The sequence below is a fragment of the Mauremys mutica genome, chromosome 15, assembly GCF_020497125.1.
Source record: "Mauremys mutica isolate MM-2020 ecotype Southern chromosome 15, ASM2049712v1, whole genome shotgun sequence".
In the NCBI taxonomy this organism is placed as follows: Eukaryota; Metazoa; Chordata; order Testudines; family Geoemydidae; genus Mauremys; species Mauremys mutica.
Genome location: NC_059086.1, coordinates 37,396,028 through 37,462,786, shown reverse-complemented (window position 1 = coordinate 37,462,786; position 66,759 = coordinate 37,396,028). Strand labels below are relative to the sequence as shown.

The window sequence follows — 66,759 nt, the reverse complement described above, 5'->3', positions numbered from 1 at the left end:
GCCCTTTGCCAAGGGTGATGCCGCCAGGCTCACAACGTGGCACGAACCCCACCCAAGGGCAAAGGGCCCTCTGCCACCTGCAGAATCAGCCGGGAAAAGCTGAGCTGGGTCAGAATTGGAAAAGGTGCAGAGAAGGGCAATCAAGACAACCGGGGCACGGAACAGCTTCCATGAGAGGAGAGATTAGAGAGTGGGGCCTGTTCACCGTAGGAGACACGACTCAGTGGGGATGGGTGAGGTCTAGAAAATCCATGGGTGGGGTGAAGACAGTGACTAGGGAAACATTCAGTGTTTTTACCCCTTCACATGACACACAAACCCCGGGGGCACCTGATGAAACAGGCAGGTTTAAAACACAAAAAGGACCTTAACCCAACACACGTGGAACTCCTCGCCGGGGAACATTGTGAAGGCCAAAAATAGAACTGGGCTCAAGAAAGAGAAGTTCCTGGATAGGTCCCTCAGTGGCTATTAGCCAAGACAGTCAGGGAGGGAAGCCCACGTTCCAAGTGCCAGAAGCTGTAGACAAGGGATGGATCCCTTGATAATCGCCCCGTTCTGCTCATTGCCTCTGGCACCAGCTGCTGTCAGACAGGATGCTGGGCTAGATGGACGCAGCTCAGCTGTTCCCATGTTATCCCCTTTTACCCTATTAGCCAGCCAAACTCAAGGGTTCTGCCGGAGAAATTGGTGCTAGAGTCAGCTATTTCCCTTGGCCATCCCTGTTATTTCCAGAGCCTGGAAGTTTCCTTGCTCCTAGCCTCTTTCAGCCAGCCCTCTGCCCAAAAGCTCTCAGGGCTGTTCCCAGCTACCAGCTCGTCTCGCGCTGTGCTCCTCTTCTGCCCTTGGAAATTGTCACTTGAGTGCAAAGTGGCAGCGGGGTGGACATGCTTTCTCAAGAGACAATGCAGCGCCAGGGTGAGAGCGGGCACAAGACCAGCTCCGGGTGAGTCTCCCAGGTTGAGCAATAAGCCGTGGGTGTTTTCAGGGGTTTTACGTAGGGCTGTTCACTGGGGGCACCGGTGTCCCGCCACCACAGTATTTTCCCGCCCTCCCTCACCCGCTGTGGCACAGCGGCTTTGCAAGGGATGGCTAAAGGGTCTGGACTGCAGCCTTGGGGGTCAGGCTGCCCCCTAGGGAAGTGTCAGACCAGCCTCGAGGAGGAGGGGGAATGTGGGAGCAGGCGTTACCTCAAACCCCATGTGGGTCTGGGTCTCACACACTAACAGAGAATTCTGCCGGTGGGCCAGGTCAGGAGAGAGGTAGCTACACGCAGGCCGAATTCAGCCCTGCCCAATGCGACTGCGTCTGGCTGGGACAGACCCAGCTCCCTGGCAGCTTCCCCTGGGTCAACGGGCAGAGCCGGATCCTTACCAGGGCTCTGAAAGCGCCAACAGGAGCGGAGATGAGGGCCCTTCCCCAAGTCCCGGCCCAGCTGGCAAACCCTCAGGGACACACGCTTGGGGCCACTCTAAAACTTCCGACTACCAGAAGCCGGGGGAGGCAGACAGGGGTGAATTACTCCATAATCGTCCTGATCTGTACGTTCCCCTTGAGACAAGATACTGGGCTGGACGGCTGTTCTTAGGGGGCCTTTTTCACAGCCGCCTCGACAGCTCAGTCATCCCGTGATGGAATTCCTGTCGCCCCACCCTCTCTAACATCCACACCCCCGTCCAACTTCGGCCGTCTTCGCTACTGGCAAAAGGTCAAGAGCAGAGAGTTTGTTTCGGACTGTCTTTAATAGGCTCCGTAAAGCCGAAGAACTGAATACAGGAATTCCTTCACCACTTCAAAAAACACAGTATCAATGGAATTATGAGCGCTTCTTCCAGTAAAAAAAAGGGACGATATAAACAAACATTTTCGAGAACCTCTCGCGGAAAGTTTTTGCAAATCTAAGCTCGGGCTCGGTTACATCTCGCAGGAAAAATACCTTTTGCACACGAGTCGTGAGTCTCCCTTTGTTCTACCTGAGAGATTTGCCTCTCCCCTTCCTACATGCTAAAGAAAATTTACAAAACTACAAAGGTGTTATAAAAAAAAAGTGAAAACCCCTCCACAGCTCACGCTCCGCGGGTCAGAGGCAGGCCCCACCTCCCATTCTGGCCAATTAAAAGAAGCCGAATTGAAAAGAATAAACAGATCCCCAAATGCTTAAGAACTCGTGAAACCAGCCTGATCTTTGCTTTGCGGGGGGAGGAAGGGGAGGTGGAAGGGAGGGGGGGCCCCTGGAACGGGCCTCCCCTCTCGGGGCTGCATGTGACCAGGCTACAAAAGGGAAAAGTACAGGCAGATGTAACTAAACAGTAAGATTCAGCGAAGCTTCAAAAATCTTTATAAATACGGCCATTGGAAGGACGATCTCAGTTCGGGAAGGGCTGTTGTTCATTGCCGGGCTGAGGATAAGAAGCAGGTAGAATGGTAAAGGCAGTGTGGCACACAGACACGCCGGCGGCGTTTCGCGCCCCGCCTCCCTCCCTGGGGCGGGGGGCCAGGAGGGTGCTGTTCTTAAAAGGACCCAGGTCGGCTTCCAGCCGTCGCTTATTTCCTTGGTTGGGCATCGTCTGCAGCCCCCACTGGCGTGGAGTAGGTCCTGCGTGAAGGCGGGGCGTGAAATCCCCCTACAAACTTACAGTTTGGCGGGTGTTCCCCCCCAGTCGGGTTAAAAGGCAGCTCTGGGGTTTTATAAGACGGCCCAACAGCGCCCCTTTAAGAGAGAAGTTGGATGGATTAAAAGTCCCTGGTGGGTTCAAGTCTCCACATGCATTTAGGCTAGACAGTGGGCGGGATGGACGGAAGAGACCGGGCAGCTCAGGCCAGTTACTACAGGACAGACTCACCCTAGTTGTCGTAGCTGTCTCTATAGGAGCCTCCGGAGTAGCGGTCCCCATAGCCTCCCTGATTCCTGTGGGGAGAGCGAGGCGTGAAACCGGGACCCCAGCCAGGGGATCTCAGTCGCGGCAGGGAGGCTGAAAGGGATCTAGTTAGATCAGACGACGGAGGGGCGGGAACGCTAGCAGCAGAGTCACACCTGCTCTCTGCCCGCCTCCTGCGCTTCCAGCATTGCTTGTGCGCTAATTTCATACACACGGGCAGTGCCGGGGTCATAGCGTCACTGCCGGAGGGGGCCTGCGAAGGCCACAGGAAGCTGGGGAGGGAGAGTTGGCCGGATTCTCTCCCCAACATGCCACACAACGAGCTGGGTGAAGGGTATGGGGCAGCCCACGCCACATGGCAGAAGAGCGAACAGGGCTCCAATCTCGGCTGGTCGCTAGTTACAAACAGGCCGTCCCGAATAACCCTCCCCCCCAGATCATCCTCTAGCTACTATCAAAACCAGATCACAGCACCCCCCAGGCCCGCTCACCTGCTGCCATAGTAATCCCTGGACCCGCCGTAGCCTCCACTTCGGTTATCGTAACGGCCGCCACCATAGCCTCGGTCCCCGCCTCCTGCGGTGGAGAAAGGAGGAGGGGGCGTTTGGCACTGGCTGCACCTGGGCGTCGGCACAGATAGGCATGGGGGGGGGGGGGAAGGGAATGAAGACACTCACCTCTTGAGAAGCCACCACGGCCTCTGCCCCCTGAAGAGCCACGAGATGATTTCCCAGCCTGGTCAACTCGGATCTGGCGCCCGTCCACGGACTGGGGAGAGGAAAGGATGCGGTTGGAAGTGGCTTTGCAGGCCCGGCAGGAAGGGGGGGGGGGGCTGCAGACCATGAGTGTAGGGCTGCAGCAGGTCAGCTGCTGAGTCAGGCCAGACGGATCTGTTGTGTCCCATCCACCACCTGCCTTCCTCTGAAGCATATGGCCTCAGAGCACCGGCCCCAGCTGTGAGTGAGGGGGCAATCCCCGCCTCAGGGGCCTGGCAGCCGTGTCACGCTCAGATTTGGGGTCAGGTGGATCAGTGGGGACCCTGGGGGGGTCTCACCTTCCCTGCGGCGCGGGTCACCCGTGGGGACATCCGGGAACCTCACCGTGCCCAATTCCTGCCCTTGGTGGCACCTTGGCTTCACTGCCTCCCAGGGGCTGAAATGCTTTGGTCTAACTAAAGTCTCGGGCAGCTGGGGGCAATCTAATGCCTGGGCTACAGACAAGATCAGCCTAGATCTTCTCAGCTCCAGGCAACCATGTCTGCTGCCTGGGCTACTGACTTGCAGCTCTGCTGTCCGTGACTTGCCACGTGCACACCCAGGAGCGCTGCCTCCAGAGCCACAGCCCAGCGAGGGTGTCTGGGGAGCACAGATTGGGCTTGGAAAAGCTTTTCACCCGGGCCCAGGGGCGGCCGGCTTGCCGAGCTCCCAGCCCCCTTTACTGCACCCGAGCTGCTGCCTGCGGGTCCCCCACGTACAGGGCTACTAGGAGTGTGTTTGGTACGAGAGCAGGCCAGCTGTGGGGAGATGGGGCGGAGGCACACGGCGACAGATGTCTGCCCGTGGGTGCTCTGGCATCGATGCCTGTGATTTGGGGGGCTGGGGGGGAATGGATGACTGGCCCCCACTCACCTCCCCATTCATAGCTCTCATGGCGTCCTTGGCATCCTCCGGACGGCGGTAGGTGATGAAGCCAAAGCCTCTGGATCTCTGGGTCTCCCGGTCCTTCACTACCACCACTGGAAGAGCGAGAGGCAGGGCGTCAGGCTTCCTGTCAGGCCATTGGACACCCCGCCAGGGATCCCAGCGTAGGGGTCCAGCTTTGCAGCACGGATGCTGCCCCCAGGCTAGCTGCAGCCAAGCTGTGCCCTAGAGATCCTGCTCACAGTGCCCCATGGCTGGGCCCATCCACACATGGAAATAGTCAGGAACAGCAGCTGGGCGTCACATTCACACCCTGCCTTGGTCTGAATTAATTCTGAGGCCTTATAAGCCACTGGTTTTGTGCACACTGATGGGCCCAGGGTCATAGTGGGGTGCCTGCACTTTCACCCCCCCACACACTGAGAGACAACTGTCCTAACTGGTGTCACATGTCACCATGGTGTCTGGTCAAACCCCACCGCAAGGGCCTCCTGGAGCCATTTCACCCATTCTGTAGCGCCAGGGATCCGAGGCGCAGAGGGAGACAGCCTGGGGGAGGAGTCCAGTGACTGGCAGCCCGGACTCCTGGGTTCTACGCTTGACTCCGAGGGGGGGGACTCGCTTTAAGAGGGGGTGAGACTCCCCCTCTGCGCAGTGCTTTACGAGTCAGGGCGACACGCTGGAGACACCAGACTCCAGCTGGCCAGGGCAGAAACAGCCAAAGCAGGGACAGTGCTGGAGGGGCAAGGGGGTAAAATGGGACCCAGCTGGGGCCAACCCTCCCACCCAGCACTGTCCCCAACCTAGACCAGTGCAGGAGAGACCCCCACCCCCGATGGCCTGTGTGGGCGGGGGGAGGAGGGGGCGATTGCAGAGGGGAGCCAGAGCTCTCCCATCTTTCACCTCTGCTTCATCCCCCCAGCCCTGCCCCCTTCAATCAATGTCCCCATTCCCTTTAATTTACATTTCACTGATCCCCCCCAAAAACTCAGTGTTCGCTGCCATGCCATTGACTGATGTCTCTACTGGTGGGTTCAAGCCTTTCTCCCACCCTGCTCCTCAGGGCGAGGCCTTTCTGCTCCCCTGCACTGGACAGACACAGCAGGGGCCTGTTCTTAGCTGGCCCTTACTCAGTAGTAACCGACAGCTTACAAATGTCGGCAGTGTAGCTGTAACCAGGCTGGTCCCAGGATATCAGAGTAACAAGGTAGGTGGGAAGTAATAGCTGGCAGAGAGAAGCTTTCCAGCTACACAGGACATCTCTGGCTCGCAAGCTTGTCTCACCTCACCCACCTTGTGTCTCTCCTACCCTGGGACCGCCGTGGCTAACACTACACTGCCGGCACTGGGATGCGACTGCTTGATGGTGAGCTGGGGTTAAAGTCCGAGTGTTCTTTGTGACAATTCAGTTCAATTGCTCTCGCTCGAGCCGCTTTCAGGCACAATCTTCGCCTGCCACTGGACTACATGGCTGGTCCGAGCCCAGGTTATGATCGGAAGATGCAAAGCGGATTCCCACAAGTCTCTATTCTTGTTAGCTAGGGCTGGCTGAACGAGCCCCAGCAAGCCCCGTTTTCGGCCCAAACCTGAAAACTTTCTGGACTTTTCAGCCAAAATATTGATGTTTTCCCTGCAGGAAAGAGGCGCTTTCCATGAAGAAATCCAGTTTCCTGTCTGGCCCCCTTGTTAAAACACAACCACAGCAATATTTAAGCCACATCAACCTCTCCTCTCCCAGCACTTCACTCAAACACCTGAAGACCTGCCTCCATTTATGCATAAGCAGCCCCCATGCTAACAGGCAGGCTGCTTGTTTTAGGATTTCCACGGCTGAGTCATGGATGTTACCGGGCTCCTAGCGAGGGGGGTTGTTTTTCTGCTGTGGGGTTGGACGACAGGCAAACTCACCTTCTGCTATGTCACCATACGGGGAGAAAAGCTGCTCCAGGTTCTGCTCATTGGTGTCGAAGCTGAGTCCTCCGATGAAGAGCTTGCCTTCGTCAGATGCCATGACTGAAGTCACCTGCAGATGAAACGAACACTTGGTCAATCAGGACAGGGGCAGAGAGGCTCCGTCAGATCAAGGAAATGGTACATTTAGCCCAATATTCCTGCTCTATACCCCATCAGGCCAATTGTCCCATTCAGGCAAGTACTTGCCCCACACCCTATCTTTGCTGCCCCACATCAGACCAGTTGCCGAATGGTAGAGCAGACTGGTGGTCCTGGTTTGCCTGGCATATCATCTCCAGTGGCAGGCACTATTAAAGCTCTTCAGAGAGCCACAAACTCAGTGCAAGTGCCATCATAAATGAGATGAGGGGGAATTTCTTGTGTGTATGAGACCTCAGAGCTGCTACAGACCAAGTGATCCCGTGTCCCATTCCACCATCTCCCCCTTCTCTACTGCATCAGACACGAGCCACCTGTGTTCGCTTTTTGGGCCCTTTCATGGCCCATCGGCCCTCATTTGGTATCCATGCACATTTCCACTTAGCTCCCACTTGTTGCATGACAGGGCTTGTTTGAAAATGCTTTCGCCCATACCTCCCCTCCCACTTGGGAGTTCTCCTTGTAAACATCTGCAGAGCTACCCCATTAGCTATTGTCAAATCCCTCCTGATACCTACCAAAAAAAAAAACCCCCACACCCCAAAAAAACAAAACTCTCAACAGTCTGGCCGCTGGTGTGTTAAAAGCACTGCCGATCAATATTGTCTCATTGTTTCCTTGTATTCCCCCATCTGCCTGTCTCCATCTGTTGTCTCTCCTCTTAGACTTAGATGGTGAGATCCTTGAGGCAAGGATTCTTTTTGTTGTACATGTGTACAGAGCCTTGCACATGGGCCTCCCCCACCCCCACGTGGCTCTGTGGTAAACCGAAGGTTAGATTTGATTTTTATTGGCAAATGGTAACAAACATCGATTTCAATGGACACACAAACCAGTGGGGAAAAAAAAATCACCATCAGCAGAAAGGCGCAGACGGTAAAATGGGCGCTGCCGGAGAAAGGATTCGCTGGATTTACACGGATACCCGCCAAAAAGGACAAAATGGAGCTCTCCCCCCACCCCCCAAGGGCCGGGATTAGGCTGGGGGGCCGGACGCAGCGAGCTGGGCCCGGGGACCCCCGCCAGGAGGATCGGGAGCAGCCCCCAGAGGCGGAGCTGCAGCCCCCCCCCCCAGAGAGCGAGACTCCGCAATGGGGGGGCAGCTCCCCCCAGGCGGGGGGGCGAGGCGGCGCCCCCTCAGTTAAGGGGGGCTCCCAGCAGGCTGGGGGGCGCTGTTGCCCCACAATCCCTAGCGGGGGAGCGATCCCCTCCCACCCCCCGCGCCCCGAGGCCCATCAAGATGGCAGCGAGCACGTGGGGCCCGGTCGCCGCACGTGGCGACCACCCCAGGCTTCCTCAGGGCCGCGAGCGAGGGCGCGCGCGCGCGCGTATCCAGGCGCATGCGCGGGGGGCTCCCAGCGAGCGCGGCCCTTCCACCGCCCACCCGCCCGCCGCGCCTCGAGGCCAAGGAAACGCGGGGCCGCGCCTGCGCGCCGCGACCTCGGCGCCCGCCGCGCATGCGCAGGCTGCGCAGCGCTTCTTCCCCCTGCTGCCAAGGCCCAGCCGAGGCGGCGGCGAGCGGCGCCATTTTGACCCCCCGCTCCCGCTTCCCTCTCCCCGGCCAGGCCGCCCCAATCGCCGCCCCGCTCCCCCTCAGCCTCTCCCCGCTGCCGGCCCCGCGAGCAGGCGGGCGGCGGCGCTCACCGGGATGGGTCGGAGCGGAGCGCGGCGGAGCTGCTGCTGCCTCGACGTCGGCGGGAGAAGCGAGAATGAGAGCGAGGCTACGCAGGCCACACCCCTTCCCGCCACCGAGCGCTGATTGGCGGCCGGAAGCTGAGGGGGAGGGCGCGCGCTCCGTCCCCCCAACGGTCACGTCCTATGAGCGCGCCGCCTATTGGTCAGCGAAACAAGAGCCACGCCCCCCTCGGGGACCGGGGCCCTGATTGGCAAGCAGAGTCGCCCCCGCATAACGCAGGGACCGTTGATTGGCTGAGTAGGAAACAGCCGGGGCAACAATAAGGCCACGCCCCCTGGCAGCCTGATTGGCTGGCACAGAGACAGACAGCGGCAGGGCCACGACCCCTCACAGCCTGAAGCCCTGACTGGCTAGTGGAGAAACCGCCTTACTGCCGGGAGCGCTGATTGGCTGGAATGGCCGGGGCTGGGACCAGGCTAAGGCCACGCCTCCTACGTGAGAGTAACGCTGATTGGCAGGCACGGAGTGACGGACGGAAACAAGGCCACGCCCCTTCCCTGCGAGACCACCGACCCAGTCAGGGGCCAGGCCTGAAGACCGGACTCCGGATTGTCTGGAGGGGGCGGGGCGAAAAGAAAAAAGCCACGCCCATTTCAAACCCCCCCCCCCCAGGGCTATCGGCCCCAGGCCCTGAGTGTGTGTGTGGGGGGGGGGGGTTAGGAGTGAGATCCAGCCACCCCCCCATGGCCCTAAGGGGGGGGTTAGGGGTGAGATCCAGCCACCCCCCCATGGGCCTGAGGGGGGGGGTTAGGGGTGAGATTCAGCCACCCCCACATGGCCCTGAGGGGGGGGTTAGGAGTGAGATCCAGCCACCCCCCCATGGGCCTGAGAGGGGGGGTTAGGGGTGAGATCCAGCCACCCCCCCATGGCCCTGAGGGGAGGGGTTAGGAGTGAGATCCAGCCACCCCCCCATGGGCCTGAGAGGGGGCGGTTAGGGGTGAGATTCAGCCACCCCCACATGGCCCTGAGGGGGGGGTTAGGGGTGAGATTCAGCCACCCCCACATGGCCCTGAGGGGGGGGGTTAGGAGTGAGATCCAGCCACCCCCCATGGGCCTGAGAGGGGGGGTTAGGGGTGAGATCCAACCCCCCCCCCATGGCCCTGAGGGGAGGGGTTAGGGGTGAGATCCAGCCACCCCCCCCCATGGCCCTGAGGGCGGGGGTTTAGAGGTGAAATCCAGGCCCTGAGAGCTAGGGGGGCAGGGTGTTAGGGGTGAGATTCAGCCACCCCGCCATGGCCCTGAGTGGGGGGGGGGTTAGGGGTGAGATCCAGCCACCCCGCCATGGCCCTGAGTGGGGGGGGGGTTAGGGGTGAGAACCAGCCACCCCCGCCATGGCCCTGGGCCCCTGAGCTGGGGGGCAGAGGTGAGAACCAGCCCCCTCATAACCATGGGCCCCAAACCCTGAGCGTGTGTGAAGTACCCCCCCATGACCCTGAGGGGGGTTAGGGGTGAGATCCAGCCCCCATAACCATGGGCCCCAGGCCCTGAGAGTGGGGTGTGTGTGAACCAGCCCCCCCATAGGCTCTACACAGTGAGAGCAGAGGGGAGGCTGAAATTAGGGGTGAGAACCAGACCCCCGGGTCTCAGCCCTGCCCCCCCGGAACTGTGCTCAGAGATGGGTAGGAGGCCTTGCCTGCCTACGCTTCCCTCTGTACTTTGTCCTAGAGGTGAAAGGCGAGGGCTCCTGGGGAGGGCAGGTGGGTGCCCGGGGTGGGGGTGGGACATCCCCACCGGGGCTGCTGTGGATGGCTCGGTAAGAGGCTCGGTAACACCACGAGGAGGCATTAGCCAGGCTGGCACTTGGCCCTGGCCCTCCTGGCCCCCAGCAGCAGGTACCCACCTCTGCCCCCCATGTCTGGCTCCGGCCGCACCTGGAGGGGTGGAGGGCACATGGCCTGCCCAGCAGAGTGCGACCCCTTGGGGGGACTCCCTCATTGCCCAGGTTCCTCCACGGGCCCGTTTAATAGCCGCCAGGGTGGAGCAGCCAGCCTGTGAAGCTGGGCCAGGCCATAAGAACGGCCGGACTGGGTCAGACCAAAGGTCCATCCAGCCCAGTGTCCTGTCTGCCGACAGTGGCCAGTGCCTGGTGCCCCAGAGGGAGTGAACCCAACAGGCAACCATCAAGTGATCTCTCTCCTGCCGTCCATCTCCACCCGCTGACAGACAGAGGCTGGGGCCACCATTCCTTACCCAGCCTGGCTACTAGCCATCGATGGACTTAACCTCCGTGAATTTATCTAGTTCTTTTAAATGCTGTTCTAGTCCCGGCCTCCACAACCTCCTCAGGCAGGGAGCTCCACAGGCTGCCTGTGCGAAGAACAACTTCCTTTTGTTTTAAACCTGCTGCCCGTTCATTTCATTTGGTGACCCCTAGTTCTTATATTATGGGAACAAGTAAATAACTTTTCCTTATCTAGGATCAGAGGGGTACCCGGGTTAGTCTGGAGCTGTAATAGCAGCACAGATGCAGGCATCTGACCAAGTGGGTATTCACCCACGACAGCTCATGCTCCAAAACCTGTTAGTGTATAAGGTGCCACAGGACTCTGCTGCTTTTCCTTATCTACTTTCTCCACATCACTCATGATTTTATAGACCCGTCATATCCCCCCTTAATCTCTTTTCCACGATGAAGAGTCCCAGCCTCTTTAATCTCTCCTCGTACGGGACCCTCTCCAAAGCCCTAATCATTTTGTTGCCCTTCTCCGAACCTTTTCTAGTGCCAGTAGATCTTTTTGGAGGTGAGGAGACCCCACCAGGACTCAGTATTCGAGACATGGGCATTCCATAGATTTAGATAAGGGCAATAAGATATTCTCTGTCTTATTCTCTATCCCCTTTTTAATGATCCCTAACATCCTGTTTGCTTTTTTGATGGGCTCTGCACACTGTGTGGACGTCTTCAGAGACCTGTCCACGCTGACTCCAAGATCTTTCCTGCTTTGTTGCCTGGGTAAGGCTCCTTGGTGTGAGCTCCACACCCCACCGTAAGCCAGCCCGGAGATCCAGCTCAAAGCAGACAGGTGTTTAAACATGGAGCTTCCTCTCTCCTGACCAGCCCAAGAGGTTTGGGGCAGCCCCTAGGCCACACCCAATGCTGGCTGAGGAGAGGGTGACAAGTTGGGGGCAAAGCTGGCTTGTTCTAGGCTTATGAAGGGGGGTGGTGGTGGAGCAGCTGGGTGGGGTGCAGAAAGCACTGCAGGCCCAGCGACATGGGGGATGAAAGGGCTCTTCTCAACTGGGGTTGGAGGGAATACCCCCAGCCTGACCCCCAGGCCCTTTGCTCTGGTGCATGGCTGGGCCTGCTCCCCCCACACCACCCCAGGCCCCAGCTGCCCCTTGATTTACAACCCAGGCCCCGTTTGGCCCATGCCTTCCAACATGCAGCACCATTGCTGTAGGAGAGCCAGCCACCGGGTACAGGAGGGCCCCTGCCACTGTGTTATTGTAGGGTCTTTCCCCAGCCCTCACCCCATGAATGCAGTGGCTGGGAGAGGGGGTTTGTAAGCAGAAGGTAGCTCAGCAGGCTGCTCTGCTAGGGCCAGGCCCCACCCCGTGGTGGGGGAGACGGTCACAGGCAAACACCCAACTGAGGAAGCAGCTTAAAGGGAAGTGCCTGCCAGGAACTTAACTCCTCCCCCCAGCCAGCCCCACACCCTCTGGCAACAATAAACCCACTGCACGCAGCACATGGGGAGTGGCCACACTGAGGCAAGCTGGCCCCAGGAGGAGCAGCCACTGGTGCCTTCCAGTCTTGAAATCTCAGCTGAAGGCTGAGGCCAGGAAAAGGCTCAGTAGCCACCCAGGAGCTCAGAGATGCTGCTCCCTTGAGACCTGGCCAGTAAGGGCCAGGCCTTTTTTTGGGGGGGGGGGAAGTGGGTTGCCAGGAAACTGGGCGGGCGGAAGCCCACCCAATGCTAAAGGAGCCCCCCCCTCTAGCCTAAGGGGAGGATCCACAGGGCCTCAGAAACCCACTAATTTCAGGAGACAACTAATAAAAGAACAGGGACAGGAGTGCGGTCAAAGGGTCAGAAGAAGGGAGCCTGACAGGGACACCGAGCAGAGAACCCTGGACAGTGCCCACTGCTCCTCCAAGGCGTCAAGGGAGCCAGACGCCGCCCAGAGGAACTCCGCCCGGAGACGTGAACGGACTAAGGACCGGAAACAAGCCCCCCAGTCACAGGAGTCTCCATTGCCCAACCGCCACTCCCTGGTCCCGTAGATGGCCAGTTTGGCCAGGGCGAGGAGGAGGTTGACCAGGAGGTCCCGTGACCTTGTGAGGCCACGGATAGGGAGTGCGTGGAGGTGAGGGGAAAAGTGCAGCCAGAAACGCAACAGGATATTGGTGAGGAGCCAGTATACGGGACGCAATCTGGCGCACTTTAAGTAAACGTGCGCCAGGGTCTCCCTCACCCCGCTGAAGGGGCAGGTGTCTGGGACAGGGGTAAACCGCGCCAAGTACACACTTGTGCTCACGGCCCCATGGAGGAGCCGCTAACTGATATCCCCGGCGGGCCTCGGGACCAGGGTAGAGCACAGGCTGGCCCACCGGGGCTCCTCCCCCTCCAGAGGTGGCAGGAGGTCCCGCCCCTTGGTGTCGGGGCAGGACACGAGGATGAGGGAGTGAAGGGTGTGGAGCACGAGCGCTGCTCGGCACTTCCCTACCAAAGCCCACAGGCCTTGGGCTGCAGCCAGCCATCGCTGCTCGCGCCCCTGCAGCCACGGCTCCCCCAGCCCCACTGCCGGGGCAGCAGGCATGTGAGCCCCTCCGGTGCCCGGGTCTATGCCCAGAACGAAGAGACCAGAGGCAGAGCAGGTGCCAGCTGGCTCTGGCGAGAGCCCAGCCAGAGGAGGTTAGGAGCCAGCACCGGCTGTCGTCCCGTAGAGCTTAGCCTGCTTCCTGCCCCGGGGGAGGGTGGCTGCTTGAACAGGAAGGAAGCTGCCGAGCTCTGAGCAGGCTAAATAAGGTACATTCCTGGGCATCTCCTCAGTCCAGTAGCCCAGAGCTACTGCGAGAGAGAAGCAGGAGCCTGCAGCCCCCGGACGCCAGCTGCCTTCTCTCTTCAGGCTGCGGCTGTCCCCCGCCAGGCCTTAACTCCACTGAACAGCGTGGCCAAGACACTGCCAAGCCCCCCGCATCAGCAGCTCTTCCGGGCTGGCTCCAGATGGCCCCAACCCAGGGGTAGCAAAGGGAGCTGTCCCCATCCCCCACCCTCCCTGTCTGAGCGAGACCCCCAGGTGTCCCTCAGCCCCGCTGCCCAGACCAAGGCTCACCACAGACACCGGGTCCAGCAGTCTTTATTGTTACACTAAAAAGGACTCTGGCCAAGGCAGGATTTGCTCGTTTGTGCCCCTGCCGGCTAACGGGCTCAGCAGGGCCCAACTCTCCCCACAGCGATCGGGCCCGTCCAGCTCAGGCGTGCGGGTGCCCTTGTGGCAAACTCCTGTGTGTGCCGACCACCTGGAAGGAGAGATGGACACAGGTTTACGCTTCAGGAGGGTCTGGGCTAAGTTGCTGACTTTGTCCACCCCACTTCCAGCTAGTCACTGGACGCCCCCTTCCATCCGCTCCCACCCCAGCCCAATGGGATACGGGCCCACCCCTGCTTCGTAGCCACAGTGGTGATGCCCCTGCCCTCTGCCATGGGATGTGGCCAGGATCCATACCTAGGGCCGAACTGTCCGTTCTGGTCTCCGTATCCCTCCGTATCAGGGTAGAGCAGCTGGCGCCATCCTCTTGCACCTGCCAAAGCAAAGCCGTGTTACTAGCGGGTCTCAACTCACCCAGCACGTTACACAAACCAGTTGCTGAACCCGGCGGTCTGCGCAGGCTACTCCAGGGCTGGCCGATGCCGCCCATTGGCCAGCCCTGGAGTGTCAGTCGCTACGGAGGCTCCACCCAACCCCACGTTCTGAGAACCCTACCCAAAAGGTGTCTATTTGTCACCGGCGCATCGCAATTTAACCTGGCAGGTCCAGAGGCACCGGAGTCCCCCCCCACCCCCCCGCTGCACTGGGAACAGCCCCTCCCAGCAGACGAGTCCAAGGGCTGCACAAGGCATGGATTAAAATCTTGGACCGAACGGCAGTGATGGCGAGGGGTAGGCTGGGTGTTCGGTACAGGCCAGACTGCCTCCCCCCACTCCCACAGCAGTAGGGGTCAGGCCCATCTCAGACAGGCCCTCCAAAAAGAGTCAGTCAAAAAAAAACCAGCGTTAGCCCTAGGGAACGAGCTGTGGAGGAGAGAAGATGCGGACACGAGCAAAAGAGTTACCTCGAATTACAGGACTATATCCACATATGAACTAGGCAAGAGAGCAGCTTTCGTCTCACACGGATCGCACTGAAGGAGTCACAACACACTTCGGGGTCTCGAAGGACACTGGTTTCCATACGCTAGCAGAGAATGCTCACAGCGGGTAAGATCAGGACACGGCTAGCTACAACAGGCCCACCTACCCCTCTGACAGCAGCTGGCCGTCTGACCCTAGCTCTGTGCTAACCGGGTCCAAAGAGCAGCGCCTCTTGACCGCTCGGCTGACAGATCCAAGCATTAAAAGGTGAACCGAGGGACGAGGCACCCCCGAGGTGGGGGGCGCGCGCGCTAACGGGATGATTTGACACACCATCCTGCTGCTGTGGGCTGGGAAGACGCCTCCCAGGTTCATCAGCTATGGATGAGGCTGCTGGATTTAATCTCGGCCACGCACTCCAGGTTGGCTTCCCACGCACCCTGGGAAGGGCGAGCAAATACACCCTCGCAGCCAGTGTCACAGCACAGAGCGAGGGGCGGCCGTACCCTGTGGCATATGCGCCAGCTCCAGGAGATTCAGTGGTTTAAGTTACTGTCCCTTTTCCAGCTTCGGTTGCCACTGTTCCCAAGAACGAGGGCACTAATGGAAGATGTGACGTGCCGGCTGAAGTTGAAGCGACTTCAGTTAGGGATTCGTGCTGTTTAGGAACTGAGCAGCCTAGACAATCCAAGATCCTCCGGCATCACTGGACAGCCAGCTGCGTCTTGTTTTGGTTTCTAAGGAAACCAATGACGGCTTTCCTAAAAATCACCTCCACCACCAAATCCAATTGTGAGAGCTTCCAGCTTAGGCTCAAGCACTTTCACTTTGTGGCTCATGCGGCAGCACATGGCAGCAACGTTTGGATTGCAAGACACTGGAGGGAGCACCCAAGGAGTCATGGAAACCGGTGCTGGTTTAAAGGCTAATTTTTGGAGCCAGATTCAAGAATCCTTGCCGGTTTAGCTGGGAATTTGTCCTTTATGCGGCCGCAAAGCTTCAGAAGCAGAATTAGACTGCAAACCCCTTTCGATATTTTAGGCTGCTCAACAAGGCAGACAGAGGGGATAACGGGGTTTAATGTTTGTGCTACACTGACAGGAGATCAGGGCCGGGCTGCCTTCTAGTTCCACGTACAGTGACATTTAGGTCAGCGTAGATGGGATCAGAAACAGTCTCCTCTGCCCTAACCTCACTCCCATCTCTGTCTGTCTTGTGCAGTGCAACGAAATGTCAAAATGTCGAGAGCAAAGAGTTCGTTTCAGAACGGTCTTTTAATAGGCTTCGTAAAGCCAGAGAACTGAATACAGGAATTCCTTCACCACTTCAAATACAATACCAATGGAATTATGCGCATTTCTTCCAGTAAAAAAAGGACAATATAAACAAACATTTTCAAGAACCTCTCGTGGAAAGTTTTTGCAAGTCTTAGTTCTGGGGGTTGTTACATTGTACAGTGAAAATACCTTTTTTTCTGCAGATCGAACTTACGAGTCACTTGTGTCCCTTTAGATATACCAAAGGCTGCCAGGCATTTCACCCCTCCCTTGCTATACACTAAAGGAACAGAACTCCAAGGTATCATTGCACTTGTCTTAAAAACTTCAGCTTGCGGGAACAATACGTTAAAGTGAGTTTCAGGGCCCCGTCTTGGCAATTTAAAAGAAACCTCAGGTTGCTGACAAATCAAAAGGAGAAAAATAAACCAGATTTCAAAAATGCTTTAAAAAAACCTCAAAAATAAACAGAGCTTTCTTGAGGAAAGTCTCAACGGGCCATCTCGTAGCAGAAGATGTCAGGCTGCGTGTGACAAGACTACAAAAGGGAAGATACAGGTAGATAGAACTAAACAATAAGATTCAGCGAAGCTCCAAAACTCTTTATAAATACGGCCATTGGAAGGACGATCTTGAGTCAGGAAGGGTTTTTACTCGTTGCGAGCTGAGGACAAGAAGTAGGTACAATCGTAAAGGCACTGTAGCATACGGACATGTTTGTAGCATTTCACCAACTCCTAGACTTTTTTTGGGTTCAGCGAGGCTAGGAATCTCCAGGACTCCCCCTCCCCCAGTTAGCTAGTCACTGGACACTCGATGGCCGTCATTGGTGTTAAATGGAATTCTAAGCCTCCACATGCATTTAACGTTAGCTATCGACCAGGGTCACGGAACCAAGGCCTGGCAGTAAGACTCGGACAGGCTTGTTAAGGCGGATAAAGAGTCGTCCCAGATAATAAGCCTCGAGTACGGCCACTGCTCAGCACAAGATGGTGCGTTGCAAAGGTTTAAGTACACCTGCTAAGCAAGAGAAGTGCTGTATTTCATTCTCTGAGCTTCACCTACCTTAGTTGTCATAGTTGTCTCTGTAAGAGCCTCCAGAGGAGTAGCGGTCGTTATATCCTCCCTGACTTCTGAAAGCAAAGCACAACTGTTTTACACTGGCTCCAGATGCCCTCGATTCATGGGGCAATGGGAACACTGATCTAATCTGACCCATAAGACAGGCCAGCCAAGATTAGTTTAATCAAGAACCTAAATGCTTTAAAAAAAAGACCCAATTTTGAGTTCAATGCAGCAGTGATGGAGAATCCCCCAAAGCTCACTCAGTTCCAGTAGGTAACATCCCTCAATTACAAACCACGTGTCTTATTTCTAGACTTTGTCTAGCTTCAACTTCCAGTGCTTGGATCACATTAGCCCTCTTCAGTTGAGCCGAGAGCAACCAATGTCAAAGTGCTGAGCCCTGTGCAGGTACTTACAGACGTCAATCAAGTCACCCTTTAACATTCGCTCTATTAAGCTGCGCAGATAGAGCTCCTGGAGCCTTACTAAGCGAGTTTGCTAATCATTCTGGTGGCTCCGCCTGGCCCCCTCTAATTCACCACCAGCAGGGTACCAGCCACCTCTCTGCACAAGTTACCTGCCGCCGTAGTCCCGGGACCCGCCATAGCCTCCACTTCGGTTGTCATAGCGGCCGCCACCGTAGCTTCTGTCTCCACCTCCTGCAGCGCAAAGGACAGAAAGACATGAGTGCTCTTCCTCCCACAGGCCGGCTGGCTTTCAGCTCAGAACAGGAGGGCTGCTAGACTCACCTCTGGAGTAGCCGCGGCCTCGTCCTCTGCCTCCGAATGAGCCACCTCTGGATCCACGGGAAGATTTCCCAGCATGGTCAACTCTGATCTGACGCCCATCCACGGACTGCAGAGAAACAAGACACATTTAGGAAAGGGGGAGCTAGGCACACAGGGGGAGCTGGTTAGGCAGCAGTCCCCGTCACTGTGGAAAGACTCACCTCTCCATTCATTGCCCTCATGGCATCCGACGCATGTTCTGGGTTGGCAAAGGTGATGAAGCCAAAGCCTCTGGACCGCTGGGTCTCTTTGTCTTTAATTACAACCACTGGAAGGAGAAGAAATAACTAACTTTTTGGTCCTCACCCTTTGAGCCTACGCAATAGGAACTGCCCTGGGTCTACAGATCATCCTTATGTAGTGCAGACATTATGTAACCTTGCTGGTCCCAGAGATCCAGCAGTGTGCTCAGGTGTTGGGGTATCTGAACCTGCCATGTGGTATCAGCAGATGACCTCTTACACCAAGATCTGTACAACTCTTACTAGGGGAGCTGGTATTAAGGCTTAGAGCAAAACAGCTTTTTCGGAGCAGGGGCCTAAGGACCCACTGCAACGAGGTCCTGGGTACATGACACCCCCCCCCCCACAAGTGCTCCAGCCAAACCACTTCTCCTCACAGTGGTAGGGACCAGGTGCATGGGCATAACTGGATCCTTACCCTCAGAGATGGGGCCGAAAGAGCCGAAATGCTGCTCCAGGCCTTGTTCGTCAGTCTCGAAATTCAGACCCCCAACGAAGAGTTTTCCTTCTTCAGAAGACATGGTGAGGAGGAGGAGGAGGAGTCTGGGGAGAGAGATGCAAAGTGGTTAGAAGGACCAGAACAGCTGCAGTCCCCACACAGAAGGGGGAGGGAAGAGACAGACACTGCAGCAGGGGAGGCACTCTCCCATGTCAGCCTCAGCCCTTCCTGCCTTGGTAAAGAGCCTAAGAGCTCTCCCCCCCCCCCACCCAGGGAGCAACTAATACCCCTTGAGAGCAACTGGACACCACTGCTCTTCCTAGAGGCCCTTGTCCCTGGGGGCCTGATATCCTCAGCTTGTTCCTACGCCTCAGAGCGCTTTGCCTGTCTGCTCCCGCCCTCCAAGGAGAAGGGATTCCAGGATCCGATTGTACCAGCTCCGGGAGAGATCTGCCAACCTGCACGCTACAGCTGCTAACCTAGGGAGAGCTGGGCTCGCAGGGTGACCCCACCTCCTCCCCACAGGACAGGACTTCGGGCAGGGCATGCGGCTCAGCTGTGTTTCCAGGCCCCCTCCTCCACAGACCCAGGCCTCATCCAAGCCACCCCAAGGACCCCTCTGCTCCCGCCAACCCAGTGACGTATCTTGCCCAACCCCACCCCCCATCCTTCAGGGACTCCACCCCCGCACGCGCCCTTCGCCCCCACCCCGATGAAGGCCACATGGCCCCAGCCTCCCTCCCCCATGCAGGCAAACGCGCCCCCTCCCCCCAAGGGCCGCCATCTTGTGTCCCGCGCAGAAGAGATGGCGGCGGCGGTCACGTGGCCGCAGCAGCGAGGCCAGCGCCGGATGGAACGCCGACCGCTCCAGCGTTCCACCCCCGCCCTCCCCAACCAGCGCGGGAACGACGAGCGGCACCGCCCGCGCGTGCGCGCCCGCCGCGTTCCACCCGCCCCCACAGAACCCCCGGCCCGTTGAGACTTCCCGCGCGCATGCGCGCACCTCAGCCCCCCGCCCCGAACCCCGAAGAGAACCCCCAGGCCACCAACGGTTCACTCGAGCTCCGCCGGCCGCGCATGCGCATTTTAGGGCCGCCGCTGCGGCCTCAGCGACCCCCCGACTCCCCTCCGTGAGGGCCACCAACCGCCGCCCCTTCCCGCGCCGAGCGAGACAAGGCCTCGCTGACGCCCCTCAAGCTGCGCGCGACCGCCACACTCACCGAGCAGATCTGTCCCGGGCTGGAGCTGCTGAGAAGGCGGCCGAGGCGGCGCCCGGCCGAGCCTTATATAGAGGCCCCGCCCACCGGCCTCAGGCCACGTGACGCACATCCGGCGCTCCCATTGGACCGGGCGCCGAAGAACGCGCGCGCGCGCGAGTGAAGGACGCAGGGAGGGAGGGGCCAGCCGAACGGCGCCCATCCGGGACCTTGGCACGCGGCCTCCATCCGGGTCCTGCCCAACCGCCATCGCGCCCCGCCTGTTCCCGCCAAGCCGGGCTCAGGGAAAAACCCGGGACCTGCGCACGGCTCAGCCCGCCCTGCCCCCCAACCACTGGCGCACATCCGGGTCCATCGCTGAGCCCCGCCCCAGTCACATCCGGCTCCTTATATAGCCTCGCCCCGCCCGCTCCGGGAACATCCGGGTCCCTTCGATGCCTGAGCCCCGCCCCCTGCTTGAGAACCCCCTGAGCCCCGCCCCCTGGGCGACATCCGGGTCCTGCCTTCCCCGCGCGCCATGGTTACCATAACAACGCGGCCTGGTCCCGTCCTGTCCCCGCCAAGCTCCCGAGGTCCTCCCGTCACCGTGCTGCCGAGACCCCCCCCTAACAACGCTGCCGCTAGAGGACCGCCCCCCGCCCCTAATAACCCGGCCCCGAGACCCCCCCCAACGACCCGGCCCCGAGAGAACCCCCCACCAACAACCCGGCCCTGAGGGACCCCACCCCCCATATCAACCCTGCTGCCAGAGACCCCCCCGCCCATAATAACCCGGCCCCGAGACCCCCCCCAACGACCCGGCCCCGAGACCCCCCCCCAACGACCCGGCCCCGAGAGACCCCCCCCATAACAACCCTGCTGCCAGAGACCCCCCCCGCCCCTAATAACCCGGCCCCGAGACCCCCCCCAACGACCCGGCCCCGAGAGAACCCCCCACCAACAACCCGGCCCTGAGGGACCCCACCCCCCATATCAACCCTGCTGCCAGAGACCCCCCCCGCCCATAATAACCCGGCCCCGAGACCCCCCCATAATAACCCGGCCCCGAGACCCCCCCCATAATAACCCGGCCCCGAGACCCCCCCAACGACCCGGCCCCGAGAGAGACCCCCCCCCCATATCAACCCTGCTGCCTGAGACCCCCCCCGCCCATAATAACCCGGCCCCGAGACCCCCCCATAATAACCCGGCCCCGAGACCCCCCCCAACGACCCGGCCCCGAGATACCCCCCCATAACAACCCTGCTGCCAGAGACCCCCCCACCCATAATAACCCGGCCCCGAGAGACCCCCCATAATAACCCGGCCCCGAGACCCCCCCCAACGACCCGGCCCCGAGAGACCCCCCCCCATAACAACCCTGCTGCCAGAGACCCCCCCTGCCCATAATAACCCGGCCCCGAGAGACCCCCCCACCAACAACCCGGCCCTGAGGGACCCCACCCCCCATAACAACCCTGCTGCCAGAGACCCCCCCCCGCCCATAATAACCCGGCCCCGAGACCCCCCCCCAACGACCCGGCCCCGAGACCCCCCCCATAATAACCCGGCCCCGAGACCCCCCCCAACGACCCGGCCCCGAGAGACCCCCCCCATAACAACCCTGCTGCCAGAGACCCCCCCCGCCCATAATAACCCGGCCCCGAGACCCCCCCATAATAACCCGGCCCCGAGACCCCCCCCCAACGACCCGGCCCCGAGAGACCCCCCCATAACAACCCTGCTGCCAGAGACCCCCCCCACCCATAATACCCCGGCCCCGAGACCCCCCATAATAACCCGGCCCCGAGACCCCCCCCAACGACCCGGCCCCGAGAGACCCCCCCCCATAACAACCCTGCTGCCGGAGACCCCCCCGCCCATAATAACCCGGCCCCGAGACCCCCCCATAATAACCTGGCCCTGAGACCCCCCCAACGACTCGGCCCCGAGACCACCCCCAACCACCCGGCCCCGAGAGACCCCCCCCACCAACAACCCGGCCCTGGGGGACCCCACCCCCCATAACAACCCGGCCCCGAGACCCCCCCCAGCGACCCGGCCCCGCCAGAGACACCCCCCATAACAACCCTGCTGCCAGAGACCCCCCGCCCATTAGAACCCGGCCCCGAGACCCTCCCCATAACGACCCGGCCCTGAGGGACCCCACCCCCCATAACAACCCTGCCGCTAGAGGACCCCCCCGCCCATAATAACCCGGCCCCGAGTCCCCCCCATAATATCCCGGCCCTGAGACCCCCCCCATAACGACCCAGCCCTGAGGGACCCCACCCCCCATAACAACCCTGCTGCCAGAGAACCCTCCCGCCCATAATAACCCGGCTCCGAGACCCCCCCATAATAACCCGGCCCCGAGAGAGCCCCCCAACAACCCGGCCCTGAGCGACCCCACCCCCCATAACAACCCTGCTGCCAGAGACCCCCCGCTGCCCATAATAACCCGGCCCCGAGACCCCCCCCCATAATAACCCGGCCCCGAGACCTCCCAACGACCCAGCCCCGAGACCTCCCCATAATAACCCGGCCCTGAGACCCCCCCCCAACGACTCGGCCCCGAGACCCCCCCAACGACATGGCCCCGAGACCCCCCCCAACCACCCGGCCCCGCCAGAGACCCCCCCCCCAACGACCCGGCCCCGAGAGACCCCCCCATAACCAGACTCGAGCACTCCTAAGAGACCCTACAATAACCCAACACCTCCGTGGTCCAGCACAGCCTCCCCCCTCTCCTTTTGGCTTTCATCTCCCCTGAGCATGTGGGCAAGACTCACCAGCCAGACACCCAGGAAAGAATTCTCTGTAGTAACTCAGATCCCTCCCCACTAACATCCCATCACAGACCACTGGGCATACTTACCTGCTGATAATCAAAGATCAGTTAATTGCCAAAATTAGGCCCTCCCATCATCCCATCCCCTCCATAAATTTATCAAGCTGAGTCTTGAAGCCAAATATGTCTTTTGCCCCCATTACTCCCCTTGGAAGGCTGTTCCAGAACTTCACTCCTCTGATGGTTAGAAACCTTCGTCTAAACTTCCTAGTGTCCAGTTTATATCCATTTGTTCTTGTGTCCACATTGGTACTAAGCTTAAATAATTCCTCTCCCTCCCTGATATTTATCCCTCTGATATATTTATAGAGAGCAATCATACCCCCCGCAGCCTTTTGGTTAGGCAAAACAAGCCAAGCTCTTTGAGTCTCCTTTCATAAGACAGGTTTTCCATTCCTCGGCTCATCCTAGTAGCCCTTCTCTGAACCTGTTCCAGTCTGAATTCACCCTTCTTAACCATGGGAGACCAGCACTGCACACAGGATTCCAGATGAGGTCTCACCAGTGCCTTGTATAATGATACTAACACCTCCTTGTCTTTGCTGGAAATACCTCGCCTGATGCATCCTAAAACCGCATTAGCTTTTTTAACGGCCATATCACATTGGCGGCTCATAGTCATCCTGTGATCAACCAATACTCCGAGGTCCTTCTCTTCCTCTGTTACTTCCAACTGATGTGTCCCCAGTTTATAACTAAAATTCTTGGTGTTAATCCCTAAATGCCCGACCTTGCACTTTTCACTATTAAATTTCATCCTATTACTGTTACTCCAGTTTACAAGGTCATCCAGATCTTCCTGTAGGATATCCCGGTCCTTCTCTGTGTTGGCAATACCTCCCAGCTTCGTGTCAGCCGCAAACTTTATTAGCACATTCCTGCTTTTTGTGCCAAGGTCAGTAATAAAAAGATTAAAGTAAGTCCCTTTGGGGGTCCAGGCCTAATGTCCTGGAAAATGCTCCATCACCCGCATTTGATACGAGTACCTCATCCTGCTTCTAGCCAAATTCACTTCTAATTTATATCGATTACTAATTTATATCAATTACTAGCTCGTATTTTTTTCCCATTTTTTTATATGTGGCTTTTTAAATGTCAGACAGATGCCTTCATTTCCCCCACTGAAAGAACATGGGCTTTTAGTCAAGTGTCTCCACTTTCTTGATTTCTGGAATTGTGGCGTTTTGATCATCTGAGAACCTTTTCTTAGAAAACTCCCCATTTGCATTCGTATTTGACAATCTAATTTTTTCCTCCGAGGCAATTTCACTCATCATTTTTCTTTCCATTAGGAAATCAGCCCGTTCAAAGCACATAGAAAAAAAATATGTTCCAGGTTGGGACGTCCTGTTTGCTCATATTGAATTATTTCATAATAATAATGGGAGGTGGCGCATCTCAGCGCCAGGTGAGCCATGCCCATGCGGTGTTATATGCAGTTGTTCCCCAGTTGCACTGCCCTAGAAATGGCTGCAAATCAGTGTCGGGCGAACCATCCCCAGGGGGCGTTATGTGTGGCTGTTCCCCAGCTGTCCTGCCCCAGAGGTGGCTGCATCTCAGTGCTGGGAGAGCCATCCTCCTGTGTTGGAATGAAGGAGACGGAGTCAGAGACCTTTCAACACCTTTATGACTGTTCCAGGCTGCATCCAGCGCCCCATGGGTCTCAGTTCCAGTGGGCGGCTGGGTCCAGGCTGAGGGAGATGACAGGGGGTGGGGGGGCAGGGGGGGAGGTCATAGTGCGCAGGGAGCTGTACCAGTCCTCGGGGGCACGGGGAGGAGGCGGGGGGTGGGGGCACGGGAACTGGCCAGGGGGAGGCGGGAGCCCTGGGGGGTAGGAAGCAGGGAAGCGGGGGAGGTGGTGGTGGTGGGCCAGGGTCGGGGTGTACTGGTACTGCCGGGGTGGGGGAACAGGTACTGGCCCGACCGAGAGGCCCCGGGGGGGGCTGGGCTTCAGCAGGGCCCGTTCCTGCTTCCGCTGCTTGGCCCGGCGGTTCTGGAACCACACCTGGAAAGAGAGAAAGACGCCGTCCAGACCCAGCCGCATTACCCCACGGAGCCCCTCACCCAGGAGTGCGCCTGGCCGGGACCTCAGCGATGCCTCGCCCGGCGCTGAGTGCAGCCACCTCTGGGGCGGGGCGGCTAGGGAACAGCCACACAGAACGCCCTGCAGTGCCCAGCACTGACTGCCGGGGAGCCCCCCCCGCCAGCCCCGCCCCGCCGCCCTCCACCGGGTACCTGGATCCTGGCCTCGTTGAGCCGCGTGGCCCGGGCCAGCTCCTCGCGCACGTAGATGTCCGGATAGTGGTTCTTGGCGAAGGCGGCCTCCAGCTGCTCCAGCTGCTCCTGGGTGAAGCTGGTGCGATGGCGCCGGCGCGTGGGGGTGGCGAAGTGCAGGGAAGGGGGAGCAGCCGGGGGTCCCCCCGCCAGGCCGGGCATCTCTGGGGCCTTCCTGAAGGGGGGGCTGATAGTGTCTGGAGATGGCGGGTTGGGGGGGGTGTCAGGATCTCAGCCGGTGCCCCTCACTCCCGACCCGCAGCCACCTCCTAGCCCAGCCCTGACCCCCACCAGCTCTGCCAGTGCCCCTCACTCCCAACCCGCAGCCCCTCCTAGCGCAGCCCTGACCCCCCCCCGGCCCTGCTAGTGCCCCTCACTCCCGACCCGCAGCCCCTCCTAGCCCAGCCCTGAACCCCCCCGGCCCTGCTACTGCCCCTCACTCCCGACCCGCAGCCCCTGCTAGCCCAGCCCTGTCCCCCCATAGCCTTGCTGGTGCCCCTCACTCCCGACCCACAGCCCCTGCTAGCCCAGCCCTGTCCCCCCATAGCCCTGCTGGTGCCCCTCACTCCCGACCCGCAGCCCCTCCTAGCGCAGCCCTGGGCTCCCTGCCCCCACCCACTCTACTTTAAACGGGGGGGATATTTCTAACCTCTGTCCCCGCGTTCGCCTGCAATGCGCAGTGCCCGTGGCGGGTCCTGTGCCCCCTAGTGGTCCAGCAAGGGTAAAAGCCCTAATACCTCTGCTGCGGGGAGCGCTCCCCCTGCAGCTCAGTGCATGGAGGTCTGCCCCACTGGGCTGGCGCGTCGCAGGCTGTGGGGGGAACGTCTCTACGCCCCAACAAGGTCCCTTCTCGGCAGGTCGGTGGCAGCCTCTGAGAGTCCCCCCCCCCGCCCCGCCGGGGACAGAGGCTGTTGTCATTCCCGGCTGTGATCCCCGGGATTAAGTGGGGGGAACCTGATCGCCCCTCCCCACCCGGCCCACCGAACCTGAGAGCGTGAGAACGCAGCGCCCCGGGGACACAATGCTCCCGGGAGGCTAATTAGTCTGGGACTGGGGGGTGGGGGGGCAGGGAGGGAATTTGAGCCCCCGAGAGTCTGTGCCAAGCAGTTTTCTCATTAACGTCTACATGACCTGGGGCCTCAGATCTGGCTTCCAGCCCCCCCTGCTGTAACCACTAGACCCCACTCCCCTCCCAGAGCCAGGGAGAGAACCCAGGAGTCCTGGCTCCCAGCCCTCACCCTGCTTCTGCATGGGGGAGGAGTAGTGGCAGCCCCCCCCCTTGGACCCCACTCACGGTTCGAGCTGCCAGTCCCTGCCATGGCTCCAGAGGATGTGGGGTCAGTGCTGGGTGGCCGGGCTCAGCACCTGGGGGCAGGGCGGCGTCGGAAGGAATCGCCGACGAACAGCCTTGGGGGATAAGGTAGGACCCAGGAGTCCTGGCTCCCAGCCGTGCTCCCCTGCTCTAACCACTAGACCCTGCTGCCCTCCCAGAGCCAGGGAGAGAACCCAGGAGTCCTGGCTCCCAGCCCCCCCTGCTCTAACCACTAGACCCCACTCTCCTCCCAGAGCCAGGGAGAGAACCCAGGAGTCCTGGCTCCCAGCCCCCCCTGCTCTAACCACTAGACCCCACTCCCCTCCCAGAGCCGGGGAGAGAACCCAGGAGTCCTGGCTCCCAGCCCCCCCCTGCTCTAACCACTAGACCCCGCTCCCCTCCCAGAGCCAGGGAGAGAACCCAGGAGTCCTGGCTCCCAGCCCCTCTGGCTGTAGAGAGGTTCCCCCATCTCTCTCCCTGAACCCCGACTCCCCTTTCCCCTCTTCTCTCTGCCCCCTCTCTAGAAGGGACTCGTCCCTGACGGCGGGGGGGTCCCCACTCACCGGCCGTGGAGCTGAGAGTTTGGGGGTACCCGTCACCTAGCCCCGCACCCTTCCTCTTCCCTCCCTGCGCTCCCTCCTCCTCGCCCTGCGCCCCCACCCCAAACTTTTAAGTCGTCTCTGACTCCGCCCCTCCCCTCTTGGGGGGTGTCTGCATTGACCAATCAGTTCCCCCCTCAGTGGGGACCATCTCCCCCCTCGAGGCAGGTCCTGGCAGGGGTGGGGGTCAGGGCCAGAGAGGGGCCCCAGGTGCTGCGAGCCCTAGACAGAGGGGGGCAGCTGTTGGGGGTAGTTAGGGGGGGGTGTCCCTGCGCCCCCTGCTGGAGGGGATGGGCCCCGCTCTGGGTGTGGCAGATTGTACCTGGGAAGGGAAGGGAGGGGAGGGGTCTGCACTGGGGGGCAGGTCAGTAAGGGGGGGAGAGGCTGGGGTGACCCAATGGGGGGGTCATTGTGGGGAGGTCCATGGTGGGGGTGTGGCATTTGAGAAGCTCGGGGGAGGGGGGCTCTGTGTGTGGCAGCCCCCCCCCGCCCCCGCCCGGCCCAGGTCTGGGATAAGGTTCCAGTAATCAGGGCTGCCCATTGTCAGTGTAAATCCACCGAGATTGGGAACAGCCGCAGAGACAAAACCAGCCCCCTCCTGCCCCACCCCTAAGCCCTGCTGGTGCCCCTCACTCCTGACCCGCAGCCCCTGCTAGCCCAGCCCTGCCCCCCACCGCTCTACTGGTGCCCCTCACTCCCGACCCGCAGCCCCTGCTAGCCCAGCCCTGCCCCCCACCGCTCTACTGGTGCCCCTCACTCCTGACCCGCAGCCCCTGCTAGCCCAGCCCTGTCCCCCACCGCTCTGCTGGTGCCCCTCACTCCCGACCCGCAGCCCCTGCTAGCCCAGCCCTGAGCAGTGCCTGGCACTAGGGGGCCCAAGGTGCTGGATTTGTTTTGATGCCTTTCCCTGGGGGCCTGTAATGGGTTAGAGGTTGAGCAGCCTGCCCCCTTTCTGGCTGCCCCCTGCGTTGTAAGGCATTGAGCAACCGCTGGGCAAACGGGTTTCCTGTTATCTCTGGAGCAAGCTCTGCCGTGGAACCCAGGAGTCCTGGCTCCCCCCGCTCTAACCACTAGACCCCCCTCCCCTCCCAGAGATGGGGAGAGAACCCAGGTGGCCGCTCTGTGTGTGTGTGTGTATTAGTGCAGTGAGCTTGAAACACAGACACTTGTGTTCCCTACACAGCCAAGAGCTAATAGTGATTCCTCCATCAGCTCCAGGTCTCTGCTTCTGGGACAGGAGCTGAGTTTTAGATGTACAGCTACTGAGATGCAGCCACCTCTGGGGCAGGGCAACTGGGGAGCGGCCGCACATAACACCGCATGGGAATGGATCGCCCGGCGCTGAGATGCAGCCACCTCTGGGGCGAGGCAGCAGGGTGAGAGCTGCACAGCAGAGCCCCAAAACGGGGAATGAACCGAAGGACTCTCCGTGTTTGGTTGACCGAGGGTCCCGAAATAGGGATTCGGCCAAGCCAGCGGGGGGCAGAGTCTGCGGTCGGTACCTTTGTGAGCCTCTTGTCTGACCTCCTGGATCGCACAGGCCAGAGACCTGCCCCGAATTAATTCCTGTTTGATCTGGGGCGGGACTCTCAGCAAAACCGCCCGTCCGGATTTAAACCTGGTCCGTGCTGGAGACTCCACCGCGCCCCGGGGAAGGGTCCCGAGGGTTCGCTGCTCTCTCGGGACAAAAGCTTCTGTCCAGCTTCAACTTCCAGCCCTGGGACGGGGTTCGGCCTCCCGGCGCTGGACTGACCAGCCCCCTAGTGAACGTTCCTTCCCCACAAGGGACTTAAAGACGGTGATCGAAGCACTCGGTCCCGTCAGGACCCTTGGGCTAAAGAGCCGGAGATCAGAGCCGGTGCCCCCCAGAGGGGACAGGCCCCAGGCCCCATTCCCTGCCCCCTGAGCCAGCCAGTCCCTGCCCTGGGGCCGGATGGGAGCCGGCGCCCCCCAGAGGGGCCAGGCCCCTGCCCCATTCCCTGCCCCCTGAGCCAGCCAGTCCCCGCTCTGAGGCTGGATCCGGGCAGCGCCCCCTAGAGGGGACAGACCTCATGTCTCATTTTCTGCTCGCTCTCCTTGGCTCCCTGCTTTCCAATGGTCTAACGATTCTCTCTCATTTCCTTTCCAAGCTCCCCAGGTTTGTTACAGCTCCCGGCCCTGGGCTCACGCGCTTACAGCCGGACCCACAAAACAGCAGCCCCCTGCCAGCCCAGCCCTGGGCTGCCCCCCGCGTCTCCGACCCACAACCCCCTGCTCGCCCACTCCCGTTTCCACCCCCTCCCCCCAGCTGTGGGAGTGACCCCGCTTCACGGTATCAGGGATGCGGCGGGGCTGTAAGCGGGGCCGTCCCCGGGTCCTAGAGACACGAGGCGAGGGAGGTAAGATCTGTTATTGGCGAGAGCGGCCGGCTTCCGAGCACCTTCTGTAGGGCTCCCAGAGGGACCTCGACAAATTGGAGGGTTGGGCCAAAAGAAACCTCATCTGATGAGGTTCAGCAAGGACGCGGGCAGAGTCCTGCACTTAGGGCGGACGAATCCCTGGCACGGCTCCAGGCTGGGGACCGACGGGCTGGGCAGCAGTTCTGCAGAAAAGGACCTGGGGTTACAGTGGACGAGAAGCTGGATAGGAGTCAGCACTGAGCCCTCGTTGCCAAGACGGCTAACGGCATTTTGGGCTGCAGTAGTAGGAGCATTGCCAGCAGCTGGAGGGACGTGATTATTCCCCTCTAGTCGGCACTGGTGAGGCCTCATCTGGATACTGTGTCCAGTTGTGGGCCCCACACTACAGAAGGGATGTGGACAAAGTGGAGAGTCCCGCGGAGGGCAACGAAAATGATTAGGGGGCTGGAGCACATGACTGAGGAGAGGCTGAGGGACCTGGGCTTGTTTAGTCTGCAGAAGAGAAGAGTGAGGGGGGATTTGATGGCTGCTTTCAGCTACCTGAAGGGGGTTTCCAAAGAGGCTGGATCTAGGCTGGTCTCAGTGGTGGCAGATGACAGAACAAGGCGCAATGGGCTCAGGTTGCAGTGGGGGAGGTCTAGGCTGGATATTAGGAATCACTATTTCCCGAGGAGGGAGGTGAAGCACTGGGATGGGTCCCTAGGGAGGTGGGGGAATCTCCTTCCTTAGAGGTTTTTAAGGTCAGGCTTGACACAGCCCTGGCTGGGCTGGTTTAGTTGGGGTTGGTCCTGCTTTGAGCAGGGGGTTGGACTAGAAACTCCTGAGGTCCCATCCAACCAGGGTGACCAGATGTCCCGATTTTATAGGGACAGTCCCAATTTTTGGGTCTTTGTCTTAGATAGGTGCCTATTACCCCCCACCCCCTGTTCCGATATTTCACACTTGCCGTCTGCTCACCCTGCTTCCAACCCTAATCGCTGCGAGTCTGTGATTCTACCGTGGGCCTCTGCTCCCCTCTAGTGGCGGTTTGATTTCCCACGCTCAGAAGGCCAAGAGTAAACGTGAAATCCCACCTGACTCCTAGTGCCCCGGCTCTAACCTAGCCCAGTGCTTCCCATCAGTGTCTGATGGGGGGGACCGGCAATTCCCCCCCCCCCATGTGCCAGGGACCGGTGCCATATTATTATCCTATTCGATGCTCTTATGAGGAAACTCGCCGCGGACCAGCACCAGTCCGCGGACCAGCCCTTCGAGAAGCACTGACCTAGAGGGTCTCAAACTGGGGTGGGGGGCGCGGAATGTATTCGGGGTGGGGGGGACAAGCCCTGCACTGTGTGTGTGTGTGTGTGTGTGTGTGTCCCCCGCGCCCCCTGCTGGAGGGGACAAGCCCTGCGCTCTGTGTGTGTCCTGCGCCCCCTGCTGGAGGGGACAAGCCCTGCGCTCTGTGTGTGTCCCTGCGCCCCCTGCTGGAGGGGACAAGCCCTGCGCTCTGTGTGTGTCCCTGCGCCCCCTGCTGGAGGGGACAAGCCCTGCGCTCTGTGTGTGTGTCCCTGCGCCCCCTGCTGGAGGGGACAAGCCCTGCGCTCTGTGTGTGTCCCTGCGCCCCCTGCTGGAGGGGACAAGCCCTGCGCTCTGTGTGTGTCCTGCGCCCCCTGCTGGAGGGGACAAGCCCTGCGCTCTGTGTGTGTCCTGCGCCCCCTGCTGGAGGGGACAAGCCCTGCGCTCTGTGTGTGTCCCTGCACCCCCTGCTGGAGGGGACGGGCCCTGCGCTCTGTGTGTGTCCCTGCGCCCCCCCACTGGAGGGGACGGGCCCTGCGCTCTGTGTGTGTCCCTGCGCCCCCTGCTGGAGGGGACGGGCTCTGCGCTCTGTGTGTGTCCCTGCACCCCCTGCTGGAGGGGACAAGCCCTGCGCTGTGTGTGTCCCTGCGCCCCCTGCTGGAGGGGACAAGCCCTGCGCTGTGTGTGTGTCCCTGCGCCCCCCGCTGGAGGGCGTGTGATGAAGTGGAAATTTTCATCATATTTTGAATATTGTGCATGCCTCAGTTTCCCCTATGTGGCACCTGGCTAATAAGGTGGTGGGAAATGGTTGTTTGGTATGTGCAAAGACCCAGAAATCCTGGTGTGACTGACACCTGCCTGGGCCCAGACAATTGCCCAGCCACGGGGTACCTAGAACTAACCACCACGGACAGTCGACCCCTCTGCAGGAGAACGAAGAGCTAAGGAGTTGGGCCAGGTCACTGGGAAAAATTCACCCAGCTTCCCTCCAACCAGTGACCCACCCATCCATACCTCCCCAAACACCCACCCATCCAAGCACCTATCCATCCCCCAGCCATCCCTGTCCACCCACCCATCCATCGTTCCCACCCACCCACACATCCCTTCCCAACCACCTGCTTATGCACCCACCCACCCAACCCCGTCCACTCATCCATCCATCCATTCGCCCAACCATCCCTACCCCCTCACCTATTTATAGATCTGTTCTGACAAAGGCCACGGAACAATGAACAAAGACTGAATTCCCGGCAGCCTTGTAAATATGTAATTAGATAAGGGAACAACAGGAGGATGGTGAGCGTGTGAACATCCGGTCACCTGTACGGGGACTGGTTCCTAGGAAGTAAGGAATCGACCACAGAGTATGCAAAGCGATGTCGAACAGACACCATGGGCGGCGTCTGTGCGAGGATGTGTTTACCAGCTGGTGAATGAATTGTACTTTGGGTGTGTGGCTGTGACAAGTCTTTCATTTCGTTTACATCCATTATTCACACCAATATCTTTCTTAATATTCCTAAATTTAACTCTCTGTGGTTCAGGGGTAATCGGAAAACTTTGCAAAACGGTATCTTCAAATTTTCGCTCTCTCTCTTTCTTCCCTCTCGTTCTGTTTTTCTCCGCTTCCTCCCTGGCTGCCTCTTTCTCTTTTTCTCTGATCTCCAGTTCTTTCAGTTGCAGTAACCTCTGGTGCTCCCTCTCCTTTTCTGCAGACCAAAGCCCCAAAAGCTCCAACTTCGCTGTCGCTTCTCCGCTTTCGCTCGTTTTCCTGCTTTCCTGGTCTTACTCCCTGTTCAGAAAATAACAAACCGGTGACCTCCTCCTGACTGTCCTTTGCCACCGCCCTTCAGATTCACTTACAATCGCAAATATCAGGGCTTAAGGGTGAGCTTCACTCGGAGTAACGAGCCGTATGTACCCCCTGCTCTGCGCCACTGTGACGTTCCCCTCTGGTGTTATCTGGACCGGTCATTTTCTAGGCTTCTCCAATCCTTGACTCTGGGAGCCAACCTTACCCTGCTGTGCTGTGAGAATCCCACTCCTGGGCCGTCCACGCGCAGCCTCTGGTGTGTCAGTGGCTCCCGGCTACTTGCAAGCAAATGACACTAGCCAATATCTCCGGTCCCAGACACAACCCTGGGAGCCTCTGTCTTGCAGTGTCCAGTTATGCCCGCTGGACGCTGCAAGCTTATATAAATTGGTCAATTTAACAAAGAAATTGATATGTACCCAAGGGGAGCCCCTCACACACTTCAAACCAAACGCACTGCTCCAGGGAGAATAAACCAACAGAGTTATGAACTGTACAGATAGATTTTAAGTGATTTTAAGTCAAAGCACCAACAGAGTTATGAACTGTACAGATAGATTTTAAGTGATTATAAGTCAAAGCACCACAAGTCGGATTTGGTCAAATGAATTAAAAGCAAAACACATTCTAAGCTGCTCTTAACACTTTCAATGTCCTTACAAACTTAGGTGCTTCTTGCCGCAGGCTGGTGGCCCTTCAGCCCGGCTCTCCCCTTTGATCGGCGCTTCTGTCACTTGGTGGTGGTGTCTGTAGATGGAGGTGGAAGAGAGAGGAAGACCATGGCAAACATCTCTCCCTCTTATCATGTCCTCTCTTCCCTCATGGCTCCCGCCCCCACCGCCTTCAGAGTCAGGTGAGCATTTCTGAGTCTCTCCCGGCAGGGTTGAGCAATTCCCCTGCTGTGGCCTCGTGCAGGTGAGTCATCGCATTGTAGCTCCTTGCGGGACGATAGCTGTTGCTGGCTTGTTTCACACCCCGCCCAGATGTTGGCTACTTTCCTTACTGTGGCCTCTGGGAAGCAAATATCTGTCTGATTCCCACAACTTACAGCATGTTTTAGTGACAGCCACACAACACAATTCTCATAACTTCATCTGTATTAATGATACACATATATGGATAGAGAAATGACTTGCCTCAGATCATAACCTTTCCCCTGATACCTTACAAGGCCTGCTTTATACGTAAGATCACAATTATATGAAAATGAGGAACATGGAGGTTACGGCACGTTCCCCCACAGGTAGAGAATGTCACAGTGGTTCACCCTGGACCCACCCCCTGCATCTAAGCCTCAGCATCAGGGCCTGGATGCCAGGAGAGAAACCTCCGTGATGAGCCTGGCGTCGAGCTGAATTCTTGGGAACTGAGTGGATAAGGTCCCAACATCATCCACCCAGCCATCCCTGCCCACTCACCCACCCATCTATGTATCCATCCATCCATCCGTCCATGCAACCACCCAATCATCCATCCCTGCCCCCCATTCTCCAACTACCCATCCACCCGCCATCCATCCATTTCTGTCTCCCACCCAGCCAGATACTCTGTGGTGAACGCAATATAAAAACATCGATAGACTGGAATAGGATCATAGACATGTTGGGCTGGAAGGGACCTCAGGAGGTCACCACATCCAGCCCCCCTGTGCGGAGGCAGGACCAAGTCAACCTAGACCAGCCCTGACAGGTGTTTGTCCAACCTCTTCCTAAACCCCTCCAACGACGGGGTCCCACAGCCCCCTTGGGAGCCGATTCTGGAACTGAGCGGCCCTGAGAGTTAGAAAGTTTCTCCCAATAGCGAACCTCCGTCCCCCTGGCTGCAGATTCAGGCCTTTCCTTCTTGTCCTGCCCTCAGCGGACACGGAGAGCAATTGGCCAGTGTCCTCCTTAGAACAGCCCGTGACGGAGCTAAAGGCTGTTCTCAGGTCCCCACTCAGTCTCCTTCTCTCCAGGCCAAACGTGCCCGGTTTCTTTTAACCGTCCCTCCTCCTAGGTCAGGGTCTCTAACCCTTCGATCCTTTCGGTTGCTCTGCTCTGGACTCTCTCCGATTTGTTCACAACTTTCCTAAGGGGTGAGGCGCCCGCAGCTGGACGCAGTCGTCCCGCCCGGGCCCCACCAGTGCCGACCCGGGCGGGACCACGACTTCCCGCGTCTCGCGTACGACCCTCCTATTGCCACACCCAGAATGAGATTAGCCTTCCCCACAGCCGCGGCCCGTTCTCGGCTCCTGTTCCAGTCGGGATCCGCTCGACCCCCCAGATCCTTTTCCGCCGTGCGGCCGCCTAGCCAGTTAGTCCCCCACTTTGTAGCAGTCATCGGATTTTTTTCTTCCTTCCTCCCCCCCCCCAGCCACATGGAGCCTCCCACACACAATCCCTTCCCCACTACTCCAGCCCTAGCCCTGGGAGCGCTGTGGGGAGCAGGACACTGGCTGTGGGGGGCTAACCCCATTCTGGCACACACAGGGCAGAGGCGCCCTTCACTCCTGACCTGCAGCCCCTGCTAGCTCAGCCCTGGGTTCATGCTCAAGCCAAGTAACAGTGTCCCAGCCACAGGGGCAGGTTTCACCAGAACCGGCAGATCTTGCTGCAGAACCTCATCCACCTTGTAGCCCTGCACCCAGGTTGTACCATGAGAAAAGAACCCAGGAGTCCTGGTTCCCAGCCTTCCCCACCCCCGCAGCATTGACCCACTCAGCATCCCCCCCAGCTCACCGTCCTTCTCCTCCAGGGCCTGCCCAGTGATGGGCTCGCACTGGGGCCAGGGTTTGCCCCAGAAGCTGACGTTCACCGGCCTGGTGGTCCCCACTCCCTGGGTCGCCATGCTGCAGGGGAGGGGAGAGATCAGCACCTGGCCCAGCCCCCTCCCATGGGCCTCTGGATCAGACCCAGTGGCCCCTCCAGCCCAATACCCCCTCCCAGATCAGATCCATGGGTCCCTCCAGCCCAGTATCCCACCTGCCCCACCTCGGACACTCACGTTTGCACCGATCCATGTTGTAGCAGCTGCGGATATGGATATAACTGTCCTCACAGCGCTTCCCATCGGGGCTGCGCTCCTTGCACTCCCGCATCCACCTCTGCTGCCCCGCGATCTCCCGGCAGCTGATGCTCCCGGGGTAACCCAGCCGGGTGCAAGTGGACCACTCCCCCCACTGCCCGTCCACTGTGGGGGAGAGACGGGGAGACCCCCAGAAACAGCAGAGTATGACTATGAGTCCACCCACCCACCATCCATCCATCTACCCACGCACAAACCTGCCCACCCATCATCCATCTATCCACCCATCTACCCACCATTGATACATCATCCATCTACCCACCCATTGACCCATCCATCCATCCACCCATCTACTCACTCACAAACCTGCCCACCCATCATCCATCCATCCACCCATCTACTCACCATTGATACAGCGTCCGTCAACCCACCCATTGACCCATCCATCCACTGACCCATCTAGCCAGCCGTCCATTCTCCCATTGACCTATCCATCCATCTACCCACTCACAAACCTGATCACCCATCATCCATCCATCCACTGACCCACTCATCCATCTATCCACCCACCCATTGACCCATCCATCCATCTACCCACCACAGACCCACCCAAACCTCCATCCACCCTCTGACCCCACCCATTGACTCACCCAACCATCTATCCGTCAACCCACCCATTGACCCATCTAGCCAGCCGTCCATTCTCCCATTGACCTATCCATCCATCTACCCACACACAAACCTGATCACCCATCATCCATCCATCCACTGACCCACTCATCCATCTATCCACCCACCCATTGACCCATCCATCCATCTACCCACCACAGACCCACCCAAACCTCCATCCACCCTCTGACCCCACCCATTGACTCACCCAACCATCTATCAATCCACCCATCCATTGACCCATCCATCCATCAACCCATCCATTGACCCATCCACCCATTCATTGACCAGTCCATCCATTTACCCACACTCCCATCCATCCTCCCAACTCCCACCCATCCACACTCCCTCCCCAGAACTCATTTATGCACCTACCTAGCCATTCCACCACCTGTAGATAAATCTCTGATAATTTTCATGTAGTGAGGTCTACTCATGTGTGACCTCTGTTTTCATGAGACTTTGTATCAAAACCTCATACAGAAACCTTGTATTGATGAGCCTTGTGTGACGGTGCTGCCCGTGGGAGCCAGCTGAGGTCACTCAATTAGGGTGAACTGCAAACAAAACGAGGCAGACAAACCCCAGAAGCTGGTGGTTATTCCAATACTTAGATTTACCAACCAGCACAGAACTAAGCTAAAATGTATTAAAAAAAGAAAAGAGAGAGAGTGTTGGTTAAAAGATCAATTTACAGACAGACTTGAATTCAATTCTTGAGGTTCAGATACATAGTAGAGGTGAGCTTGTAGTTGCCAAAAGACCTGTTAGAAATAGTTACAGTCCAATGTGCATATTCAGGGTGGCTCCAGTCAGTGACTGGGGATCTCAATCCTTGTGGCTTAAGGTTTCCCCTTCTTGAAACCCAAAGCAGATCTGAGATGAAGCAGGATTGTGTCCCAGGTTCTTACACATTTCCAGCAGCCTTATGGCCTGAGAAAACAATGGGCTTAACTCTCCTTCTCCCAAACATCCTGGCAATTAGCACAGAGTAATTTATCCATTAAACAGTTCAGATGCAGGTTACCACACCCTTCAAAGAGACACAGAGACAATAACACTATTTCACTTAAGTATCATCATAAATGTGAATATTCCTTTTTTGATCTTTGAATTAAAACTCTAGCAATAGACAAGACTTGTTTGCTCATATCACAAGACCTGAGCAAACATCTCCCCTGGAGATCTCCAACAATGCAGATTTGCATTTCAAAGCTCTCTTCCTTTACATATCTTCCTAACCAGTCCTTAAGGTTCACCCATGAGTCAGGTGAGTCTGGAAGGTAATTAACTCTTTCTGGCCCTGTCACCGTCCAACGAGATATGATATCACAATCATAACGTCACACCTTGGTATATGGACACTTTGTATCACAGCCCTTGGTATAATGTTATAGCCCTAAGGACAGAATAAGATAGAAGAAAAATGTCTTTTTGCTCCGAGTAGAACAAGATCTCCCCAAATCCCTGTGGAATGACGGGGTGTGAAGGGGGAAGGCAGCACCCCCAGACAGCTGCACCCCTTGGAGAGGGGCTGGGAGCCAGACCCAAGGACAATAAAACCTGTCAAGCGGACTCAGTAAAGAGGAGCAGACACACGGGGGTTAGAAGCCAGCACCTTCTTTTGGGAACACCCTCTGTGCAGCATTGAAACAACCCCCAGGAGGAAGCAGCAGAAAGGCCCAGCGGCCACAGACACAGATTTTGAAGCTGGTGCCGATTTGCAGGAGAGGGGAGCTGCTATAAATGTGAGGTGTCTTGCAGAGGAGCCCGCGTCTCGTCTTGTCCACATGGAGCATCGATCCGGATCGGCAGAAGCCCGGCTCCACCCCTTCCCCGTCTAACTCACTTTTAAGTACAACACACCCACCCAACCCCATCTACATCCATCTCCCATCCACCCACCCCATCCATCCGTCCAGCCATCCCCCCTCCCCACCGCAGCCCACTCCTTAATCCTTCTGTCCAAGCACCCAACAATCCATCCTCCCCACTCCCAGCCACCCAGCCACCCATGTATGCACCCGCCCAACCCCATCCACTAATCCAGGGGTAGGCAACCTATGGCACACGGGCCGAAGGTGGCACACGAGCTGATTTTCAGTGGCACTCACACTGCCCGGGTCCTGGCCACCGGTCCGGTGGGCTCTGCATTTTAATTTAATTTTAAATGAAGCTTCTTAAACATTTGAAAAACATTATTTGCTGTACATACAACAATAGTTTAGTTCTGTGTTATAGACTTACAGAAAGAGACCTTCTAAAAACGTTACAATGTATGACTGGGACGCGAAACCTTCAATCAGAGTGACTCAATGAAGACTCGGCACAGCCGACCCCTGCACTAATCCATCCATCCCTGCCCACCCCCACACATCCCCCCTCCATCCATTTATCCATCCACTCTCTCATGACTCCATCCATCTCCTCAACCACCCCATGCAGCATCCATCCCCCCACCTGTCCCCTAGAGCATGGTGCCCCACTGAGCCCCCCCTGCCCCCAACAGAGCCCCCCCACCGCCTGCATCACAGTCCCTGCTCTGCCCCATGCCGCCCCCCCTCCCCTGGGTTTCCACTCCTCTCCTCCCCGACTTGCTGCTGGTGCTCAGTGATCAGAAATTTCCCTCACCCCCAGGGAGGGGTGCTGGGGGGTGGTGTCCCCCCTGCACTGAGCAAGAGACGTCAGAGAATAATTCCCCCGCCCCCCCCCCCGGCTGACATCACCTCCCTTCCTCCTGTCCGGCCTGGCAGGTGTGTGGTGGGGGAGGGGAAAGGTGTGGTGCTGCTTATATAGGAGCCAGTGGGGCTGAACCTCACACCGAGCAAGTCGAGATTCCAGCCCTCGCCTGCTCCATGGTCTCAGGTAGGGGAGAGGAGCCCCCCTGCTGCCCCCCTCCACTGGGCCCCTCAGACACCTCCACTGGGCCCCCCCAGCACCCCTTCCACCAGCCCCCGTGCTGCCCCCTCCACTGGGCCCCTCAGACACCTCCACTGGGCCCCCCCAGCACCCCTTCCACCAGCCCCCCTGCTGCCCCCTCCACTGGGTCCCCCGGCTCCCATGCTGGCCCCTTCATCTTCTAACTTGCCCTTATTTTCTGGCAGAGAAATACCCCCCCACTCCACCGCTGTACTGGTGCCCCTCACTCCCGACCCGCAGCCCCTGCTAGCCCAGCCCTGGGCTTCCCCCCGGCCCTGCTGGTGCCCCTCACTCCCGACCCGCAGCCCCTGCCAGCCCAGCCCTGGGCTCCCCCCATCTCCAGGCCCAGTTCAGGCCAGAGAGGCGACTGCTGGGAGAGTCCAGGGCTGGACTAGTGGGGAGACCCCCATAGTGCCCCCTGCTGAGAGAGGCCAGGCCGGGGTGATTCTGGGCGTGTCTCCATCTCTCGGCTCCGTCCCCCCGCAGACCCCTCGATCCCAGCGTCACCATGAGCCCTGTCACCTTGAGCCGGCTGCTGGCGGGAGCGATCCTGGTCCTGGTGCTCGGGGACCCCACAGACGCCTGCACCTGCGCCCCCCAGCACCCCCAGACGGCGTTCTGCCAGGCCGATGTCGGTGAGTGACCCCCGCACCCCTCTGAGCCCCCCACCCCACCCCCCAGCACCCCCAGACGGCGTTCTGCCAGGCCGATGTCGGTGAGTGACCCCCGCCCCCCCGCACCCCTCTGAGCCCCCCACCCCACCCCCCAGCACCCCCAGACGGCGTTCTGCCAGGCCGATGTCGGTGAGTGACCCCCGCCCCCCCGCACCCCTCTGAGCCCCCCCTGCCCCCCAGCACCCCTAGCCAGCGTTCTGCCAGGCCGATGTCGGTGAGTGACCCCTGCCCCCCAGCACCCCTCTGAGCCCCCCACCCTGCCCCCCAGCACCCCCAGACGGCGTTCTGCCAGGCCGACGTTGGTGAGTGACCCCTACCCCCCCAGCACCCCTCTGAGCCCCCCCACCCTGCCCCCCAGCACCCCCAGACGGCGTTCTGCCAGGCCGATGTTGGTGAGTGACCCCTGCCCCCCAGCACCCCTCTGAGCCCCCCCCGCCCCCCAGCACCCCCAGACGGCGTTCTGCCAGGCCGATGTTGGTGAGTGACCCCTACCCCCCAGCACCCCTCTCAGCCCCCCACCCTGCCCCCCAGCACTCCCAGACGGCGTTCTGCCAGGCTGATGTCGGTGAGTGACCCCTACCCCCCAGCACCCCTCTGAGCCCCCCCCACCCTGCCCCCCAGCACCTCCAGATGCCGTTCTGCCAGGCTGACATATGTGAGTGACCCCAATGCCCCACCCCACAGCAGAGTTCTCCCTGTAATTTTTGCAACTCCCCCGAACACCCATAAGTTCTTGTGTCCCTCCCCCAGAGCTATAAACCCCACCCCCCAGCTGAGACGTCCTGCACCCCCGCCCCGCGCCGGTCAGCCAGGGAGCGCTCCCCCTGTGCCCCAGCGTCAGTACAGCTGTTACCCGCTGGAGAGTCCCCGAGCTGGTTCTGGGGTCCCGGCTCCAGCCCCGACGCCCCACAGAGTCTGTGTGTGGGGGGAGGAATCTTCCTCTTTCCAAGGCGTGGGAGAACCCAGGAGTCCTGAATCCCAGACCTGAGGCGCAGGGGGACCCCGGAGTCCGGGAGGGAGGGATTCCCCCCATTGTCTGGGTCATATCAGAGTCGACTCTGGTGGTTCTAGATGCCGGGGGGCTGGCAGGGGGCAGGGGGCCGCTCAGGGTGCCCTGAGCCCTGTCTCTTTGCCATGCAGTGATTCGGGGCAAGTTCGTGGGGGTGACTCCGCTGAGCCCCACCAGCAGCAGCACCGACGAGTTCGAGTCCTGGATTCGCTACGAGATCAACATCACCAAGGTACCTGCCCCCCAGGACCCCCCTGCTCCCCACAGCCAGCCCCCCCCGCCCTGCTCCCCACGGCTCCCCCCACAGCCAGCCCCCACCGACCCCCCCGCCCGGCTCCCCAGGGCTCCCCCCACAGCCAGCCCCCACCGACCCCGCCCTGCTCCCCCCAGCTCCCCCCACAGCCACCCCCCACCGACCCCCCCGCCCTGCTCCCCACGGCTCCCCCCACAGCCAGCCCCCCCAACCCCCCCGCCCGGTTACCCACGGCTCCCCCCACAGCCAGCCCCCCCCACCCCCCCACCCTGCTCCCCACCGCTCCCCCCACAGCCAGCCCCCACCAACCCCCCCGCCCTGCTCCCCATGGCTCCCCCCACCGGCAGCCCCCACCGACCCCCCCGCCCTGCTCCCCACGGCTCCCCCCACAGCCAGCCCCCACCGACCCCCCTGCCTGCTACCCACGGCTCCCCCCACAGCCAGCCCCCCCCCCTGCTCCCAACGGCTCCCCCCACAGCCAGCCCCCACCAACCCCCCCCGCCCTGCTCCCCACCGCTCCCCACAGCCAGCCCCCACCAACCCCCCCCCGCTTCCCACGGCTCCCCCCACAGCCAGCCCCCCCCCCCCCCCCACCCTGCTCCCCACCGCTCCCCCCACAGCCAGCCCCCACCAACCCCCCCGCCCTGCTCCCCATGGCTCCCCCCACAGCCAGCCCCCACCAACCCCCCCGCCCTGCTCCCCACGGCTCCCCCCACAGCCAGCCCCCCCCGACCCCCCACCCTGCTCCCCAGGGCTCCCCCCACAGGCAGTCCCCACCGACCCCCCCGCCCGGCTCCCCACGGCTCCCCCCACAGCCAGCCCCCCAATACCCCCCCGCCCGGTTCCCCAGTGTTCCCCCCAGTGCAAGCCCCCCCGACCCCCCCCGCCCGGCTCCCCATGGCTCCCCCCACAGGCAGCCCCCCCCACCCCCCCCGCCCTGCTCCCCACGGCTCCCCCCACAGCCAGCCCCCCCCCACCTCCCCCCGCCCGGCTCCCCACGGCTCCCCCCACAGCCAGCACCCCCCCCCGCCCGGCTCCCCCCGGCTCCCCCCACAGCCAGCCCCCCCCACCCCCCACCCGGCTCCCCACGGCTCCCCCCACAGCCAGCCCCCCCCGCCCGGCTCCCCACGGCTCCCCCCACAGCCAGCCCCCCCCACCCCCCCGCCCTGCTCCCCACGGCTCCCCACAGCCAGCCCCCCCCACCCCCTCCCACCTGGCTCCCCCCACCCCCCCGCCCGGCTCCCCATGGCTCCCCCCACAGCCAGCCCCCACCGCCCCCCCCGCCCGGCTCCCCACGGCTCCCCCCACAGCCAGCCCCCACCGACCCCCCCGCCCGGCTCCCCACGGCTCCCCCCACCCCCAGCCCCCACTGACCCCCCCGCCGTCTCCCCACGGCTCCCCCCACCTCCAGCCCCCCCCACCTCCCCCGCCCTGATCCCCACGGCTCCCCACAGCCAGCCCCCCCCACCCCCTCCTGCCCGGCTCCCCACGGCTCCCCCCACTGCCAGCCCCCACCGACCGCCCCGCCCGGCTCCCCCCGGCTCCCCCCACAGCCAGCCCCCACCGACCCCCCCGCCCGGCTCCCCACGGCCCCCCCCACAGCCAGCCCCCACCGACCCCCCCGCGCGGCTCCCCACGGCTCCCCCCACTGCCAGCCCCCCCAACCCCCCCGCCCTGCTCCCCACGGCTCCCCCCACAGCCAGCCCCCCCCACCCCCCCCCCCTGCTCCCCACGGCTCCCCCCACAGCCAGCCCCCACCAACCCCCCCGCCCTGCTCCCCACGGCTCCCCCCACAGCCAGCCCCCACCAACCCCCCACCCTGCTCCCCACGGCTCCCCCCACAGCCAGCCCCCACCGACCCCCCACCCTGCTCCCCACGGCTCCCCCCACAGCCAGCCCCCACCGACCCCCCCGCCCTGCTCCCCACGGCTCCCCCCACAGCCAGCCCCCACCGCCCCCCACCCTGCTCCCCCCGGCTCCCCCCACAGCCAGCCCCCCCCGCCCTGCTCCCCACGGCTCCCCCCACAGCCAGCCCCCCCCGACCCCCCCGCCCTGCTCCCCCCGGCTCCCCCCCCCGCCAGCCCCCACCGACCCCCCCGCCCTGCTCCCCACGGCTCCCCCCACAGCCAGGCCCCCTACCCCGCTCCCCACGGCGCCCCCTGCTGCTCTGACGTGCGTCTCCCCGCAGACCTACAAGGGGCTTGAGTCAGGGGGGGACGTGCTCTTCATAGACTCCTGGGACGAGGAGCACTTCTGTGGGTACCAGCACCCGGCGCCCCTGAACGGGGAGGAGTATCTCATCATGGGTAAGGCACCAGCACCCCGACACCGGCCTGGGGCGGCCCCCCCGGGACTTCCCACTACCCCTCGGCACCAGCCCCCTTCTGGGGTAATTCCCCCTGGTCCCAGAGCCACAGGTCGGGTGCTCCCTGGGCCGAGCCACTCGAGTTCCCCACGTCCTGGGACCGGCCCTCGGAGCCTGCAGCCCCCCAGGGTCACGCCGGGAGCCCCCCCCAGCTAGTCCCCCTGGATTGGACCCGTGGGGGGAGACGCACCCCCCCCAAAGGCAGTGAAGTCCTCCCGACTCGCTTAATCTGGAGTGACTCCCAGCCAGCCGTGTGAATGCAGCGGTTCGTCCGCCTGCCCTTCCTCCAAGCCTCCGCACCCACCTCTTCTGCTGAGCGCCTCCCACTCACCCTAGAGACGCCCCCTCCCCATTCAGCCCCCCCGGGTACGGCCCCCCAAGACACAGCATTCCCCGCCCAGTGGTCCTGGGGGGGGGAGGGTGGTGCAGTGCTATGGGGCGCTACAGGATCTGGGGGGCTATTGGGGGCTCTGTGGGTCACTATGGGACGTGGTGCCAGCCACTCCCTCTGCCCTCTCCCCGCAGCCGAGCGGCAGGACAAGCGCCTGATTATCTCGTTTTGTTCCTTCGTGAGCCCCTGGGGGCAGCTCCCCCCCAGCCAGCGCCGTGGGGTCAGCCAGGCCTACGGAGGGGGCTGCGCCTGTGACGTGAGTTCTTGTGGGCTGGGGCAGGAGGCCTGGGGGGCTGGAAGATGGGGGGTGGGGGCCTTGGAGGGCTGGAAGGTGGGGGGCTGGAGGCCTGGGGGGCTGGAAGGTGGGGGGGGGGGCTTTGGAGGGCTGGAAGGTGGGGGGCGGGGGCCTTGGAGGGCTGGGAGTGTCCCTAACCCCACCTCCTCCCCACCCTAGGTGATGCCATGTAACATCAGGCCTGGTGGGGGGCAGATGTGGGGCTTGGGGGGGCGCTGGGTCTGTGGGGGAGGGGTGTGTCCCAGGGGGCCCCTCTGCGGGTGGGTGGGGAAATCTATGCGGGGTGGGCGTGTCTCTCTCTAACTCCACCCACTCTCCCCCCCACCATTCCCAGCACACAAGTGGGGGGACGGGGTTCAGGGGGCAAGGCCTATGCGATGAGGGCGGGGTCTGCGGGTGGGCGTGGCTCTCGCTAACCCCGCCCCCTCCCCAGGTGGTGCCGTGTCACTCCCCGCCGTGCGAGCTGTCGGGCGGCCCCCAGTGCCCCTGGACCGACGGGCTGCAGGACTGGAGCTGGCAGGGGCCCCAGGCCCAGACCCAGGCCTGCCTGCCCCGCCCCGGCCAGGGGACGCCCCCCGGCGCCGAGCCCTTCTGTGCCTGGGAGACCCTCGAGGGCAGCTTCGACGAGGCCACAGCCAACTCCCCCGGACCGTGACCCCCCGAAACACCCCCCGACCCCCACCCTAACCCCCAGAACTGTCACCCCCTCTCCCTTTGACCCCCCCGATCTTTGCTCCCCCACCCCAGGTCGGGCTCGGTGAAAATGGTTTTGCGGAGTTTGATTCTTAAATAAATAAATTGCTGGAACCCGGGTCTGCGCCGTCGTCTGCCGGCCCAGGGCTGGGGGGGGGCATGAGAACCCCTTGTACTGAGCCCCAGCCCCAGCTGCCCCCTGGCACGTACCCCAGAACACCCCCAGGCGCCAATCCCCGGCTGCTCCCCCGCGCCACAATCCACTGCACCCCCCAGGAGCGGAGTTCTCTATGTACAGCTGCTGAGCTGCAGCCACCTCTGGGGCGGGGCAGCTGGCAAACAGACACACACAATGTTACATGGGGACAGCTCGCCTGGGCCCGAGATGCAGCCACCTCTGGGGTGGGGCAGCTGGAAACACACAAACATAACATTACATGGGGACGGCTCACCTGGGACCGAGATGCAGCCACCTCTGGGGTGGGGCAGCTGGAAACACACAAACATAACATTACATGGGGACGGCTCACCTGGGACCGAGATGCAGCCACCTCTGGGGCGGGGTCACTGAGGAATGGCCGCACATCACACAAAACACCAGCCCCCTGCCAGCCCGGGCCTGGGCTCCCCACCCCAGGTGCTGCCGGTGCCCTCACTCCTGAGACCCACTGCCCCTGCCAGAGAGCTGGGAGGGAACCCAGGAGTCCTGGCTCCCAGCCCCCCCCCCCGCTCTAACCACTAGACCCCACTCCCCTCCCAGAGCTGTGGAGAGAACCCAGGCGTCCGGGCTGTGTGCAGATGGGGGGTTGGCTCGACCAGCTCCAGGCCGGGGCCCGGTGTGACGTCATAGTGGGTCTCCACGGGGATGTTCCAGAACCCGGGGCGGCTGGGAGACATCAGAGCGAGGGGCGGGTGTGCGGCTTGGGGGTCACTGGGGGTCCGTGGTGCTGCAGGGCCTGGTAAGCGCCCCAGAGCTACTGCCCCCGGGGGACCCACTCAGCATCGCGGCTTGGGGACAAGTGCCTTAGACTGGGGGCGCTGGAAGCCAGGACGCCTGGGTTCTCTGGGAGGGGAGTGGGGTCTAGTGGTTAGAGCGGGGGGGGGGGGGCGGGGAGCCAGGGCTCCTGGGTTCTATTCTGGCCCCAGCAGGAGAGGCGGGTGTGTGTGTGTCTAGTGGTTAGAGTGGGGGAGGGGGATGGGTGCTAGGAGCCAGGGCTCCTGGGTTCTCTGGGAGGGGAGTGGGGTCTAGTGGTTAGAGCAGGGGGGGCTGGAAGCCAGGACGCCTGGGTTCTTTCCCTGGCTCTGGGAGGGGAGTGGGGTCTAGTGGTTAGAGCAGAGGGGCTGGGAGCCAGGACTCCTGGGTTCTCTCCCTGGCTCTGGGAGGGGAGTGGGGTCTAGTGGTTAGAGCAGGGGGGGGGGGGCTGGGAGCCAGGACTCCTGGGTTCTTTCCCTGGCTCTGGGAGGGGAGTGGGGTCTAGTGGTTAGAGCAGGGGGGCGCTGGGAGCCAGGACTCCTGGGTTCGTTGCCTGCTCTATGCGGGAGGCCAGCGTCACGCTTCTTGCCTCCACTCCCTCGCCTCTCTCCCCCCGCAGGCGGCACGGAGGGTGTGGGGCCCCGAACCCGGCGCCCTCGCCCCGGCGTGTGGGCATGAGGGCTCTGGCGCTGCTTCCCGTCCTGGCCTGCCTGAGCGCCGGGGCCCGGGGCGAGCTGCTCAGTCGCTGCCAGCTGGCCCGGCTGCTGCAGAGAGGGGGGCTGGACGGGTTCATGGGGTACCGCCTGGACAACTGTGAGTGCCCATCCCCCGTGCTCCTCCGCCTTCCCCCCACCCCCAGCCCTCTCCTCCCCCCTGCCCCGTCTCCGGCTCGCGCCCTTGAAATCTCCCAACAATTCGTCCGCCCCCCCTCAACTAAGGTGAATGGGGTCGAGTGGGTTAGAGGAGGGTGGGTTGGGAGCCCGGACTCCTGGGTTCTCTCCCTGGCTCTGGGAGGGGAGTGGGGGCTAGTGGTCAGAGCAGGGGGGCTGGGCCTAGTGGTCAGAGCAGGGGGGGGGGCTGGGAGCCTGGACTCCTGGGTTCTCTCCCCAGCTCTGGGAGGGGAGGGGTCTAGTGGTTAGAGCAGACGGGGCTGGGAGCCAGGACTCCTGGGTTCTCTCCCTGGCTGTGGGAGCGGAGTGGGCTCTAATGGATGGGGGGGGGGGGAGGTCTGGGAGCCAGGACTCCTGGGTTCTCTCCCTGGCTGTGGGAGGGGAGTGGGGTCTAGTGGTTAGAGCAGGGGTCTGGGAACCAGGATTCAGTTTGCCACTACCTGTCTCACCAGTCGCCAGCTAGAGGCAAAACCGTCTCCTGGCTCGCAGGCACCTCTCTCCTGTCTGCCCACCCCAGGATTTCCGGAGCCCTGTTTCCCCCGCCGTGGCCCGGGTCGCTCAGGTTGGGCTCCTTGTCCACCGGGGACCCCAAGATCCTTTCCAGGGACCCTGCTTTGCACGACCCAGTCCCCAGTCGGGCCGGTCGGCCTCCTTCCTGGGGGTAGCGCCTGGCCCTGGGCCGTAGGGGTGGAACGGGCCCTGCTGGCTCGGGCCAGCCCAGCCTCAGTTCTCTCTGCCCCTAGCCACCCTCTGGGCTCTCAGCCGCTGGGGGCCGCGCCTGCCAGCCGGGAGGGACGGGGACCCCCCTTCTCTGGGCACTGGAGGCCAATGGGCTGCCTGACATGTCTCCCCCCGGCCCTGCCCCGCCCAGGGCTCTGCCTGGCTTTCTACGCCAGCCGCTTCGACACGGGGACCGTGACGGAGAACTCGGACGGCAGCTCGGACTACGGCATCTTCCAGATCAACAGCCGCCGGTGGTGCAGCGACCAGCGCAGCCGCACGCTGGACCTGTGCCAGACGCGCTGCCGTGGTGCGGCCCCCCCCGGGGAGAGCAGGCAGGGACCCCAGCCCCACACGGCCGCCCAGCTGGGCAGGGGAGAGACTGGGAGAGCTAGAGGGGGTGGGGGGAGAGATCGATAGATAGAGGGGGTGGCTGGGGATAGATAGATAGATAGAGGGGGTGGATGGGGATAGATAGATAGATAGATAGAAATGGGGTATATGGGGATAGATAGATAGATGGGGTGGATAGAAATAGATAGATGGGGTGGCTGGGGGTAGATAGATAGATAGAAATGGGGTGTATGGGGATAGATAGGTAGAGGGGGTGGCTGGGGGTAGATAGATAGATAGAGGGGGTGGCTGGGGATAGATAGATAGAAATGGGGTGTATGGGGATAGATAGATAGAGGGGGTGGCTGGGGGTAGATAGATATGGGGGGTGTATGGGGATAGATAGAGGGGGTGGCTGGGGATAGATAGATAGATAGATAGAAATGGGGTGTATGGGGATAGATAGGGAGAGGGGGTGGCTGGGGATAGATAGATAGAGGGGGTGGATGGGGGTAGATAGATAGAGGGGGTGGCTGGGGGTAGATAGATATGGGGGGTGTATGGGGATAGATAGAGGGGGTGGCTGGGGATAGATAGATAGAGGGGGTGGCTGGGGATAGATAGATAGAGGGGGTGGATGGGGGTAGATAGATAGATGGGGTGGATAGAAATAGATAGATGGGGTGGCTGGGGGTAGATAGATATGGGGGGTGGCTGGGGATAGATAGATAGATAGAGGGGGTGGCTGGGGATAGATAGATAGATAGATAGATAGAGGGGGTGGCTGGGGATAGATAGATAGATAGAAATGGGGTGTATGGGGATAGATAGGGAGAGGGGGTGGGTGGGGATAGATAGATAGATAGAGGGGGTGGATGGGGGTAGATAGATAGAGGGGGTGGCTGGGGATAGATAGATAGAAATGGGGTGTATGGGGATAGATAGATAGAGGGGGTGGATGGGGGTAGATAGATAGAGGGGGTGGATGGGGGTAGATAGATAGATAGAGGGGGTGGATGGGGGTAGATAGGTAGGACTCAGTTTTCCCCAGCTATGTGGCCTTTCCCAGCATGACATACAAGCTGCAGTCCAGTAACCCAGCTGCCCCACCCCAGAGGTGGCTGCATCTCAGCGCTGGGTGAAGCAGCCCTGCGCAGTGTAGATTTGTCTGGGCCAGGATAGCTGGCCCTGGGGCCTGCCCGGCTGGGGGATCGGGGTCCGCGCAGCCTGACCCCCTTCACACCTCATCTCATTCTTTCCCCACAGATTTACTGACTGCCGACCTAGCGGACGACATCAGCTGTGTCAAGAAAGTCGTGATGGACTGGCAGGGGATGGGAGTCTGGTATGGGAAACTCTCTCTCTCTCTCTCTCTCTCTCTATCCCCAGCCACCCCATCTATCTATCTATCTATCTATCCCCAGCCACCCCCTCTATCTATCTATCTATCCCCAGCCACCCCCTCTATCTATCTATCTATCTATCCCCAGCCACCCCATCTATCTATCTATCTATCTATCTATCTATCTATCTATCTATCTATCTATCTATCTATCTCCACTCTTAGTTCTTTTTGCAACCCTAAGAATCACTACACAATACAAGAAATGGAGGGATTATGTAGCACAAGAGAACACAACACAGTGCAGTGCAGCCCATGGTGTTATATAATGTAACACCACACAGGGTAATGTGAAACTGACCTTCATTGCTGGATGAGCCATCCCTGTTATGTGCGGCTGTTCCCCCGCTGCCCTGCCCCAGAGGTGGTTGCATCTCAGCGTAGGGTGAGCCATCCCAAGGTGGTGTTATGTGCGGCTGTTCCCCCGCTGCTCTGCCCCAGAGGTGGTTGCATCTCAGCGTAGGGCGAGCCATCCCAAGGTGGCGTTATGTGCGGCTGTTCCCCTGCTGCCCTGCCCCAGAGGTGGTTGCATCTCAGCGTACGGCGAGCCATCCCAAGGTGGCGTTATGTGCGGCTGTTCCCCTGCTGCCCTGCCCCAGAGGTGGTTGCATCTTAGCATAGGGTGAGCCATCCCAAGGTGGCGTTATGTGCGGCTGTTCCCCCGCTGCCCTGCCCCAGAGGTGGCTGCATCTCAGCGTAGGACGAGCCATCCCAAGGTGGCGTTATGTGCGGCTGTTCCCCCGCTGCCCTGCCCCAGAGGTGGCTGCATCTCAGCATCTTCATTGCTCCTGTCCCCTGACCTTTCTTCTCTGCCCCGTCAGGATGCCCTGGCGCGACCATTGCAAGGGCCGGGACCTGAGTCACTGGGTGGCTTCCTGCAATCTGTGATCTGGCCAGAGGACCTCGGCGCCCGTCTCCAAGGACCCAGCCGGCTTCTGCGTCCGGCTGCGCCAGCGGGGCTGGGCGAGGGGCCCCCCACGCGCAAGGGAGAGTTAGACGCAATGGGTGGGGGAGGGGAAGGTCAATAAACCCGTCCCTTCGAGAGCCGCGTTCGCTGGGCTTGTGGGGTCGGGGCTGGGGGCCGGCGCGGGGCCACGGGGTGTGCGGAACCGCAAGAGGCACCATCGCCGCAGGCAGTGGGACCCGGAGGGATTCCAGAGGCTGGGGCCGGGGGAGAGGGGTCTGATCGGCGAGGGACGCGTCCGGATGGCGAAAGCAGCCCCCAAGTGTAGACAATGTTCTCCCTCTGTGTGTCCCTGTCACCCCCTGCTGGAGGGGACAGGCCCTGCTCTGTGTGTGTGTGTCCCTGCGCCCCCTGCTGGAGGGGATGGGCCCTGCTCTGTGTGTGGGGGTGTGGGGGTGTCCCTGTGCCCCCTGCTGGAGGGGACGGGCCTTGCTCTGTGTGTGTGTGTGTGTGTGTGTGTGTGTCCCTGCTGCCCCCTGCTGGAGGGGACAGGCCCTGCTCTGTGTGTGTGTGTGTGTGTGTGTGTGTGTCCCTGCGCCCCCTGCTGGAGGGGACGGGCCCTGCTCTGTGTGTGTGTGTGTGTGTGTGTGCGCCCCTGCTGCCCCCTGCTGGAGGGGACGGGCTCTGCTCTGTGTGTGGGGGTGTGGGGGTGTCCCTGCGCCCCCTGCTGGAGGGGACGGGTCCTGCTCTGTGTGTGTGTGTGTGTGTGTCCCTGCTGCCCCCTGCTGGAGGGGACAGGCCCTGCTCTGTGTGTGTGTGTGTGTGTGTGTGTGTGTCCCCGTCCCTGCGCCCCCTGCTGGAGGGGACGGGCCTTGCTCTGTGTGTGTGTGTGTGTGTGTGTGTGTGTCCCTGCTGCCCCCTGCTGGAGGGGACAGGCCCTGCGCTCTCTGTTCCTGGCTTCTCTGAGTTCAAGGCCAGAAGAGCCCCTCTCACCCAATCTGAGCTTCTGGCTCCCATGGGCCACCCCCGGCGCAGCAACCCCCATGGCCGAACGAGACCCACGTATCACAGCCCACGGGAGACGAGACTGCGCTGTGCAGAGAGGTGGAACTGGGGTGCACCAACACCTGAGGATGCCTAATGGCAGGGGAGGGATTAAGGGAGAGACACCCAGATAATCCTGCGAATCACCCACATCCCACGCTGCAGAGGAAGGGGACCCCCCCACGGTCCCTGCCAAACTGACCTGGGGGAAATCCCTTCCTGACCCCTGCCGGTGACCGACGGGAGCCCTGAAGCATGAACGTTAGCGACATACGACATAACCCAGACTGGAGCCCCAGGGCAGCTGAGCCCTGTCCCGGCTCTCACAAGCAACGCCGGCCGCTGACTGCCCTCATCCGCTCGCTTTTCGAAGTAATTACGTTGTTTGTCCCCCACCCCCTCTCCGAGTGGGGGGCTGGTCCCGAGCCTCACCCTGCTGATGGTTAGAAACCGTCTCCTAATTTCCAGCCAGAATTTGTTGGTGGGACGTTTCTGCCCATCGTCCCTTAGCTTCCGTCGCTCTTCTCCGGTCCTGGGGCGTAGCCCCCCGATGTAGCTATTGAGAGAAACTAGAGCTCCCTCATTTTGTTCCCCTAAACCAGCCAGTCCCCCCCCCAGTCGCCTCCATCCCCCTGGTCAGCCCAGCCGCCCGGTCTCTGCACCTGGCCCCATTTGGCTTCCTCTGGCCGATTTCCTTTCACGACGCCCTGAGACGTGAGCTGGAGACAGGCGGGCTCAGCAGACCAGCCATTCAGTGGCTCTGTACATGGTTAAACAACCGCAAACGAAGGGTCATTATTAATGGAAGGACGAGGGTCTGGAGGGAGGTCTTGAGTGGGAACCTCCCTCACGGGACAGCCAGACTGGGTCAGAGCAAAGGCCCATCCAGCCCAGGGTCCTGTCTTCTGTCAGTGGCCAACACCAGGTGCCCCAGAGGGAATGAACAGAGCAGGGAATCATCAAGTGACCCATCCCCTGTCGCCCATTCCCAGCTCCTGGCAAACAGAGACTAGGGACACTGTCCCTGCCCAGCCCGGCTAGTAGCCATTGATGGACGTATCCTCCAGGAACTTATCTAGTTCTTTTCTGAACTCTGTTATAGTCTCGGCCTTCACACCGTCCTCCGGCGAGGAGTTCCACAGGTTGACTGTGCGTTGGGTGAAGAAATACTTCCTTGTGTTTGCTTTAAACCTGCTGCCTGTTCACTTCATTGCGGGACCCCTAGTTCTTGTGTTCTGAGCAGGAGTAAATAACACGTCCTGATTTACTTTCTCCACTCCAGTCATGAGTCTATAGACTCTATCATATCCCTCCTGAGTTATTTCTTTTCCAAGCTGAAAAGTCCCAGTCTCCTTAATCTCTCCTCATACGGCAGCTGTTCTATACCCTAATCATTTTTGTTGCCCTTTTCTGAACCTTTTCCAATTCCAATCTAGCTTTTTGGAGATGGGGCGACCACATCTGCACGCAGTGTTCCAGATGTGGGCGTACCACGGATTCAGGGACTCCGAGAGGGGGGGAAAAGCGGGTACAAATTACCAGGGCCCGGCGGTCCGGAAGGGGGTGCTGTGCCAGGAGGTCCCGGTCCCGCCCTATCTCCCCGCCCGGCCCCAGGGGGTGCTGTGCCAGGGGATCCCCTGCCCCACCTCCCCACCTGACCCCAGGGGACGCTGAGCCAGGGGGTCCCGGTCTGGAAAGGGGCCCAGGGGTCTGGAAAGGGGCCCGGGGCCTAGCTTCCCCACCCTGTTTAGCTGGTCCGCTCTTGCTGGGGGGCCCGAACCCGCTCTCGGCGGCCCTGCATGGATTTATATAGAGGCAAGAGGATATTTTCTGCCTTATTATCTCTCCCTTTCTCAACGACTCCCCCGTTCCGTTCGCTTTTTCCACTGCCGCCGTTTTCGGAGAACTCCCCACACTCACCCCAAGCTCTTTTCCTTCAGGGCCGGCAGCTAATTTAGCCCCCAGGATTTTATACGTCTCCCCAGGGAAGTGTCCTGGGTCCGGCCTCATTGCCCAGCGGTAGGAGTAGAGAGCAGACGGATCCAGTCTGGAGATGATACAGAGCGAGGGAGGTTTGCGAGCGGGGAGGGGTGTGTGTGTGTGTCTGTCCTTGGGGGAGGACAGAGCTAACGTTGAAAGGGATCCTGATAAATTGGAGGACTGGGCTGTAGCCAGCAAGGTGCCCCACGTAGGGGACAAATATTTAATAACAGGATCTTCGATCTAGAGGACAAAGGTGTCAGTGGAGGCTGGTCAAATTCAGCCTGGCAAGAAGGTGGGATTTTTTTAAGACTGGGAGGAATAACCCATCGGGACACTTCCCCAAAGCGGGCGTCGGATCCTCCATCCCTGGCTGCTTTTAAATCCAGCTGGGCCGTGTTTCTGCTCCGGGAATTATCGTGGGGAAGGTCCCCGGCCTGGCAGACAGGAGGTCGGACTCAAATACCCAAAGGCTCTGGACTTTGTAGATCTGCCAGCAGAGGGCGACTGGCTCTGGGGAGCGACGTCCCCCGGCCCCGCTCAGTGAGGGATCGGGCACAGCTCGGAGCCTGGGGATCCCCATGAAACGTCCAGCTAGGGTGACCAGATGGCACGTGTGAAATATTGGGATGGGGGTGGGGAATAGAAGTTTATATAAGACAAAGCTCCAAATATCGGGACTGTCCCCATAAAATCAGGACGTCAGGTCACCCTACGCCCAGCGCCCCCTGCCCGTGGGCACCGAGAGATCCCTGGGGCGCACGCGGCCTGGCTCCAGCTGAAGTCACCCCTGACTGCAGGGAGGGTGGGGCGGGACCCTGACCTCACCCCCGTCCCCGGGTCAATCCGGAGTCACTCCCTTTCACGGAACCCCGAGGGGCGGTTCTAGAACACGGGGCCTTCATGACACCGCAGGGCATTCTAGAAGGGAAGCCACGACCCCCAGCCACGGAGAGCAGGGGGGCCCCCAGACAGCTCCCAGCCGCTGCCCAGCCCCCCTCTGGCCAGCCCCAAACACCCCCCATCTCTGTCTCCATCGCTTTGTCTGCCCGGCGCGGCCCCGACGGTGCCGTTGGCCCGTTCCCGGCGACCCCGTCTCAGCTCCCCTCGATCCGCAGCCCGGCTGCCCCCCCCAGCTCAGCGGGGATGGGGGTCCTGGGGCTGGCGACCCTGCTGGCCTGGCTGAGCGTGGGGGGCCGGGGGAAGATTTTCACCCGCTGTGAGCTGGCGGAGACGCTGCAGGACGGCGGGATGGACGGATACGAGGGATACAGCCTGGCCAACTGTGAGTGAGGCCTCGGGCCTGCCCCATGGGCTGGTCTATGGGGCTGTGTCCTTTCCGCACCGCTTCCCGTGGGACCTGCCTATGGGGTTGTGTGTCCCTCCCGCATCACCCCCCTGTGGGGCCTCCCTGTGGGGCTGTGTGTCCCTCCCACATCACCCCCCGTGGGGCCTCCCTATGGGGCTGTGTGTCCCTCCCGCATCACCCCCCTGTGGGGCCTCCCTATGGGGCTGTGTCCCTCCCGCATCACCCCCCCGTGGGAACCCCCTATGGGGCTGTGTGTCCCTCCCGCATCACCCCTCCGTGGGGCCTCCCTATGGGGCTGTGTGCCCCTCCCACATCACCCCCCTGTGGGGCCTCCCTATGGGGCTGTGTGTCCCTCCCACATCACCCCCCTGTGGGGCCTCCCTATGGGGCTGTGTCCCTCCTGCACCGCTCCTCGTGAGGCCTCCGTATGGGGCTGTGTGCCCCCCCACACCGCTCCCCATCTCTATGGGGCTGTGCCCCCCCTGCTCCCCATCTCTATGGGGCTGTGCCCCCCCACACTGCTCCCCATCTCTATGGGGCTGTGCCCCCCCCATTACTCCCCATCTCTATGGGGCTGTGTGCCCCCCCACACTGCTCCCCGTCTCTATGGGGCTGTGTGCCCCCCCACACCGCTCCCCGTCTCTATGGGGCTGTGCCCCCCAGGGGTCTGCCTGGCGTTCTACACGAGCGGCTTCGACACGGCGGCCGTGGGGGCCAATGCGGACGGCAGCTCCGACTACGGGATCTTCCAGATCAACAGCGGCTGGTGGTGCCAGGACGCCCAGAGCCCGTCGGAGAACCTGTGCCACGTGCGCTGCCAGGGTGAGGCGCCAGGGGGCGCCGGGCTGCAGGGGTGTCGGGGGGGGGCTCTGTGCTGCGGGGGGTGGGGGGGTCAATGGGGGGCGCTGTGCTGCAGGGTCAGTGGGGGGCTCAGTAGAGGGCTCAGTGGGGGGCACTGGGCTGCAGGGGTCAGGCAGGGGGTCAGTGGGGGGCTCAGCAGTGGGGCGCTGTGCTCTGGGACATTCCTGTGCAACACCCAGTCATGCTTCTAACCACTCCTGCGTCCTGAAGCCCCCCGGATCTGGGGTATTTTCCCTGCCTGCTGAGCCGCACCGGGGGCCGTGTTATGGGGTGCGGTGAGAACAGACACCCTTCCCGTCAGCAGACACCGGGGGGCAGCGGGGATTCGGGGTGGTGGTGGATTTGGCTGAGGTGTGGTTGGAGCCGATCTGAGCCCCTCCCCATTCATCCCAGCCCCCCCCCCCAACGCTGCAGCCTCCCTGAGGGGGCCCATCCCTGCCTTACCCTCCCTCCCTTGCTCCTAGATTTGCTGAACCCCGACATCAAGGACGACATCAACTGTGTGAAGAGAGTGGTGCAGGATCCTCAGGGCATGGAGGCTTGGTAAGGGGGCTCCCTGGGCGGAGGGGTATTCCCCACAGAGGAGCTCTGCATCTTGGCACTGGACGAGACCTCCCCGTGCAGTGCTATGTGTGGGTGTTCGCCAGCTGCCCCGCCCCAGAGGTGGTTGCACCTCAGCACCGGGCGAGCCGTCCCCTTGTGGCGTTATGTGCGGCTGTTCTCCAACTGCCCTGCTCCAGAGGTGGCTGCACCTCAGCACTGGGTGAGCCATCCCCGTGTGGCGTTATGTGCGGCCGTTCTCCATCTGCCCCACCCCAGAAGTGGCTGCATCTCAGCACCGGGTGAGCCATCCCCGTGTGGTGTTATGTGCGGCCGTTCTCCATCTGCCCCACCCCAGAAGTGGCTGCATCTCAGCACTGGGCAAGCCATCCCCACAGGTTCTCTCTCAGTGTTACTGTCCTGGTGACCAGCCATCTTGTCTGTCACTTCCCCTCCCTCAGGGACGACTGGAAGGAACATTGCGAGAAGCAGGACCTGACCGAGTGGGTTGAGAGTTGTAATCTGTGAGGCCCGAGTGTGTCTCCCCCCACAGGGGGGGCGTCTGTCCTTCTCCCTGTGTCTGTCTGTCCGTTCACACAAATGCTCCCTGCACTGAACAATCTCGAAGGAATTTATAAACCCCGTTGGTTGAAATCTTCTCGCTGTGTTTCTCTGGTCAGACGCCCGCGCAGGCTGCCAGGGGTCCCGAGACCCCGGCCCGAGACCCCTGTGAAGTGAAGTCAATGAAAACCCTCCAGTGAAAACAGATCAGACCCCGGGGCCCACCCCAGCCTGGTACCCAGGGCCAGGGCTAACAAGGTCACCTGGTCTCCTCCCGACTCGCTCTTTGTTCTCCAGCTGGTGCCCCCCCCCATGCAGAGGTCCAGGGTCATCAGTTGCTAGGGAACAAATTGCCAGGCCATTGTCGGGGGGAGGGTGCAGGATCTCCGGATTCTTCTGCAAAGAAAAGCCCTTTCCCCCTCCCCCGGTAAACCATGCGGTACGCAGGGGAAACAGAGGCACACATCTCAGTGGGGTGGGGGCGTGGCCTGGACAGAGACTTGGGGAGCTCCCCGCACCAGATGGACACCCGGCGCCTATGTTCTGCCCCACCAAAGCAGCTGCCCTGACTGCTTGCTGTCACGGCATCTGACCCCAGCAGCAGGGAACCTATCGGAGCAGACCCCAAATTACAGCCCCCAGATGTGGCAGGCTAAATCTGCCTCGCAGCAATGACCCAGACACAGCTCAGGCCTGGCCTGCCTCCCCGCAATGGGTTTCTGGCAGAGCGATCTCCCCGTTAAGCCCCTGGGTTGCACAGAGAGCAGGTGAGACATAGGTGCCTCCATCCCTCTTGCCAGCACGTCCCGGTCCCACGGAGATTTGCACTCAGAGGTGTCAGCGTGGGACCCTTAGCACCACGGGACCGGCTACGGGGCAGCTCTCGGGCCACCCCCGATGACCAGCCTTGAATTGGAGGATTAGCTGCGGCCGGCAGATTTCCTCCACGGATCTCTCTCTCTCTCCGCCTCCACTCGCTCAGGAAACGAGCTTGAGCGCAGGCAGCCACTGCATTTCCTGCGCCTGCTTCTGCATCAAGAGATTCCCAACCCGCTTCCCGTTGACTCTCAGGGAGAAAGACCCGCAGGGGACTTGCTAACGGGCTTTGTTTCCAACAGAGGTGGAGGCTCAGGGCCCCTTGTCCTAACAGGCCCAGCTTACATGGCGGAAGCAAGACGTGCGATGGATGTTCCCTCTCTCCCCCACCGCAGTAGCCCCTGAGTTCTGGCTGGAAACGAGGGGGTGTCTCTCCTCTGCTGCAGCAGCCCCCAAGCTGGGACTGGAAAGGAGGGGGGGGTGTCTCTCCCCAGCAGCCTCAGCCCTGACTCTTTCTGTGGCCGCCGGAGCCCTGCAGGTCCCAAATTGCCCCCACTCCCTCTTTTCACCCCACTGCCCCCTCCCACCTACTCTCTATTGCCCCCAAGGCCACCACCTCACCTTACATGTGCATCTTCTCCAGGGTCCAGGCACCTCATTAGTGGAACCCCACCTGCGCAGCTCCACTCATTAGGTGGGTGGCCCCCTTCATTCTCTCGTGGGTGGCCGCCCAGGAGTGCTCCTTAGAGGGAACCACCTGAACGGAGCTCGCGGGCCACTGGTGGGCCACAGTCTGAGAAGCTCTGAATTAGAGAACGTGCTCGTTTAAAGTTGCCCAATGCTCCCTTATAGTGTTTGGCAGCCGCCTGCTTTGTCCGTGTGGCGCTAAAGGAAGAGGGAGGCAGGCGTCAGGACCCTAACTGGGCCCTGGGTGATCACAACTTCCCACCACCCAACACAGCTGTAATGAGGCTGAGTGGTGCCTGTATAAGAAAAACTAAAACTGCTGATTATTGCTCAAAAAAAGGTTTTGAATGACTTTCGACTAGAAAGGCAACACCGACAAAATAAGAAAAGCAAGGTTACCGACCAGCACTGAATAAGGATTAATATAAATGGCAAGTTATACTGAAGACAAGCACAAGTACATGTAAATTATTACTCATTACCTATTTACTACTAGTCTGAACACTACAGTATCGATACAATTTGAGATCAATTCTGTCTGAGCAACCAGATTTCTTTACTCCATAATCTTACCCTGCATTCACCCGAAAATACATTACCCCCTTGTGACGGGTTGCATCACAGGAACCCCCTTGGGGAGCTGCCAACCAATGTGCCAAGACTACTTCTATCCTTGTTTTCCCTGCCAGCTCAGGACTCCAGCACCCTGTTTTGCTGAGCCAGACACTCTGGTCTACTTCAACAAAGACCCAGAGTCTGAATTACCTGCCCCAAAGCTGCAGGTTTACCTGAAAACAGCTCACAGAAGTGTGCTTGACTTTAGCACTCAGATGCCCAACTCCCAATGGGGTCTAAACCCAAATAAATTCGTTTTACCCTATATAGAGTTTACACAGGGTAAACTCATAAATTGTCCGCCCTCTATAACACTGATAGAGAGAGATGCACAGCTGTTTGCTCCCCCAGGTACTAATACATACTCTGAGTTAACTAATAAGTAAAAAGTGATTTTATTGAATACAGAAAGTAGGATTTAAGTGGTTCCAGGAAGTAACAGACAGAACAAAGTAACTTACCAAGCAAAATAAAATAAAATGCACAAATCTATGTCTAATCAAACTGAATACAGATAGGATCCTCACCAGTTCCAAAATGCTCCCTTTTACAGGCTAATCTCCTTTTAGCCTGGTCCAGCAATCACACACACCCCCTGTAGTTACTGTCCTTTATTCCAGTTTCCTTTAAGTATCCTGGGTGCGGGGGTGGAGAGGCTCCTTCTTTAACCAGCTGAAGACCCCATGGAGGGGTCTCCCAGGGATTTAAATAGACTCTCTCTTGTGGGTGGAGACCCCCCTCCTCCCCCTGTGTAGAATACAGTCACAAAATGGAGATCTGGAATCACATGGGCAAGTCACCTGGCCAGGCATGACTCAGGATTTGCGGGGAGCAGCCATTACCCACATGCTACCTTGAATGTCCTCAGGTAGACTTCTTATGTGGATTGGAGTCTTCCAAGCTCTTTTGTCTATTAAATGCTTCCTGATTGAGCACATTCCTCTCCCAGGGAGTGACCAAATGTTTAAACTAAGGCTACTTAGAAATCAAGCAATTATACAGCCAATGTTCATAACTTTGAGCACACAAATGGTGCCTACACACAACTAGGATGAACATAAGCTTTACATAGATATGTTACATGGCATATGCAGCAAAACCCTATTCCAGTTATATCATACATACATTTATGAGCACCCCTACCCCATAAAGCCTTATGGAGTACACTGTCACACCCTCCCCGTGAACTTACTGCCAGAGACTTGGACACTGTCCATGGCGGAGGCAGTACCTGTAAAATTTCTGTTTGTCTTTGGTTACACTCCTTTTCAGTTCCTTGAAACCATGTGATGGTGTTTTGGCATTTAGCCACCAATGCCATGAGGTGGTGTGTCTCAGTTTCCCCTTCTGCACAGCAGCATGGGCCTGTTATGCTTTTACTGCTTTTTACAGGTATGGGCTGAAAAGTAACATGCTGGTGGGGCTGTCTCGTCACCATCCCTAGCATGTACAATAGCTTCTTCCACAAATCAGGTATGTCCCACATCTTTAAAGGGTTTACCAGTATGAATTCTTTTGCTTTATTCCATAGGTGAATTAGCCAAAGACACAAGGTTAACAGGAAATCTACAGTGGACAGGCTTCGTTCACTCAATTTGACTTGTTTAGCATCTATTCAGGCATGTGGTTGAGTCTTTGGCCAGGAAGGGGTGGGGACCCAGGGGGCGGTTAGGGGCAGGGGTGTGGATAGGGGTTGGGGCAGTTAGGGGGCAGGGAGCAGGAGGGGTTGGATAGGGGGTGGGGTCCCGGGGGCAGTTAGGGGCAGGGATGTGGATAGGGGTCGGGGGGGGGCAGTCAGGACAGGGAGAAGGGAGGTTGGATAAGTGGTGGGGTCCCAGGGGGCGGTTAGGGGACAAGGAGCAGGGGCCAGTTGGATGGGACGGAGGTTCAGGGGGCAGTCAAGGGGCAGGGAACAGGGTGGGTTGGATAGGCGTGGGAGTCCTGGGGGGCCTGTCAGGGGGCAGGGATGTGGCTAGGGGTCAGGTCAGTCAGAAGACAGGGAGAAGGGGGTGTTGGATGGGGGGTGGGGTCCTGAGGGGCGGTTAACGGCAGGGCTCCCGGGAGGGGGCAGTCAGGGGACAAGGAGCAGGGGGGGTTGGATGCGTCAGGGGTTCTGAGGGGAGCAGCCAGGGGGCGGGAAGTGGGAGGGGGCGAACAGGTGGCAGGGGCCAGGCTGTTTGGGGAGGCACAGCCTTCCCTACCCGGCCCTCCGTACAGTTTTGCAACCCCAATGTGGCCCTCGGGCCAAAAGGTTTGCCCCCCCCGTGCTAGCCGGTCACCCTACTCAGGAACAGCTTGACTTTGAGCACATGAACGCTCTTCCTCAATAACCGCCAAAACTTTGTCCAAACAAACGGAGACGTGAGGTTCCACGACGTCCTTCACTAATTTCTCCAGACATTTTTGCTTTCTGGTCGAAGTCTTCCCCATTTCAAGTTGATCTTTCGTCTCATCGCTTTCGCCGCGGTCGGAGCTCCAACGTGAGCACTTGTATATGAAAAAAAGGACAATCACCCCGAGAATGAGGCCGAGACCCGCAATCTGGGGAGGAAAAAGAAAAATCAGCATATTCAGATTTGTTATTTTTGGACTTTTTCTTCGCAAATGTTTTGCGTCCCACCACCGGGGGTAGGGACAGGGTGACGTACAGTTTACAGTCCCTGTGCACAGGCAGGCATGAATCAAGCCTTGGAGGCTTTACTGACACAATCTAGTTATACAAACCTCAGTTTGTAAAATATCATGAGTATAATTTAGCAATCTGGATCCCTCCCCTGCTCCACGCCCCATAACCCATCACATTTCAAAACAAGCCGGGTCGAAGGGAGAATGTGACACTGACAGATCCTTATCCTGCCCCACTTTCCCTGCCAGAGACACCAACTTTCTGCTTGACCACTGCTCCGCCCCAGACCCCTCCCTCACTCCACCCCTTCCCCCAGACCCCCACCCCCTTTTCCTGCCCTGTTCCGCCCCCTCCCCCAAGTGTGTCCAGCCCTGCAATGAACAGTGGGTGGGAGCTGCTGGGGGGGGAGGGGGAGGATCAGATTGGTGGGGCCCGCCAGTGGGGCCGTGAGGTGTTACCACGATACCGTTGAATCTCAGAGTTACGAACAGACCAGTCAACCACACCCCTCCTTTGGAAGTGGGAAGTGCACAATCAGACAGCAGCAGAGACAGAAGACACAAAACCAAAAAAGCAAATACAGGACAGTGCTGTGTTAACTGTAAACTACTAACAAACAAAGGGAAAGCAGCATTTTTCTTCTGCACAGTAAAGTTTCAAAGCTGGATTAAGTCAATGGTCAGCGTTTTGTTCAGAGTTACGTACATTTCAGAGTCATAACCAACCTCCATTCCTGAGAGGTTTATAACTCTGAGGTTTGACTGTACAAAGAAACCCAACGAATAGGGTGACCAGACAGCAAATGTGAAAAATCAGGACGGGGGGTGGGTGGGGGGGAATAGGAGCCTATATAAGAAAAAGACCCCAAAATTGGGACTGTCCCTATAAAATCGGAACATCTGGTCACCCTACCTACGACTGATACCTCTTTTCCTAAGCTAGACAAAGCCGAAAAGTGAAGAAAGAAGCACACAAAACTGTGGCTGTGATCCCATATGTTTCAGTGCTGCTGAGACACTCTTTTGACAACAGGGGTCGCTTGGAAAAATAGTGTGTGATCGTGTAATTAAAGACTGCATCATAACGAAGGCAGAATTAAAGCCACACAGGCAACCACAAAGCTGCATTTCCTAACTTCAGAGCATTTGACTTCCAACCTCAATATTCTTTTAATGTGATCTGTTTTACGTATGCTTTGAATTAACTCTCTATTTTGGATCTGTTTTACGGTATTTATTGCCTGAGTGTCCCCAAGCAATACATCTCACATAGCATTTGCCAGTCATTCTTATACAGTGTTAATGTCTCATGGCTGACCCAGGCTTTGGATCGAAGTACTTTTTTCAACCCTGCATTTGTAACTGTCTCATCTCTGTCGGCGAGCTGTTACAGAACTTGTTTTAGCTCGTCCCTATTAAACATTTGAAACTGAAAAAATTCCAGACTAGACCAAGAATCCAAGACAGCTGAGAGGAAAATGCCACAGACAGTTGAGTTTCTCATGAAAGATCTGTAATGGGAGAACCTTACCTGTGATTTTATATAACTGTCACTGGGCAGTTCCGTTTTGTCTGCTTTGATGATTTCTTCATCTGTTTTACACAGACAAGCCACATATCTTCCATCCATGAGAAGAATGACAATCCATATAAGAGAAGGCAAGACAATCCTAAAGGAAGACCCCAAACAGTGAGAACAGCTACGGCAGCATCTCTTGAGACATTTTGGCTGAAAAGCCGCACTCAGCAAAAACAAAACCACAGCTGGAACAACAAAATAGAGGACGCCGTACCAGTCTCTCAAGATCTTCTGGGGGGGGCATTTAAATTCAACTTCCATTATTTTTTCAATCCCTATCAAAATTAATGAGCCAAGTGAAGTAGCTGCAATCCTAAGTTCCTTTTGCCAAGTCTCAACAAATTTCTTCCTAAGTTCCATTTTGCCTCGCAAACCAGACCGCTGCTAACTCAGGGCCGGGGAGAGAAACGCTGAGACGTTTGGGTTACGTGGCTCCTCTCCACTTCGAGAAACAATTAAGTAGGAGTGAAAACGAAAGTGAATATGTTGTGTATTTGGTTGTCATGGTTTTTGTTCCTATGGCAACTGAGTTGGATTATTAGGGGATAGCCCAGCCAGCTTCGGCTGGCTGAGTGAGCTCTGTGTCTGTAAATAAAATGGTAGTTTTGTTAGCTGTCTGCTGTCTGGCCTCAAGTGATTTCTTCCTAAACTGGCTGCCCCCAAGGATATAACAAGTGGCGACGATGGATGGGATCCTGGTGCTGCTCCAGTAACAGAAGGAAGTAGAAGTCAAGGTAAAGAACAAACAAACGAAAGAACTGCTTGTTTGCACTGACTGTGAAAGTGAAACTAAAAATCACCGCTTCTCTGACCAGGCCACTGGAACCTTTTGATGAGAATACAGAGCAGTGGCATGTGTATACTGAGCATTTTGAGCTTTTTGTTATTGCAAATGACATTACAGAAGCGAAGAAGGTGCCAATATTCTTAAGGCAAGTGTAGCCATACCCTAAGTGTTGTAGGGGCTAAAACCTACTCCCTGCTACGCAGCTTACTACACCCTGTTAAGCCAGCGACTAAATCTTACAGTGACATTGTGGAAATCCTGGGGTCCCATTTCTCCCCAAAACCACTGGTAACTGCTGAAAGATATAGGTTCCACAAAAGAGACCAAAAGGAAGATGAAACAGTTGTACAATTTGTAGCAATTTTAAAAAAGCTAGCAGAACACTGTGAATTTAAAGAGATGTTACATGATGCCCTGCGTGACAGGTTAGTGTGTGGCCTGTACAGTGAAGCTATACGGAAGCGCCTACTGACAGAGGCTCAGCTTACGTTACAGAAGGCTGTTGATATTGCTGTCTCCATGGAACTGGCTACAAGGGAGGCGCAATACATTGGTGCATCCCCTAGGGTGCAAAAAGTGTCACAAGAACCGACCCACAAAACTGTGCAGAGTCAAGAATGTTACCGCTGTGGTAAGCCGGGTCACCAGGCATCGGAATGCTGGTGTAAGGACCTGGTGTGTCGACTCTGTGGCAAAAAGGGACACATTGAGTGTGCCTGTAAACAAAAGAAAAAGAGGCCTGTGGTTTGACCGACAAAAAGAGGAACCCTGCATACCCTAGAGCAGACCCAGGATGATCAAGGTGACACCTCATCGCAAGAGGAAGTGCCACTGCATGTTTTGTTTTTGGCAATGGGCTCACATGAATACTGGGTAACCCCATTGTTGGATGGCAAACCTATACGCATGGAACTGGACACCGGTGCAGCTGTCTTGCTGGTCTCCGAGACTGTGTATAAAGAAAAGCTACAGCATCTTCCGCTTAAGGCAACAAAAACTGTTCTGAAGACGTATACGGGAGAAGCTGTGCCCATGTTGGGCACTATTGATGTTAAGGTGGCGCTCAATGGACAGGCTGCTAAATTGCCACTGTTTGTGGTGAGAGGTAACTACCCAGCCTTAATGGGTAGGTCTTGGCTTGGGAAGATTCAACTGAACTGGGCAGAAGTGCACCGGATGACTAAAGAAGAAACCAGTCTAACCCCTATACTAAGGAAACATGCTGCTGTTTTTGGAGATGATTTGGGAAGTATGAAGGGAATCACTGTGACATTGAACATTAAACCTGACAGTCCACCAAAATATCTGAAAGCCCGAACTGTGCCATATGCCATCAGGCCAAAAGTTGAAGCAGACCTGGAGCGCCTGGTCACCAATGGAGTCCTAATACCAGTTACCCATAGCTCATGGGCCACTCCTATCGTTCCAATAGTGAAGAAAGATGGCTCTCTCTGGATTTGCGATGATTTTAAAGTCACTGTCAACCCAGTGTTGTGTGCAGAGTAATACCCGCTTCCCCGCATCGATGACCTCTTCGCAGGCCTGGCTGGGGGACAAAAGTTCAGTAAGATTGATCTGAGTCAAGCATATTTACAGATGCACGTCGATGAAAAGTCCCAAGAGCTGTTGACTATTGTGACCATAAGGGCCTTTATCGATACTGTCGCCTACCCTTCGGAATAACGTCTGCTCCCGCCCTGTTCCAGAGGGCTATGGACCAGATCTTGTGTGGCTTGTCAGAAGTTCAGTGCTATCTGGATGATATCCTGGTCACTGGAAGAAATGAAGAGGATCACTTAAAGAATTTAGAGGCTACCCTACAAAGACTGGAAGAGTATGGCCTATGAGTTCGCAAAGACAAGTGTGAATTCTTCAAGCCCTCTGTTGAATATTTGGGACACATAATTGATTCTGCAGGTCTTCATAAGGCCCCTGCAAAAGTTAAAGCTATTGTGGAGGCTCCCCTACCTCGAAGTGTAAGCCAGCTGCGCTCATTTCTAGGACTACTGAACTATTATGGAAAGTTCATCTCACAGTTAGCCACACTGCTAAAACCACTTCATGAGCTCCTTGGGCAGAACAAGACCTGGAAGTGGACTGAAGCCTGTGATGTTGCATTTAACAAAGCTAAGGATGCATTGCTAAATTCTGAAGTTCTAACGCATTTTGATCCATCCTTATCCCTACAATTGGCCTGCGATGCCTCCCCTTATGGAGTGGGAGCAGTCGTGTCACACATTACGCCTTTGGGAGAAGAGTGTCAGTATCCAAAAAGGGCCATGTGATCACAAAATGATGCACTAAGTGGAAAATGTTCAGAAAGACCCAGTTGACTTAGGCACTTTGGAAGATTTTCTTCAGAGCCTTTCAGAAAAACATAATAAAGCAACATGATGTGTGAAGGGAGTGTGTGTTGTTTAGACCCACGTCGGTGAAAGCTCTCAGCTTGCGCTTGGCTTCTCTTTGGGGGCGTAACGATGCTACGTTTTGAATGTTGACGAGAGACGTATTAACAAGCCATAAGAACAGCACAATGTCACCGGTGACAGAAGCCATCCTGCCGGGATATTACACTTCCTTTCCCCAGGAGTTACACAGACACAGCAGAGGGTTTAACAGGCCAGACCCACAACCCAGAACGATACTAGAGCAGCAGTTCTCAGACTCAGGGCCGGCTTTAGGCCTATTCCACCAGTTCCCCCGAATCGGGCCCCACACTAAGAGGGCCCCATGCCCAGTGAGAATCCCTTCCCTGGCTAGAGGCACCTTTTTAATTTTTACTCACCTGGCAGCAGCACCCAGCAGGGATGAGTTAAAAAAAACCAAACAAACGTAAAAAACCACGTGAGGCTTGTACTCACCGGGCGGTGCTCCAAGTCTTCGGTGGCACTTCGGCGGCAGGTCCTTCACTTGCTCTGGGTCTTCGGCGGAACTTCGGCGGTGGGTCCTTCAGTGCCGCTGAAGATCTGGAGTGAGTGAAGGACCTGCCGCCGAAGTGCCACTGAAGACTTGCAGCACCGCCCGGTGAGCACAAGCCCCACATGATTTTTACATGTTATTTTATTTATTTATTTATTTTAGTCATCCCTGCCAGGTCCCATCAAAACTGTTCGAAATCGGCCCCGCACTTCCTAAAGCCGGCCCTGCTCAGACTGCGGGTTGGGACCCCAAACGTTTAAAAATAAAAAGGGTTTTGGGTGGTAACCACAGCTTTAAAAACAAAACTAATTTCCCTAGTCTGTAAAGGGGGGTGGGGGCATTTAAACAAAAAACCTTGGCTAAATTTCAAGCCACTGGCTGGTGGCCACATATAAGCAGTAATGTAAAACAGATTGTAAAGAATCATGAAGTGATCCATCCCCCGTTGCCCGTTTCCAGCTTCTGGCAAACAGAGGCCAGGGACCCCATCCCTGCCCAGCCTGGCTAATAGCCATTGATGGACCTGTCCTCCATGAACTGATCTAGTTCTTTTTGAACCCTTTTATAGCCTCTAAAACAGCAGCAAATAAAAGGGCCTGGAGCTGGTTTACAACTTGATTACATTGGGCCTTTAGCAAGAACGGCCAGGGGTAATCAGTGTTGTTTAGACCGGGGACTCTGGGTCTGAGCCCTGGGTTAGCTCGGTTGCAGTGTAGATGCAGGAGCCCTGGGTTAGCTCGGTTGCAGTGTAGATGCTGAGGATCAAGCACTGGTTTATGTCGCAGTG

The 66,759-nt window shown here is 59.2% G+C and overlaps 6 protein-coding genes across 14 annotated transcripts; 3 read left to right on the top strand and 3 right to left on the bottom strand.

Moving 5' to 3' along the window:
* Nucleotides 1-1,723: 1,723 nt before the first annotated feature.
* Nucleotides 1,724-8,428, bottom strand: LOC123350527 (cold-inducible RNA-binding protein-like). The gene is made up of 7 exons (XM_044989155.1): nt 8,276-8,428; nt 6,428-6,542; nt 4,508-4,614; nt 3,557-3,647; nt 3,371-3,455; nt 2,844-2,908; nt 1,724-2,399 (listed from the first exon to the last, which is right to left on the bottom strand). Exons 2-6 carry the CDS (start codon nt 6,528-6,530, stop codon nt 2,845-2,847), a joined length of 450 nt encoding a protein of 149 aa, XP_044845090.1. The 5' UTR covers nt 6,531-6,542; nt 8,276-8,428; the 3' UTR covers nt 1,724-2,399; nt 2,844.
* Nucleotides 8,429-13,609: 5,181 nt separating this feature from the next.
* On the bottom strand, nt 13,610-19,806 carry LOC123350525 (RNA-binding protein 3-like). 6 transcript variants are annotated; one of them, XM_044989150.1, is made up of 7 exons: nt 18,411-18,452; nt 17,912-18,018; nt 17,712-17,817; nt 17,540-17,621; nt 16,963-17,030; nt 13,995-14,070; nt 13,610-13,788 (listed from the first exon to the last, which is right to left on the bottom strand). In XM_044989150.1, exons 2-7 carry the CDS (start codon nt 17,917-17,919, stop codon nt 13,697-13,699), a joined length of 432 nt encoding a protein of 143 aa, XP_044845085.1. In that variant the 5' UTR covers nt 17,920-18,018; nt 18,411-18,452; the 3' UTR covers nt 13,610-13,696. The 6 variants fall into 6 exon arrangements, with proteins under 6 accessions (XP_044845085.1, XP_044845086.1, XP_044845082.1 ...); XM_044989151.1 differs by having other exon boundaries at nt 16,963-17,027; XM_044989147.1 differs by lacking the exon at nt 13,610-13,788 and adding an exon at nt 19,652-19,806 and having other exon boundaries at nt 14,004-14,070; nt 18,411-18,535.
* Nucleotides 19,807-24,141: 4,335 nt separating this feature from the next.
* Nucleotides 24,142-24,914, bottom strand: PROP1 (PROP paired-like homeobox 1). The gene is made up of 2 exons (XM_044988365.1): nt 24,714-24,914; nt 24,142-24,483 (listed from the first exon to the last, which is right to left on the bottom strand). Exons 1-2 carry the CDS (start codon nt 24,912-24,914, stop codon nt 24,142-24,144), a joined length of 543 nt encoding a protein of 180 aa, XP_044844300.1.
* A 7,916-nt stretch (nt 24,915-32,830) lies between these two features.
* On the top strand, nt 32,831-44,816 carry LOC123350524 (metalloproteinase inhibitor 1-like). 4 transcript variants are annotated; one of them, XM_044989141.1, is made up of 7 exons: nt 32,879-33,009; nt 37,276-37,417; nt 39,230-39,382; nt 40,562-40,662; nt 42,872-42,989; nt 43,574-43,695; nt 44,168-44,816. In XM_044989141.1, exons 2-7 carry the CDS (start codon nt 37,303-37,305, stop codon nt 44,387-44,389), a joined length of 831 nt encoding a protein of 276 aa, XP_044845076.1. In that variant the 5' UTR covers nt 32,879-33,009; nt 37,276-37,302; the 3' UTR covers nt 44,390-44,816. The 4 variants fall into 4 exon arrangements, with proteins under 4 accessions (XP_044845078.1, XP_044845076.1, XP_044845080.1 ...); XM_044989143.1 differs by lacking the exon at nt 37,276-37,417 and having other exon boundaries at nt 32,831-33,009; nt 39,234-39,382; XM_044989145.1 differs by lacking the exons at nt 32,879-33,009; nt 37,276-37,417 and adding an exon at nt 37,445-37,683 and having other exon boundaries at nt 39,234-39,382.
* A 503-nt stretch (nt 44,817-45,319) lies between these two features.
* Nucleotides 45,320-49,749, top strand: LOC123350529 (lysozyme C-like). The gene is made up of 5 exons (XM_044989157.1): nt 45,320-45,386; nt 46,020-46,213; nt 47,162-47,320; nt 48,610-48,688; nt 49,567-49,749. The coding sequence occupies exons 2-5, from the start codon at nt 46,075-46,077 to the stop codon at nt 49,631-49,633; spliced, it is 444 nt and encodes a 147-aa protein (XP_044845092.1). The 5' UTR covers nt 45,320-45,386; nt 46,020-46,074; the 3' UTR covers nt 49,634-49,749.
* A 3,857-nt stretch (nt 49,750-53,606) lies between these two features.
* LOC123350528 (lysozyme C, milk isozyme-like) lies at nt 53,607-56,028 on the top strand. Its single transcript, XM_044989156.1, has 4 exons — nt 53,607-53,958; nt 54,646-54,804; nt 55,308-55,386; nt 55,845-56,028. The coding sequence occupies exons 1-4, from the start codon at nt 53,820-53,822 to the stop codon at nt 55,909-55,911; spliced, it is 444 nt and encodes a 147-aa protein (XP_044845091.1). The 5' UTR covers nt 53,607-53,819; the 3' UTR covers nt 55,912-56,028.
* The last annotated feature ends 10,731 nt before the right edge of the window (nt 56,029-66,759 follow it).

Excerpts from the sequence above, each read along its gene's own strand:
- LOC123350524 (XM_044989141.1), top strand. The coding sequence starts at position 37,303 with ATGACGGGGTGTGAAGGGGGAAGGCAGCACCCCCAGACAGCTGCACCC. Across the intron at positions 39,383-40,561 it reads GTTCTGCCAGGCCGATGTCG|TGATTCGGGGCAAGTTCGTG; the intron begins GTGAGTGACCCC and ends TTTGCCATGCAG. Across the intron at positions 40,663-42,871 it reads ACGAGATCAACATCACCAAG|ACCTACAAGGGGCTTGAGTC; the intron begins GTACCTGCCCCC and ends GTCTCCCCGCAG.
- LOC123350529 (XM_044989157.1), top strand. The coding sequence starts at position 46,075 with ATGAGGGCTCTGGCGCTGCTTCCCGTCCTGGCCTGCCTGAGCGCCGGG. Across the intron at positions 46,214-47,161 it reads GGGGTACCGCCTGGACAACT|GGCTCTGCCTGGCTTTCTAC; the intron begins GTGAGTGCCCAT and ends TGCCCCGCCCAG. Across the intron at positions 48,689-49,566 it reads TGGCAGGGGATGGGAGTCTG|GATGCCCTGGCGCGACCATT; the intron begins GTATGGGAAACT and ends CTGCCCCGTCAG.
- LOC123350527 (XM_044989155.1), bottom strand. The coding sequence starts at position 6,530 with ATGGCATCTGACGAAGGCAAGCTCTTCATCGGAGGACTCAGCTTCGAC. Across the intron at positions 3,456-3,556 it reads CCGTGGTGGCTTCTCAAGAG|GAGGCGGGGACCGAGGCTAT; the intron begins GTGAGTGTCTTC and ends TCTCCACCGCAG. Across the intron at positions 2,909-3,370 it reads AGGGATTACTATGGCAGCAG|GAATCAGGGAGGCTATGGGG; the intron begins GTGAGCGGGCCT and ends CTCTCCCCACAG.
- LOC123350525 (XM_044989147.1), bottom strand. The coding sequence starts at position 18,513 with ATGTCTTCTGAAGAAGGAAAACTCTTCGTTGGGGGTCTGAATTTCGAG. Across the intron at positions 18,019-18,410 it reads TTTCGGCCCCATCTCTGAGG|TGGTTGTAATTAAAGACAAA; the intron begins GTAAGGATCCAG and ends TTCTCCTTCCAG. Across the intron at positions 17,818-17,911 it reads TGAGGGCAATGAATGGAGAG|TCCGTGGATGGGCGTCAGAT; the intron begins GTGAGTCTTTCC and ends GTTTCTCTGCAG.
- PROP1 (XM_044988365.1), bottom strand. The coding sequence starts at position 24,914 with ATGCCCGGCCTGGCGGGGGGACCCCCGGCTGCTCCCCCTTCCCTGCAC. Across the intron at positions 24,484-24,713 it reads TCAACGAGGCCAGGATCCAG|GTGTGGTTCCAGAACCGCCG; the intron begins GTACCCGGTGGA and ends CTCTCTTTCCAG.
- LOC123350528 (XM_044989156.1), top strand. The coding sequence starts at position 53,820 with ATGGGGGTCCTGGGGCTGGCGACCCTGCTGGCCTGGCTGAGCGTGGGG. Across the intron at positions 53,959-54,645 it reads GGGATACAGCCTGGCCAACT|GGGTCTGCCTGGCGTTCTAC; the intron begins GTGAGTGAGGCC and ends TGTGCCCCCCAG. Across the intron at positions 54,805-55,307 it reads GTGCCACGTGCGCTGCCAGG|ATTTGCTGAACCCCGACATC; the intron begins GTGAGGCGCCAG and ends CCTTGCTCCTAG.